Source organism: Macaca thibetana, chromosome 14 (genome assembly GCF_024542745.1).
Source record: "Macaca thibetana thibetana isolate TM-01 chromosome 14, ASM2454274v1, whole genome shotgun sequence".
NCBI lineage: Eukaryota > Metazoa > Chordata > Mammalia > Primates > Cercopithecidae > Macaca > Macaca thibetana.
The window spans coordinates 90326004-90398092 of NC_065591.1; positions in this window are offsets into that span (position 1 = coordinate 90326004).

Consider the following 72089-nt stretch of genomic DNA (forward strand, 5'->3'; position numbering starts at 1 on the left):
TGTATGTAAAAGCCATTTTAAAAATATCTACAATATCATGTGAAACGAACACGAATCTATGGCGTTAAAATAAAAACACAGTGATATAAACTGTTAACCGCATGTGAAGTAAACTCTATTAACTACTGTACTATTAACTCAAGAAAGGTATGTGCTCTTTATAGTGAATGAGATGAATAAGGCACTGTCTTAAGGTGGATGTCATCACCTTTTAGAAATTAGTGTTTGCTTTAAATTCAATTTTTCACCATAATAATTTGGAATTTTATAACTACTAGTTGTGAAACAATGATTAATCAGCATATGTTTTAATGTGTATTTTAAGTACATTATCTCATATAATCCCTACTGCAGTCAACCTTGGTCGGTAGATAGTAGGTAGATACTACATCAACATTTTACAGATAATGCAAATGGGACTTAGCGTAGATGAGGTAGACCAATGTACAACAAACAGAAAGCTGGAAGACATAACACTGTGATTTACCATTCTGATTCACAGTAGAGGCAGTATGTTTTTGTCCCTTTGTTTTCTTTGATCTCTTCTTCAGAGTAATCTTTAGCTCCTTCTTCCTCCTTTCCCTTTGCTCCCACATTCCCACATTAAATTGCTAATCTTAATTCATCCTCTATAATATTTTTCACTGTGGTTGTTTTCCTAGTCTTCTCTACTACTAAACCAGCCTCATTTTATTTTCTTCAGATATTGAAGTACCTTTCTAAATAATTCCTGGTCTTTTACATTTTTCCAATTTATCCAACCCATGGACTACATATATAAAAACCAGTGTTGTCATTTTTCTACACACCAATATAAACACAAACATACACACTAAAAAATGTACTATGTTTGTTGTAATAGGAGACAAAATAGGGGAGAGGGAGGAGTCAGGAGAGAAGATTGAGGAGAATAAATGGTATTGTAAAACTTTAACATTGAATGTTTTTATTGCAAAAAAAGGAAGCTTGTTTCTTACTCTGATACTTTGCAGGTGTGTATAAATTATTGACATATGCTACAACTGAAAATGGCTGCTCCTTGTCCTTTCCTATTCCCAAAGTCAAAAATACCTTCCCCCTTTTAGTATTCTTTTCTTCTCTTATTTGTGTGTCTATCACAGTGGAGCTATATTGAACTTCATTTCTGGGTAGTCTATTAGCATGAACATACAAACAAAGGAAGAAAATCAAGCAGGGTGATGACAGAAGAATTCTGTTTGACTCAGGAATAAAATCTCACAGGCTCATTATATTTTCAAAGGGAGTCACTTTATGTAGGATTGACAATGATTAAGTATCTGGACAAGTAAAAGGAAACAGTGATAGGGTTATGATAAAAAGGAAATTGTTAACAGTCAACTTCCTTCTTTGATGGCAATCAAAGGAAGAATTATTATGTATTCTATTTAGAATTTTAGCATTTATTATGTACATAGAATTTCAACCTCTCATCTGCCTTAACATTAACAAATCTTTCAGTGAAATTGAAATATACCACAGCTACCAAAGAAAGGAAATTAAGCAATTAAGAAAGGAAATTTAACTATTTATTTTTCAATTACTGGCTCAATAATGTGAACAGGTCATATATTAGAATTTTTTTTTTTAATTCACGTACAGTAAAAATAAAATGTGGAAACAAAAATATCTTAATTGTTAAAAATATATAATATCCTGGCCCTCATAGCTATTACAATGTATATTTAATTTTTTTATTGGGTGAAAAGAAGCATTTGGGTATAGCATTTGACAATTTAAGTGTGCAATTGTTTATAACACTAAAAAATCAACAGATATTTTCAATTACATTTCAATGTTTGAAATATACTTGAAATATTTACTAATTTTATTGTTGGTGTATTTATTTATTTATTTGAGACAGGGGGTCTCACTCTGTCACTCAGGCTGGAGTGCAGTGGTGTGGTCTCAGCTCACTACAACCTCTACCTACCAGGTGGAGGCGATTCTCATACCTCAGCCTCCTAAGTAACTGGGACTACAGGTGCTCTCCACTACACTCAGCTAATTTTTTGTATTTTTAGTGGAGATGGGTTTTCTCCATGTTGGCCAGGCTGGTCTCAAACTCCTGACCTCAAGCAATCAGGCAATCTTGGCCTCCCAAAGTGCTGGGATTACAGGTGTGAGCCCCTGCACCCAGCCAGAATATTTATTAATTTTAAATATAATTTAAGAAAAATATGTGTATGAAATTTGTCATAAAATATCCATTTTAGCTAGCCTGTGTTCAGCAAACAGTAATATTGATTATAATATTGATTATTCAGGAGGATGGCCATAAACGATTTTACCGATTTAGAAATGATTTCAAAATTTGTATTGATTGCTTTTATTTTAAAGGTTTTTATTTCCTTTTAGTAGAATCTGTCTGTTCTTTCCTTAATGTCTACTCTTCATTGATAACCTTTATATCCAATGTGATGTTTTACTATTTTTTCTTTCCCAACTTGCCTTCCTTTATCTTTCATTCCTCTGCTTCACTAACATTGATCATTAAATTCTTTGTCTTTTTGATGTGCTCTTCATCACTAAACTACTTCATGAACGAGGTCACTGACTTGCTGGAAGATGGGAATTAATGCAGACATTCAGAGAATGTTAAGAGTGAAGGTTATTTTTTTTTCCCAACTGCTGCTCCTGTGATGTTAAAAAATATTTTCAGCAGTATTTTTCTTATAGATTCCATAAGTTGGGTCCTATAAGATATCAAATTGAAGTAAAAAAAATTAAGTAAACCACACAGATGATATCACTTCTAGACAGATACTTTTTTGGACATGGTATCAAAAGATAATAGACATGAATTTCCTTTGCAATACTTAAATGGGTATTTTGTTATTTCTTTGATCGTTATTATCAAAACCATTATCTTCAGTTTACAAATTTTCATTACAGCAAAGGTGAAAGAGATAGTCAGGTGTTGTTGGTATGATAAATTTTAGTTGAAGAAATTGAGGCTCAGGTCTCATAAACAACCAATCTTTTCTGACATCTAGTCTATACTGTAAGCACAATTTGCCTAAAAAAGTTAAACAAATATTGAACTCTAGTTATTGAATTTGATAATTGCAGTAGTCATATGCTAAATGCAAATTAATGTTTGTGTTTTCCACATTTAAATAAATTAGTAAAAGAGGATGAAATGAGTAATATTTCTCACTGCTGAAAAAAAGTATTATAATAATGTAGAGGAAGACTAAAATTTACCTTTAAGTATTGAAATATAATTGGAAATTAATGTAGTCATGATTTTTAACAGAGAATCTGTATACAGATCTCTAACCTCAAACAGTCTCTATCTATCAATCTTTATTTATTTCCTAGAGGCCTTCAAATCCATGTCATACTACTAGTAAAGTAATACGAAGCACCAATATCTTGGTTTCTAAATATCATTCTCAATAGAAAATACCAAACCAAACCAAGATTCCTTGAAGAGGTTGATTTTATGTCGGGGATACAGAATGGATGCGTCTTAAACACACCATTGTGACACAAAGTAATGAAGTGCTCATAAAGTGATGATGATGTACCAAGAGCACACAGGAAAAAAAAAAAAAAAAAAAAAAAAAGTAGTAGACAGAAAAAAATGAAAAGAAAGCAAATAAGACCAAATGTAAACAATTGGTGAATATAGTAAAAAAGTAACCGCTATTGCTAGAATATTCCTGTAAATGTGTTACTATATCAAATCAACAATTAGACATCCAGATTCTGTTAATGGCAGCCTATTTCTATCATACAATTGCTAATTTAAAGCAAAGCTAATTGGAATGTAGTGCAGTGTTTACAATACATGTTGTTATACATTATTCTTTGTTATAAAATCCTTGTTATTTTAAGCCACTGGGTTGTGGTAATTTGTTATGGCAGACCTAGGAAACTAATATTTAGATTTAAATATGGGAAACTGGGTCCTAGTGTACTCCATACATAAAAATGTAGAGGTGGCTTTGGAATTGGGTAGTGCATAAAGGCTGGAAAAGTTTTGAAGTATATGGTAGAAAAAGAGCCTAGATTTCTTTGAAGAAACTGCTGGTAGAAATACGACTGTTAAAGATGATTTGAGTGAGGGCTCAGAAAGAAAGGGAGCTGCAAGAGAAAGCTTCTATCACCTTAGGAAATATACATATCACCATGAACAGAATGTTTCCAGAAATATGAATGGCAAAAGTGCTTCTGGTAAGGTCTCAGACTGAAAAAAGAAACATCATGTTAGAACCTGGAGAAAAAGTGATCCTTATTAAAGAAAAGGCAAAAAAAATTGCCAAATTAGGTTTTATTGTATAAAAAGTAGAATTTTTAAGTGAAAAACTTGAGCATGAAGCTGAGGAGATTTTCAAGCATAATGCTGAAGTTGTCACCTGATGTATGCTTGCTTCTTATGGTCAAATGTGAGAGAAAAGAGATACATTAAGGAAAGAACTGCTAAACAGAAAAAAAAAAAAAAAAAAAAAAAAAAAACAGAGCTTGTTGATGCAGAAAATTCTCAGCCTGTCAATATTACAAAAGATGTTCATGCATACTCTTGAAAAATTGTCAAAGATATGGCTGGACAATCTTTGCTAAAGAGATTAGTCATGTGACCTTTTGCATCTAAACAACCATCTTAGCAGATGCCAGGAATAGGGATGGGGTTATCACAGATGGATCTGTGGACAACTTTTATGTCTAAGACATGGATTCCATTAACACTCACAAAGGTTAGACAACTTTTCCCAGCTGAAACACTGCTAGCCTAGACTGAAAGGGACATGGATGTAGCAAAATAGAAGATTGACTCTGAGAGCAGGGCTACAGAGGAATAGGTCATCGGAGAGAGAATAGTTGCAGCCCTGGAGAACTAATGGGGTGAGCACCAAACTACAGGGGATAAACATTTCTAACCAAACACAGAGGTTTCTTAGGTCTTGAAACCTAATAAAATATGTCTTGTGTTGCAAAGTTGCTTTGGATCAGTACTATTTTCTCTATTTAAGAATGGGAATTTTTTCTTGTACCTGCCCTACCATTGTATTTTGGAAGAAGTCAATTATTTCCCAGTTTCAGAGGTCCGTGAATGGGGAGGCATTTCACTCCAGGAAGGATCATGCCTGATTGTATGCTTACTTGATTAAGATGATGAGATTTGAAACTATTTGAATTAATATTTAGGGGATACTGGAGACTTGAAGGTGGTAATGAAGTAGGTTAGTTCTTAATTCTTTGGAGGATATTTGGATGACATCACTTTATATTGTATGGAAGACATGTGCATTATGGGGGGAGGCAAAATGAGGGAGATACTGGGTTGTATAGTATCCCCTCGAAATTCATGCCAACCTAGAATATCAGAGTGTTAATTCATTTGAGAGTAGGATTGAAGTGCTGGTGTAGCTAAACTGGAGCCTACAGTTCCTTTGGTATCAAATCTTTGTACACACATAGAAGACCTACCGTTTTCCCAGCAAAATTATGACTTGACCCTAGTTATTAGTCCAGTGACCAAGAGGGAATGATAATGGTAGATCCTGGGGAGGCTGTATGTGTTATTTCAAGGAAGGCACTCCTGTATGGTCTTCAAGCAATAGAGTGAACTGCCTTAAACAGGGAAGAGTGAGTCACTTTTGCAGGTCTAAGGATTTTAACTAACCTAAGAATTCAAGATTTCTGAAGTGTACGGTCCCGTAAGTGTCCTTAAGAATTCTAATGGTCCCAGAATTTCCTAATTAAGTTTCTAATTTCATAGAGCACATTTTCTGGGTTAAGAATTTAACCTTTGCCAAAGCTTTTTCTGGCATCCAGCTAAATGAGGTAACACTCTTTTATACAATGCTAACTAGACTTTCTCGTTTATTAATCATTCATAAACCTGTATTGCATTTCTCTAATGAATCAATAGCATCTAGCAAGTGTCATCCGTTCCATATTACTTACTATAACCACTTCTTCTGGACCTCCCAAATGCTAGAAATACTATACTGTCCACCCATTCCATTTTATATTATCCCTTCACAATTCACTACTGGATGATTTTTTTTTTTTTTTTTTTTTTTGAGACCGTGTGTCACTCTGTCACCCAGGCTGGAGTGCAGTGGTGCCATCTTATCTCACTGTAGCCTCTGCCTCCTGAGATCAAGCGATTCTCCTGTCTCAGCCTCCCTAATAGCTGGGATTACAGGCATGCATCACCACGCTGAGCTAATTTTTGTATTTTTAAGACGGGGGTAGATATGGGGGTTTCACCATGTTGGCCAGGCTGGTCTCGAACTCCTGACCTGAGGTGATCCACTTGCCTTGGCCTCCCAAAGTGCTGGGATTACAGGCATGAGCCCCTGTGCCCGGCATACTGGATGAATATTTAAGAATTGCATCTCTATAGCATGTAAGGGACATTTACTACTAAACCTGACCAGTGACTGAGTACTCATTAGCATCTTGCTGGTGGTTTATTCTGTTTTATTTTAGGATTAGTTTCCTAGGAATGCGTCCAATACCAACAGACATAAGTCACTTTCCCCAGGAAATAAAGATTTGCTTACAGAGATTTTGTTGATGGGTACTACTGAGAACACTATTTGTAAGAAAGTGAATCAATCAGGATTGGGTATAGAGAGAAGTTGAATTATGATTTACTTGTAACTGAGGCATCAGTCAGTTGGACTTTCGAAATGAGATGGGTTTTCAGGGATACCCTGAATATATGTGAGAGGCGTGGACCTCTGTACACCTTCGTCACACAATCACTGAAGATGGGATTCCCATATGGTAAGGGCAAGATGTTAGGTGAAGCAGCTTGACACTATTGCTGGAGAAGAAGTTGACTATGAGAATTCAGCAGGCAATACTCCAAGCAGCTGCAGTAATTACGCTCTTAAATAGTATCTGGGAAATACTCAACAGCACTCACTAAAAGTAATTAGTCCTGGTGCCCTTCAAGCATACGAATGGCTTTGAATGTTAGAGGAGAAGACACATTTACAAAAATAACTTAGAATTCCAGAACCTGTCTGCAGTCTTACCAATGGAAAAGCAGATGCCAGAAATAGTTAAGTAATAGTTACAAGAAACACTTTTCTAACAAGAAAATGCCCTAGGGAGATAAACTGAGAATCTCTTAATTGCTCTTAATCCAGGAAATCACGAGAAATATTCTACTAAAATTAAATATAAACTTGATGCTGTTTCTCTTGTTTTAAATGAAAAATAAACCATAATTCTACATAAAATTTAAATTGCCCATGGAAATAAGGCAACAATCTTTTCTTGAAAATTAGATCCAAAAAAATTTTTTGGAGATATGTAGAGGCGTAAAGTATACAGAAATACATCATTCAATCCATTTAAACTTCATCTGTTTTTCCAAAGTAGGTTAGAATATATTTGTCAGCTAGCCAGCGATGAAGAAAATATGTCCTACAGCTACAATAAGGATATGTTTTGACTAGACCATCTTGTTTTTTTGGAGATGTGAGACAGTATGCTTTTCTTATACACCATCTTTTTAAATGATTGGTAAATAGCTAAGATTGTGAATTCTGGCTGACTGAGACCAGTGATACGCAATTTTAGCATGTGTATTATATATTTTCTGTGTGTAAGACTAATTCTAAATTTGATGCACCAATATATCTGCTTCCAATTTTGCCTTTAATTTATTAGAATGTGTAAGAGAGTGGCTGTCCCAAACACAGATCTCTTACTAGAGTGACAGTTATTCATTACTACTTTGCTAAAGCACTATATCAATTGTGTTTCATTTTAGAATCCTTTCATCATTTAGATAGATTTGAAAGTTATTCTTGATTGGTTATGTTAGCATGTTTGGAATCCTATGTTATATAGGTTATTACCTACAGTACTTCATTAGTTTTTTTCTCTATTGGGGTTAAAGTTGGCATGTATTTATTATATTTGATGTTTCACAGTGCTATGCATTGGATACAAGTTTGAGATACATATTTATTAGTTGCATGTTAATTTATTTTGAGGATTTATTTTGTTTATGGTGGTAGTTCTCTATGAATTGCTTGACCTATTGAATTTTGATTAATTTGTACTTATAATGATAGGTCAAATTAAAATAAAAAGCCACACTAATAATATAGGCTATACATTTGTGGGAGACTAGTAAGTTATTTGCCTCAAACTATATTATTCATAGATGAAAATTAAAGTTAATTAAAATATTGATCTCAAAATAAGAACTACAGCTTTTTATTTGTGAATCTTTTAAAAAGGAATATTCCTCAAGGTCACATTTCTTTTTTCCTTCCTTTAAACAACAAATCAAATCATTTCAGAGGATAATGGCTTGCTTTAAATAATAAAAAACAATGGCAGAGGCAGATTTTCCATGAAACTAGTGAGGCTTAAACCAAGGCAGCTAACTTAAATGGATGCCATCTGAGTCTCTGAAAGGGGTGCTAGCAAAGTGTTTTAAAATATATATTTTAATGACTTTTCCAAATGTAAGATATTTCAACTTCTATTTTCATTCTAACTTCCTCTTTATCACAGTTTTCTCTGTGTTAGGTAATATTGACTACCAGAAGGATTCTGAGGATCTGGCTAAGGAGAAGAAGTTTGAAAGACAGATTTAATTAAGACTTTACATGCTACACAGTCACTGCTGTATATAATTAAGATATTGTTAGTAATCTCCATATATTGTAAAGGCTTCTGAGAGTAATTCTAATATGCTTTGTGCTTATTCATAAAGATTTGGTACCAGAAGTGTTATCAACATACCCTAGAATCTTTTCCTGTTCTAGGTGGCAATCAGTAATGGCAGCCTTTTATGCCAGGTGGTACATGGATCAGTGCAATATTTCCACGTGTGAAATATGTTGCATTCAGCCTCCATATTATCACCAGAAACTTCACTTTCTTCTTTGTGGTAGGAGAATCACAATATAGCAATTATTCTTACCCTCTAAAAGGGATATTTCAGCAAGTTCCTGACTATTGGTCCCGGAGCTTGCTGAAATATCCTGAAGTGAGAGGTTAAAGAAACTACTTATCTCCCTATCTATGAAGATTTACCTCCCTATCTATGATGGCTATGGTGTTACTTCAAGTACAGTGCTTTCAAAGAACTAGCCAGTTTGTATTCATCCTGTCCAACCATCTCTGTCATCAATGTAATAAATCAATAAGATATTTTGCAGACTTCAGATAGGCTAGGCCTCTTCATATTATATTGTGACAGAGAGTAGAAGAGTTTATCTACCCTTGAGCAAATTTATGAAAGAATATTTGTATTTGTCCCATGAATACGAGTTTTTTTTTTTTTTTTTTTTTTTTTTTTGGACTAGAGGAAAATACTCTCTCAGGTCTATTCTAGTAATAACACTGCATCTGGCAAAACAACCACAACTGGGACTAAGCGGTTAAAGTTAGGTCAGTTTATGGCCATTCTCACAAATTAAATAGAGATGAAAGCCTCATGGACAAAGACTTCATGGCTGAAACACCAAAAGCATAGCAACAAAAGCCAAAATTGACAAATAGGATCTAATCAAACTAAAGAGCTCCTGCACAGCAAAAATAATCTATCATCTGAGTGAACAGGCAACCTACAGAATGGGAGAAAATTTTTGCAATCTATCCATCTGACAAAGGGCTAATATCCAGAATCTACAAAGAACTTAAAGAAATTTACAAGAAAAAAACAAACAACCCCTTCAAAAAGTGGGTGAAGGATATGAACAGACACTTCTCAAAAGAAGACATTTATGTGGCCAACATACTTGAAAAAAAACTCATCATCACTGGTTATTGAAGAAATGCAAATCAAAACCACAATGAGATAGACACCATCTCATGCCAGTTATAATGGCAATCATTAAATGTCAGGAAACAACAGATGCTGAAGAGGATGTGGAGAAATAGGAATGCTTTTACGCTGTTGGTGGGAGTGTGAATTAGTTCAACCATTATAGAAGACAGTGTGGTGATTCCTCAAGGATCTAGAACCAGAAATACCATTTGACCCAGCAGTCTCATTACTCGGTATACAACCAAAGGATTATAAATCATTCTACTATGAAGACGCATGCTCACATATGTTTATTGCAGCACTGTTTACAATAGCAAAGACTTGGAACCAACCCAAATGCTTATCAATGATAGACTGGATAAAGAAAATGTGGTACATATACACCACGAAATACTATGGAGCCATAAAAGAGAATGAGTTCTTGTCCTTTGCAGGGACATGGATAAAGCTGGAAGCCATCATTCTCAGCAAACTAACACAGGAACAGAAAACCAAACATCGCATGTTCTCACTCATAAGTGGGAGCTGAACAATGAGAACACATGGACACAGGGAGAGGAACATCACGTACTGGGGCCTGTAAGGGGTTGAGGGGTAAGGGGAGGGAAAGCATTAGGACAAATACCTAATGCACGCAGGGCTTAACACCTAGATGATGGGTTGATAGGTGCAGCAAACCACCATGGCATATGTATACCTATGTAACAAACCTGCACATTCTGCACGTGTATCCCAGAACATTGATCTCTACAACTTCAAGAAATCAGTATAATTAAATATATATATATGTGTATATATATATATATGTATTTGTTTTTTTCTTAGCTAAGTGTACAACAGTTTCAGAGGCTTCCACTTGGCGTTCTCCAGTATGATAGCGCTTACTCCATAAGCCATAGACCATGTAGGGTTCCGTTTACTGCCAAGTATGTTAATCTAAACTGTACACTCAATGAGACAATAACCATTGAGTATCTTTGCAGACTCACAGGACTTACTAGAAATTAGATTTTAGCCAGAATTATATGTATTACCCACTCTTTATAAGAAATCATATTTTACATGTTGGTATATCATTTTCAACTCAGATCCTATGTCTCAGAGTCTTCCAAATGTCTCAGTATTCAAATTTCCAAGTGTATATTCACTCTTATGAATGACTCTAGATACTTTTAGGAAAATTACCAGGGATATAATTACAATATATGCTGGTGATGATGTAGCAGGGTCCTTCCTCCTTTAGCCTTGACCATTCCATTAGCCAAAGGGTCAGAGTTAGAAGAGTGGCTCAGAGTCAGGAACTGAGTAAAGAATATGACTTTTTTTTTTTTTTTTTTTTTTTTGAGACGGAGTCTCGCTCTGCCGCCCAGGCTGGAGTGCAGTGGCCGGATCTCAGCTCACTGCAAGCTCCGCCTCCCGGGTTCACACCATTCTCCTGCCTCAGCCTCCCGAGTAGCTGGGACTACAGGCGCCCGCCACCTCGCCCGGCTAGTTTTTTTTGTTTGTTTGTTTGTTTTGTTTTGGTTTTTTTTTTTTTGTATCTTTTAGTAGAGACGGGGTTTCACCGTGTTAGCCAGGATGGTCTCGATCTCCTGACCTCGTGATCCGCCCGTCTCGGCCTCCCAAAGTGCTGGGATTACAGGCTTGAGCCCCTCAGCTTTCTGCTTTCTTTTCTGTCTTCCTTTGATTGTACATTGTTATAAAGTTTCAGTGCCACAAAAGAAGTAGCACTCTAATATAAAATTTTCCTTTTAATTTTCAGCAACGCAAGTTACTCCTATAGAAGGATGAGCCCTTACAGATGGAACAATGGTGAGAGTACACTTGGACAAGGGAGGGGAAGGGGTTCTTATCCCTGACACACGTTGCCCCATCTGCTGTGTCATTCCCCTATTGGCTAGGGTTAGACAGCATGGGCTAAGCTAATTGCGATTGGCTAAAGTGAATGACAGGGTGAGTGGTTTGGTGGGAAAAATAGTTATGACAGAACAGGTAATCAGAATAAGGCAGGGTGGAGTAGGCAATCCGAATGATTCAGGGTGGAGCAGGTGATTGAAATGAGTTAGGGTAGAGGAGGTAATCGAAAAAGGTTGCCTTATAGGAAGTTAAATTTAAAAGTAGAAGGCAAAAAATTGAACATACTGACATATTGGTTCTTTGAAAAGAAATTTAGAACTCATATCTAACAACCCCTCCTCTTGCCTTTCCTTGCAGCTTTCTTTTCAAACATTTTTTTTTTTTTTTTAATACATCTTGGCTTAGTCGTTTTGCTTGATTTCCAAAAGAAGCTTCTCTAGATAAGGTGAGGATAGTTAAGGGAAGTTTTAGTAAGTGCCATTTTTATGAGCCTGTGCACCAACCCACAGATGCATGGTATGACACAGCACCCAACGAGAATAAGTACACCCATTACGGCTGTGAGGGAAGTAAGAATTCAGGCTATTATTCCTTTCCATTTACCAAACCACTTTTCTAACCATCCTGTAAAGGACTCGTTTACCCCTGAGTTGTTGGCTAACTCATTGGACAGAGCAGTCTGAACTTGCGATGTCTGTTATACTTCCATCAGGGGCAGTGTTGTACAACATTCAGTTTAATTATAACGCAAACTCCTCCTCTTTCTGCTAATATCATGTCTAAGGATGTTCTGTTTTCTCAATCCATCTGGCTGGTAGCCCTTAATTGCTCAGCTATTCCTGTAACAGCACCTCTAAGGTAGTTAATAAATCACTGTTGGCTGTAGTAGATGTAGTTTATCTAATCTACATTTTTATTAATTGTCACCTACCAAAATATTGACTCAAATCCTGCAGCTATCTGATTTCTGGCTTTAAATTGATCTGATATTCCCTGTGGGACTCTAATTGTGTCTAAATAAATAAGAGAGTCGAAAGGCCCATAAGGGGCTTCTCTTGCTTTACGATGTCTTATTTTTCCTTCCTCTGGTTGATGAAATGTCAGGGTGAAAGGGATGGGCAATTGGACTAAAGCAGAAGTGCCACTCCAATTATTTGGCAGAGTGTCCAGTAAAGGTCCACCACAATACCACCAAACATCCACTCAGGGATGAACAAGGGCTGACTGATTGATAAGCTCTTGAAAATTCTTAAGCTTATCGCATCCCTTCAGGTATCCAAGGAACGCTAAGTTTCCTCCCTGTTGTGAGAGACACGAAGTGAACTTAGTGTTGGGAGACGGAAGCTGGAAGGCCCTCGAGGGCAGACCTGTAGGGTGCCGGACTTCAGGATATAGCAGAGAGAGAGCTTGGCACAACTTATTACTCCAGGTTGTAGAATCTTGGAAAAGAGCTACCATGCATCCCACACCTGGTTGACTGGAGGACCACCCTAGTGGGAAGGGGGCAATCTGCGCCTCTGACCTGCCGTGCGCACAAGCATATCAATTGCTTTTGCTTAACGTGTGGACAGAATATTTGATTCACTCCAACCAGGCATTCGCATCTTGGTATCCTGTCTTAATTGCCAAAGTTTGTTTTAAGTCTTTAACTTCTACTGTCCTCTAGTAAAATTAATGTATGGTTACAGGAAATTACAAAAACTGGGTGGGGCAACCCATCCTTGCTCTTTAGTGGTCCACAGAACATTGGACCAATTAAGGCATAAAAGCTCTACATCTGGGGGCAAGACTCCTGGTTGACACTGGGGTCTTTATTGAATTCTCCCCAGATTACATGGCCCCAATTTGCTAAGGCCCAGTCTGAGGAGAGTCATGAGGGACAGAGGTACTTTTCTGAAGTAGAGAGCTGTCTTTGACTTGGCAAGTCCCCACAGAGTATAACAAGGCAAGCATCAAATGCAATAGTTTTAGGCAAAATTGACTTGGTTATGTTATAACTAGATGATCAGCAATAGAGCGAGGAAAGAAGAAAGAGTAATAGAATAGATGAAAAGAGTTAAATTTTTCTTAGCTTTAGTTTGGTAGGGTTTTCCCCTGGGACCATGGCCCACAACTCTGGAGGGGGTGTTGCTTTCTTGACTCAGGTGTGATGAGTCTATCCCCATTCTGTTGTACGAACAGCAGTCTTGGTGGTTAGCAGGGTAAGGTAGGGTCCTTCCCAGGATGGCTTGAGTTTTCCTTCTTTCTACCCTTTGATGAGAACATGATCCTTAGGCTGGTTCTGGTTTACCAGAAATTCTAGGGGTGGTACCTGTGTTAAAAGACTTCTAGTTTTGAGGGAAAGGAAAGTGGAAGATAAACCAAGTATATAATTTCTAGTAAATTGATCTTTTGTTTTAAATGTGGGGACATCAGCAGTGAACTTTACAGTCCTTGCTGCCTTCTTACTAAGAAATTTCTTTTAGCCCTATTTTCATTAGTTTTTAGACCAAAAAAGTGAAACATCATTTTATATTTGATAATGCTTCCTGTATGATTTTTATACTGGATAAGCTAAATTTAATCTTTATATTAGTGGGTTATTAATGTTAAACTTAATTTTAATAAAACCTTATAGGCATATGTATTCAATTTTTAATGTCTGACCATAAGATAAGATTTTTTATAGGCTCTTTTTAACCTTTTATAATTTTTGTTGAAGAGCAGATTAGTGCTTTAAAACAAACAAACAAACAAACAAACAAACAAACAAAAAACCTGTTGTGCTTTTATTTCAATGTCCAGTTCACAGAAGAACTGGATGATACTCCTTTAACTTTATCCAGTATGTTTACACACAGAATTTCCTTTACAATTAACGTTTCAAAACTTGCTTAAACCTTTAAAACAAAAAATATATTTTTTAAACCTTTTAATGTAGGTAAAAACCCACATTCTTATGCCTCCTTATAATCCTTTTATTAAAGGTATATTTTACTTTCCTTATAGACCTTGCACATAAACTATTTCTTCAATAGTTTTACATTCAGGAGGCCGAATTACTTTTAAATTATACAATATTTATTGCATAAATTCCCTTTTATAACGTTTTTTCATGACTTTTACAGACAATTCTTCGACATGCCTCAATTTTCTGACTTGTTGCAAACATCTCTTTCTTTAACAACCAGTTAATTTATTTTAGGACAAGAATGCACCATGTAACATTCCTTTTTACATAAATTTTCCCCCACTTTATTTTTTTTTTTTTCAAAGATGGTAACCATTCTTTTCCAAAATGAACTTCCTTCATGTCTGTGGACTAGACTGTCTAAGGCCACAAGAATAATAATACATGTTACACTGTTAACTTTTAGCAAACTTTACTTTTGTTGAAAACCTTGTAGTTTGGGATTTCAATTATTTTTTGCTATTACTAGGACGTTGTTCAGTCCATGTTAACTTAGAATTGGTATGGATGGCTCTTTCCTGATTCTGTAAGTACTTTCAGGCTTGACTGAGTGCAAATAGCTTGCACATTTGAGTAGATTTTTAAGCAATTTTCCTAACTTTGCTTCTGGGAGAGTTTCCTTATCACTTCGTGAATACCCATTGTGTCTTTTTCCCTCAATCACGCAGGAGGAACCATCTATCTTGTGTCCTGAAGGGAGTTCCTCCTAGGTCTGGTGGGACCTTTGTATGGTAATTAATTAAGATTTAGATCCCCTGTTAGGAAACTTGCTGGGTTAAGGGAATTATCAGTGGTTAATGTTAAATCATCTTCCTCCAACAGAATAGTCCCAACTTTACCTCACCCATACTGGTGAGGTGTGCTCACAATGAGGTTTCCTCTAAAAGCTATTTTTCTACTTTCTTCTTCTAGCCAAGCAGTTGGCACTACAGATTGAATGCAGTTGGGCCATCCATGGGTTACTGGGTTAAGGATTTTTGATAGAAAAGCTACAGGTTGTCAGTGGCCTCAGTGCTTTCTGGCTCCACCCTTGTTTACACTGACAACAAGGTGGTATTGAAGTGTTATAGGGTCATGGAGAAGACCTTCAATTATCAATTACAGGTTTTAAATTTATCCTGGCTTTTAAAGGAATAGGGTACACTGTTTTTTCTTTACTACTTCTATCTTTGTCTTTCTTTCTCTCTTCGACTTTTTGTCTCTCTCTTTGACTCCCTCATTGTCTGTCTCTTCCTCTCTCTCTGCCTTTCTTTCTCTCTTTTTCTCTTTGACTCCCTCTTTGTCTCTCTGTCCCTTCCTCACTCTCTCTGCCTCTCTTTCTCTCTCTCTCCTCTCTGCTGTTCTTTCCCTGCCTCTGCCACCACTTATGTAGTTCTTCTCCCCTCTCCTTCCTCTTCGCCTAGAGGGACCAGCAGGAGTGGAGCTACTCTTTCTTCCCCTGAGAAGAAAGGAAAGGGGAGTCCTGAATATTGTTCTTACTACCAGAGGTTTGTGTGAGGTTCAGCCACTCCCATGAGGATTTCTCACCTCTTTCTGAGCTTCAAACCCCCTCATGGGGATTTCTCACCTCTTTTTGAGGTTCAATCCCCCATCATGGGGATGTCTTGCCTCTTTGAGGTTCAACCCCCCTCTTGGGGAATTCTCACCTCTTTTTGAGGTTCAACCCCCCCCATGGGGATGTCTCACCTCTTTCTAAGGTTCAACCCCTGCTCATGGGGATTTCTCACTTCTTTCTGAGGTTCAACCCCCACCATGGGGATTTCTCACATCTTTTTAACCTCCAAGACATCCTGACTAAGGAATATTTAACCGCCCCCCCACAGCTTTCTTTCTCTAGCTCCAACTAAGGAATGCTTTACCATCCCTGTAGTTTCTCTCTTTTTGGTATGTCCTAACCAAGGAATGGTTTACTGCCTTGCAGCTTTTTCCTTAGTCCTGACCGCCAAGAAAATACTTTACCAGCTCCCATGGCTTCTCCTTCCTTGGTCTGTGCACAGAGTCATTGCCGCAGTAAGCTAGGTTGCTGACCAGTTTTTCTTTTTTTTTCTTCCACGTTGCTGAGAACTTGGGTTATTCCTCGCGCTGGATGGGTGTTGATTTCTTACCCCTGAGGCCGCCACAAAGGGGCGGGGCATGCCTCCTCATTAGAGAGAAACAGAGACTGTCCCCGGAGGGGAATGTAATCACAGGTGAGCCCCCAAATTGTTATAAATAAAGTTTCAGTGCTGCAAAAGAAACAGCACTTGAATATAAAATTTTATTTTTAATTCTTAGCAAGGCAAGTTACTTCTATAGAAGGGTGTGCCCTTACAGATGGAGCCATGGTGAGAGCCCACTTGGACAAGGGAAGGAAAGGGGTTCTTATCCCTGATGTACTTATCCTTGCTGCTGTGTTGTTCCCCTATTGGCTGGGGTTAGACCACACAGGCTAAACTAATTCCGATTGGCAAATTTAAAGAGAGCAATGGGGTGAGTGGTTTGGCGGGAAAAATGGTTGTGACAGAGCAGGTAATCGGAATGATTCAGGGTGGAGTAGGTAATCGAAATGAGTCAGGGTGGAGCAGGTAATCGAAATGAGTCAGAGTGGAGCAGGTGATTGAAATGAATCAGGGTGGAGCAGGTAATCCAAAAAGGTTGCTTTATGAGGAAGTTAAGTTTAAAAGTAGAAGACAAAGAATTGAACATACTGACATATTGATTCTTTGAAAAGAAATTTAAAACTCCTATCTAACAACATGTTAAAAACAAGCAAACAAACAAAAAACCTTTTTGTTGCTCATCTGTTGTTACTAGGCCATATGTCATGAGACCGTGTTTTATTAACTATCTCCATAACTATTTGTGGGTCAGATCTCCTAGGTTGCCACTGTACCCTTGCCAGTCATTATAGTAAAAGTGGTCCTATTGTCTCTGGTGGATAGGGACTGCTACCTAACCTTTGTATTTCAGGGCTCCATCATCCCCATGGATATTAATAGACCCATTTATGTGACCTTTTCTACCATCATCAGCTCTGCTGCAGAAAACAGTCAGCACTGAACTGCTTAGCTGTCTAGAGCCTCTCACTAGAATGTTCTCAGTGGTCTTTGTGAACAATGTGTCCTCTGAACTCTTCCGTGAACATCTGGTGTGTCTTCCGGCCTCACATAACAAATATGGTTCAAAATTGACTTTTGTATTCCTTCCTCTATAATCTGCTAGGGAATTTCAGATATTTTCACCTCACTCAGCATAGACCATAACTTTTACAATGGATTCAATGCTGGTATCCGCCCCGCACCACACACACACAATTCTTATGTTGAATTTCTAACCCCCAGTGTGATTGTATTAGGAGGTGGGGTCTCTGGGAGATAATTAGCTCATGAGCATGGAGCTCTTATGACTGGAATTAGTGTCCCTATAAAAGGAATCCCAGAGAGCTATCTCACCTTCTTTCCTGCATATGAGGAAACAGGGCAAAAGCTATCAGCAAACCTCGAAGAGGGCCCTCAACAGAATTTGACCATGCTGACACAATGATCTTGTACTTCCAATCATCAGAGCTGTGAGAAATAAATTCCTGTGTCTAATAAACTACCCAGTCTATCATGCTTTATTATAGTAGCCCAAACTAAATAGTTTTCTCCAGGCTTCTTAAAAGTACCCTAACAGTTAGTTCACCCCATGCTCTGGGTCTTTACCAAGGAGTTATTTTTCCTAAGAAAGTGATCACAATTTAATAAAATTTTGCTTTTCCACTCTTACTGTTTGGCCACTTGATCAAGTTATCAGCAAAATCCAGTTCCAATGGAACTCCCTAGCTTATGTTGCTACATGCTAGCAAATTCTTGTAGCACCTTTAGTGTCTATTTTCTTCTCTATTTTAATACGTGTCCAGGTGGTTTTTAAATTCTGAAATCTAGACCTAGTTATCAGTTTGGCGGAAAAGAGAAGATAGGGGTAGCTCTTAAAGAAAGAGTATCAGATGGTTATTTTTGTGTGTCAATTGGACTTGGCCTCTGTGTGCCCAGATATTTGACACATTTTTTTTTTCTGGGTATGTCTGTGAGGGTGTTTCTGGATGAGGTTACCATTTGAATTGGTACACTGAGTAAAGCCTATTGCCCTCCCCAAGGTGGGAAGACATCATCCAATCTGCTGAAGGACTGAATAGAAAAAAAAAAAAAAAAGTTAGTAAGAAAATGTTATTTATTTGTCCTGCTATCTTCAGGGTGAGGGTATTGCTCTTCTGCTTTGGGGCTGAGACTTGAACTAGAACTTACACTATTAGCTGTACTGGTTCTCAGGTCTTTGGACTTACACTGGAACACACACTGTCAGTTATCCTGGGTCTCTAGTACACCCAGCTTAGCTTACCAATGGCAGATCTTAGACTCTATGATTGCATGATGCAATCCCTTATAGCTATATATATATATATAAATAAAATAGTAATATTTATATGTAACATATATAATATGTATCCATGTAATAAATATAATAATATATATGCCTACCTATCTATATCTAGTTATATCTATTTATCTATATCTGTCTTTTTGTATCTGTCTATCTAGTTCTATCTATTCATCCATCTATTGTATTAGTTCTAGTTTTCTGGAAAACTCAGACTAAGAGACTAATACCTAATACAATACAGGCTATCTTTACTTTTTAATGGATAGGCCTTGACAAGGTTAGCCATCAGTTCAGTCAGCAGATGTGCTTTTATTAGGGGTTGGTGGTCTACTCCAGTGAGTTTTTAGGGTTTAAGGGGGACTGCTTGGCAAAATACTTACGAATGTTCACCCAGATGTCCCATCACATCTTTTGTGTATTCACATTTTTAGTGCCTATAATCCTCTTTTTGGCTAATGTAATCATTTATTATCATTTTATTTTATTATGTTTATCTAAAACTATTATATTTTACTTCTGCCTATTATGTGTAGAGCTATCATTATTCTTATTTTACTCTTCTCTTCACCTCTTTCTTCTCTAATAAGATTTATATGTACTTTCCAATTTGGCAGAACATTAATATTTGACCTACTACTTTTCCACCATTTTCTGTACCTTTTTTAAAAGTCTTAGATAAATAATTATATATAAATGCTCATTATCAACTCTTTTGTTAAGGTTACCCTAGTCATCTCTTAGTTCATTGGCATTCATCCCACAATTAATTCCTTGAGAAGAGCTCATCAGTACAGTTTTACCTGAGTTCTTCCATATTTAAACCTTTTTTAAAAAAAAAAAAATACTGGACACTTAAAGAGTAGTGAGACTAGAGTATAAAATATTTAACTTATACTTTCTTGTATTTTTTTCATGCTGCTTCAACAGTAAGCTTGCTTCATGTATTACATGTGAGAAATGTGACACCAACCTAATTACAGAGGCCTTGAAGATTTTTATCTTATTTTTAACATCTAATATTTTTGTGAGGCTTTTTATCAGGGTTCATAATTCTTTCTCAATTTTCTTGTGTATAGTGAAAATTTTCAGTATGTGGATTTAGGATTTCACTTATATTTCAATTTCTTGAATTTTAGTTTTAAATATTAATTATCTTCCATGGTTTTGTGCTTTTTCAAAAAGAATTCAGTTTTATATATGTTGGACCATCTTTGCCTATACTCCGTCATAACTCTTTCCCTCTGACCCTTTCTACTTTCTGTAGCACATATTTATTTTCTTAATAACTTCCCAAGCTCTCTTCAATATGACTTCTTAGATATTGATTCTAAAATATCTTCCAATGGAAACTTTGTAATGTAATCCTCATTTCTGAGCCTGCTTTGTTTTTTTTAAACAAGATTTTCTGGTTTGAATATGATCTACTCTCTTATTTCCTCTTACTTATTATTTATATCTCTTCTTAGTTTCTGAATTTAAGATTCTATTTTTAACATATAACTCTAAATTTAAGTTTGAAAATATTAAATAATATTTGGTATGCTGTGTAACAGTTTTATTCTGCTGCAATATTGTCTCTCAAATAGGGTTCAACTTAATTATTTCAATTCCCATTTTCTAATTTTTCCTCCATTAATGATTCATGAAGTTTGTCTCTTTTTTCCTAGTTTTAGTCATTTGTACAGGTAGTGTGCTTAGCTTGAGAATTTTTTTTTTTTTTTTTTTTTTTTTTTTTTTTTTTTTTTTTTTTAATTTCTGTAGTGGCTTACTTTATGGTGGCACTGGTGGGAATGGAGAGATTTGGGGCTGTATTGTATTTCCTCTTGTTTGTGTGTGATCCGTAACATTTTCATCTTGTCTTATGTTTACTTATTTTTTACTGCATTGCCAAACCTGAAAACAACAAGAACAACAACAACAAAAACTTCTTCCCTTCTTTATTTATTCTCTTATCTTCTCAAAATAATGTTTTCCTAAGGTTACCATTTTCAGTCTATTTGCTTTGAAGCTCTTCTCTGCACTTAATTCTGTAAACTGGCAAATGTCATACGTGTCTTCTCTATTTTAACACTTAGCGTTGACGCTCTCTTTCTGTGAGTGGTGTTGTTTGTGCTTCATCTATGACTTCATCATTTTTCTTTTCTGTGGAATATCTTTAGACTTCTTCCCACAAGCTTACAACAGAACTATAATTCTACTGGACATTTTGCTGTTGTAAGCCTGTTGTCTACTGATAGGTAATTTGAGGACTATGATAGTGTCTTCATTCACATGGTGCTGAAGTTGTGATTTATATGCAATTTTTATCTATCATATGAACTGTAGAGTTTTTTATTTTAATTTTTAATGTTTGCATAGAGTCAGATACAGACAGCCACAATTATCTTAGCGTCAATTTAGTCCATTGTGCACTTTTAAATGATCAATGTCCTAAATAACTTTTCTTTACAAATATATCTACATCTGTATCAATATCTGGCCATTATGGTACTCCAAAGTGTTTTATAAGAACCGTGATTTCTTAATGAAAATAGTTAATATATATGTTCTATGTGTGCGTGTGTGTGTGTGTGTATGGTGTACACACATGTGTAAACATATTTCATTTTTTATTTCAGAATATAGATATGGGCAAAGAAGTGGTAGGCAATACTTTTAACAAATTGTGTAACTACCTCCGAAAGTAATTTAGACAGGTAAACCACAGTATGTATAACCAACACTAAACATTAATAATACAATAAGATTGAATAAAGCAGATGGTAAAAATCATCATGTATTTTATTGAATACATTTGATATTTTTGTTCTACTACATAAATACTGCATACATTGATTTATCCAGAGAAGTTTAAGTTTGAAAACACAAAGGTCCAAGGTATATTTCAGTTAGGCTCATACTGATAATGTATGACACATTTCTAACCTGCCTATCCTTTCACCCGACCTGGTGCCAAATAACATTATAATATAGAATTGTTAAAAGATTTACTATGATGCAATGATTGTCATGACCACCATTTTAGAAAAAATAAACTTTCCTCAGCATAAATCAGCTTTACTACAGGTAATATGTACTTTGGGAGGCCAAGGCAGGCAGATCACCTGAGGTCAGGAGTTCAAGACCAGCCTGGCCAATGTGGTGAAACCCCATCTCTACTAAAAATACAAAAAGTTAACCAGGCATGGTGGCGAGCACCTGTAATCCCAGCTACTTGGGAGGCTGAGGCAGGAGAATTGCTTCAATGCAGGAGGCAGAGTTTGCAGTGAGCTAAGATCGTGCCACTGCACTCCAGCCTGGGCGACAGAGCAAGACTCTGTCTCGAGAAAAAAAAAAAAAAAGAACTTTCCCAGCTATTTCATCAGGGCTGCCCTGGACATTAATGCATGGATGAATTAGTGGATGAATGCTTTCAAAAGATAGAAATAATAATTGAGAATATTCAAAGGCAGAAGTCGAATAAAAATTCATTCAAAGTAGAAATTCTTCCATTTTAATAATGGCGTTGGTAAACTATACAAACTCTCATGGTGACTACCATGAAGAATTATACTTACTTAAATTTGCAAGATACTATTGTCTAAGAAGTCACCATATTTACGTATTATCTTATTTGTGGTTTTATGTATTTTTTATTAATTATGTGAGCCTTCAGATTTCTAGAGATTCTTTCTTGGTTTTAAGGAATAACCATAATTTTCACCAAAAAAGGATTTAAGTTAATTACTTCTGGCCCACATGGAAACAACATCCTGGATGAAGACAGCTCCCCCGTCCACACACACACACACACACACACACACACACACACACACACACACATATTTTCTCTCTCTCACTCTCTCTCGAGATATAGATAGACTTACAGATATAGATATATAGATAGATGTAGATATAATATACATATTTCTCTCTATATAGATATCTATATCTTTCTATATAGAGAGTCTATGATACATGTGTCTATGTGTGTGCCTGTTTCTATATGTATATATACATATATATATATATATATATTCTCTATTACTTCAGTGCATTCTTCTCTTTATTCTCTTTTGATATTGTTAAAGAAAAACAAAACCAAACTTTGGTTTCCCAATTAATATAAGGTCAGAATTCATTGTCTCAGAATAGAATCTGTTAAAATTTGAAGAAATAATGTAGTAGAAGTTGGTCTTCTGGGTATAAGCTTTGTGTGGGTCCTTAACATTTCAATTTAAATTTAGATTGACCTCTTAACCCAACACTTTGCTTTAAATTAATTTTTCTCAGATGACACAAATTACAGAAACATTTTGCTAATGCTTCACTGATACAACATCACAGATAAACCTTTGAAATGTATTCAAGTGCTTACGATTAAAAATGAAGTTGCCCATTGTAACGCTAATTGATTATGTTTTATTTATGAAGCATACCAAAATTAATTTCCTAATTTAAAATATTATTAGACACATTTTTATGTCAATCATTTCATTGTTGATGTTTTTATTTTTTATTTTCTGGTTTTTTTTTTTTTTTTTTTTTGATTTTTGTTTTTATGAGATGGAGTCTCACTCTGTTGCCGAGGCTGGAGTGCAATGGTGCAATCTCGGCTCACTGCAACTTCCACCTTCTGGGTTCATGCAATTCTCCTGCCTTAGCCTCCCAAACAGCTGGGATCACAGGCGCCCACCATCACCCCCAGCTAATTTTTTTGTATTTTTAGTAGAGACAGGGTTTCACCATGTTGGCCAGGCTGGTCTTGAACTCCTGACCTCAAATGATACACCCACTCGGCCTCCCAAAGTGCTGGGGTTACAGGCATGAGCTACTGTGTGTTTTTATTGTTTTAACTGATAGATCTTTAATAATCAGAATGAAAGAATTTTTTAGTGTGCTGAAAACCTGAGATAAATCTGTTTCAGTATATTAACCCCCGATATTTGGCAACAGTTATAAGAATATCATCAATGTTGCTTTTGGCAGAAAATACATCTCCTAAAGATTTCTGAAATTATAACTATTCCATGGCCAGGTAACAATGATATTGGCACTCAGCATTTTTCAACCTCTTTTAAAAATAATACTATCTGGAATTTTGAAACGATTGTTAATTACTACCTAATCTCGGGAATGTGGGTTAGTTGTTATTTATGCCAATTCCCGTCCTCTTCATAAGTGGACACTAAAGACTTAATTCAATAAGCTTATTTGATGACCCTAAGCAAAATAGTTTTTTGTTTTTTGTTTTTCAAAAATAGAGACAGAAACTAGTGCTGGCCCATGAAAAAAATACATTTTCTATGGATTCCGGCAAAGCAAAGTTCTTTGTCTTTTCCTTGGTTACGACATAGGTAGACTCTTATCAACCTTCTTATTGAAGGTATAAAATCTGAAATTGCACCTTATTTCCAACTGCAAAGCAAAGCTGGCAAATGGATGTGAAGAAAACCTTTTTTTTTTTTTTTTTTTTTTTTTTTTTTTTTTTTGCTCACAGAGAAGGCAGAGCAAAACAGACCAAAATTATCATCATCCTTGTTGAAAATATTTGAGATGATGGACCAAACCTTACTTGATCTAGCTTTACTTCTGGAATTTTTGGTTGTGACAGATAAAACTTCCTCTTACTATCTAACAGGCAGTGAGGTAGATTTTATGTCACTTAAAATAATAAGCTTCCCAAAAGATACTTTGATGCTCAGAGCTGTTTGCTTTTAAGGATGACTAATTATAATAATAGTATTGTTTACGTGAGCCAGTGAGGCAGCAAAGGGAATCATACATAGCAATCATTTTCAACTTTTTAAAATGTGAAACTAGAGTTGCCTCCATTTGAAAGATTTGCAATGCTATATTCATAGACTAAGAGGTACATCATATCTAGATGTAAATTTTTAGAAGACTACTCAAGTGGTCACTAATATTGGTATTTATCTTCAGAAAAATCTTTCAAATCCATCTATCAATATGAGTGCCCAGACTTTTTTGATGTTGTTGTTGTTGTTTTGATAGAGTCTTTCTCTGTCACCCAGGCTGGAGTACAGTGGCATGGTCTCAGTTCACTGCAACCTCCATCTCCTGGGTTCAAGAGATTCTCCTGCCTCAGCCTCCCAAGTAGCTGGGATTACAGGTACACGCCACCATGCCAGGCTAATTTTTGCATTTTTTAGTCGAGACGGGGTTTTGCCATGTTGGCCAGGCTGATCTCGAACTCCTTACCTCAGGTAATCCACCCACCTCAGCCTCCCAAATTGCTAGGATTACAGGCGTGAGCCTCTGCACCCGGCCTCACTGCTCAAACTTTATGCACTCAGTTTCTCCTGCTTTGAAAACTGAAACAGTTTTCTAACTAGATTACTTGACTCTATCTTTAGCCTTGTCCAATAAGTATATTGTCAAAATGACCTAATAAAACATATCTGTCCATGTCACTACCTGCTGATCAAAGATTTAATAGCTTTCATCTTTTTCAGAATACAAGTGAAACTAATCATAACCTATGGTGCATTTTATGATCTAAAGGAATGCTATAAATAAGAAAATAACACTCTAAACATAAAATTATCACAAACTAGAAATGCTATGTTACTAAAAAACCACTGATTATAAACCAAGTGTTATAAAGATTACTAAATTACTAAATAAGTAATTACTAAATAAAATAAAAATGAATATGTCAATTGTGAAATGGTGACATACTGCTAATGCAGCATTAAAAAATATTTAGGTATGGCTGGGCGTGATGGCTGACTCGTGTAATCCTAGCACTTTGGGAGGCCGAGACGGGTGGATCACAAGGTCAGGAGATTGAGACCATCCTGGCTAACACCAGAAAACCCCCTCTCTACTAAAAATGCAGAAAATTAGCCCGGCGTGGTGGCGGGCGCCTGTAGTCCCAGCTACTCGGGAGGCTGAGGCAGGAGAATGGCGTGAACCCAGGAGGCGGAGCTTGCAGTGAGCCGAGATCGCGCCACTGCACTCCAGCCTGGGCAACAGTGCAAGACTTCACCTCAAAAAAACAAAACAAAACAAACAAACAAAAAAATTTAGGTACTTTGAAATATTCTATCCTATCAGTTTCTTAGTGTAGTTAGCCACTAGCCACATGATTACTGACATTTAAATTTAAATGTATAAACTAAAGAAATAAATGCATTTAAAATTAAATAAAATCTGACAACCAGCTTTTCAACTTTGTTAATAACTTTTCAAGTGCTTGGTAGTTGCATGAAGCTAGTTGTTACTATACTGGACACTGAAAATATAGAATATGTTTAGCATATCAAACATAGTACTGTAATATTATCTAGTCCTTTTAGAAAAAAAAATCTTTTTTATATACCATCAGTTAATCTGGGGCTTTATCTAATCTGAATATATATTTATACCACAGACAGAACTGAAAATGAGAATCTTTCTGGGTTAAACTGTTAAACACACAGGCTCCATCTTCTGCTATGTCTTAACTTTAATTTGAAATTCAGAGAGGTTTTGAGTTTGCAATACCAATATTCATATTCTAATATAGGTTTAAACTGGTCCTTGCATTGGTGGAGATGGAAGTTTCTACTCAGGTACAGGTTCACAGCCAGATCACTAACACTGACTTCACTGCCCCTTTGGGACTCTGGTCACGTCACTGCTAAGACCCAGATATATGATTATCAGTCTATCCATCTATCTATTATCTGTCTATAATGTGTTATATTTGAAACTTAGGAGTCTCTGCAAATTCTTCGCCAAAGCCCTGGTATATGCCGAGTTGTTGCAGCAGTGTAGACCTGTTTATTCCTGCAGGCTATTGTATAAGTACCTTACACACATCTCCCAGAGAAGATAGGAGCCCTGTCAGGTTGGAACCAATGTATCTTCCTCTGACAAGTGCTTTCCAAGTCACAAGCATGGAGTGTATTGGCTCATGTGCCTGCATTCACCAGTCAGCAATATATCAGTACCTGTGTTGGCCTTTCTCCACCATAACCAATAACATCATCACCTCTACAAATGGCATTTAGTACAAAGACATTAATCACACTAAGGACAAGCTCATTATAAACCACCTAGTTACACCTGAGTGTTTGAGCAAGTTTATATCTGGTCAGTGAAGGCAAAAGGCAGTATTCCTCCACAATGATCCTGTCTCCCTACAGACTTTATTTACTGAGACGAAGGAGATTTATCCTCTGTTATTTGCTATAGACACCTTTCACTATCAATCAGAGGTAGGTTTAATCTCTCACTGTGGCATTGATTTCCCATTGGCATCTCTTTATTTGTGCTTTTTACTGCATATTCTTGAGTTACAGGTTATAAAGAGCATCCCATTTTGGACACTGCACTATACAAACTTTGAAGTATTAGCATTAATGAGACATTCAAGAGATGCTCAAGAAGTCATAGCAGGCCCCAAGAATCAGGGCAGAAAAACTGCATGCCAGCAAGATTGCATCAGGTGCATCTCCAAAATGGGAGTTCCCATTTCAGTCAAGGGGCGAATTTCTTGCCCTTTTCCACACACTTATACTTCGGGAAACTCAGTAACATACTCACTAGTATAGCAACTATATTACAAGGTGGCTATGAAAGCCACCCTGCTCAAAAGTCATACATTTTAAAAACGGAACCATTATTTATTATAACAGCCCATGAGCACAAATTTTAGCATTCCAGTATGGGGCATGTCCAATTGCAAGAACCAGCACATTCAGGGAAGCCCAACGTTTTGACTTGATACTGGATGGTATAGTCAAGAACACAGGGAAGAAAATGTTCAGAAGAGTTTTAGGAATCGGTGAGGAGAAAATAATAGTGTCATTATTTATAGAAGTTATCACTTTGAAAAATCAACATCAAATTATGTACTTCTCTTCAGTGAAGGACTTCATAGATAACACTAGCAGAAAATCAGAAACTAAAAACTATCTTTGTGATATCTAAAATTCACAAGGCATTAATGTCTAAAATATGACAGGAAGTCCTACAAATTAAGAAAAGTAACAGAAATTTCAAAAGAAAAGCAGGTCATTAATAGTGCTTCAGGCAGAGTCCCTGTCAGAAACATAAAACACTCAAACTGAGTAATTAAAGATTGTTCAATAAAAGGTCTATTTACAAAGTTGTGGACAGGGTTTAGGAAAAATACCAAAGTTTGTTGGTGTATCTTGAGACTAGAAATGGCAGAGACACTGTTTGGATTTCTAGGACTGAAACGGAACGAGCAGAATGTTATTACAGACAGAGGGAAAAAAACATATATATATGTGTGTGTGTGTGTGTGTATAAAAATATATATATATATATTTATATACCTGGCTATGCCTCCTATTTCCTGGCTATGCCTCCTACTGTTGAATGCAAACCACAAATCTGAAGGCAAGGAAGCCTTTTGATGGAGCTGGTACTGGTCACCTTTCCAGGGAAAAGAGTAGAGTGGAGAAGGATGGTAGAGAAGGGTGAGAAATGGACCTTAAAAGGCAAAACAGATGATGTCTAGGAGAGATGTGGACAGGCACTATAGAAGATAAGCCAGAAACTTCCAACCTAAATGTCAAGTGGGCTCTTAATATTGCCTCAGATTGACTCGTAAGTCTACTTAGCAATTACACTATATTTCTCTAATTCACTCACTTTCCTATGTTCCTTGACGACCACTCATTTTTTCTTCTCCTTAATCCTAAAACTTGCAAGAACCCCTCTTCTATCTTCACTCTTAGTTAAGGACTTTTCTTACTTTATTATGAAAAACTTAGAACAATGAGTAGAGAATCTGCACATACTCCATTCACCATGCTCCCACCTGCTGGCATATATAGTTGTGTATTTTGCCCTTTTGCTGAACTCTTTGTCTTTCACTGGTGCCTAGATTTCAAATATTTAGGTTAATAGAGATCATTGCTCCTCTAGGTTTTCTCTCTCTTTTTGATTAAATTTTCTCTAATAGATTTTCCCATCAGCATTCAGATATTTCTCATATCTTAAAACTATATATATGTAAATATATATAAATATATATGTAAATATAAATATATATATATATATATATTTTTCACCTTGCTACCCCAAAAAATCTTTATCATTTTGAAGATGGCATGTATACAGAAGGGTATGTATCACTTTGGTTCATATTTCGCTGACAACAGGAAGTAACAGGCTCATGCCTGAGTTTTATTTGCGGAGAAATGAAGCCTATGATTTACACAGAGTGAGAATGCCAATAGTTTTAAACATCGTTAATGAAAATCAATATCATTTCCTCTTTAATACTATAAAATATCTAATAATTTTCATTTTATTTTTCTTAGTACCAGGTCCTCCATGGGCTTTTACTATGTATTTATCAGTACCTAGCTCTTCTGTCTTGTTTTCAATTTAGCTTTTATTTCTATAAAAATTTTTCTCTCAAATTTTTTGAGGTCTACCATGTTAATCTTTATCTCCCTGTATCTTTTCTGGGCTCTTACGTTGTGATTTGAGTTTAGATTTAAAATAGGTAATGTGCTGGTTTTGTAAATATAGTCACACATTTTTGATACTTCTTTCTTCAAGAGGTGGACCTAACCCCCTCTCTTTGGCTGTTTGCTAAACTTAGTGACTTGTTTTTAACAAATACAATAAAGTGGAAGTGACAGCATGCAACTCTAAGCACTAGATCACAACAGGCACTATTATTAGCATTTCTTTCTTGAACTCTCTAACTCTCTCACATCACTCACTCTGGGGGATGTAAGCTGCCTGGTGAGCAGCCCTGTGAAGCAGCCCAAGTGGTGAGCAACTGAGACAATCTGACATCTTTGTCACATGAATGCACAGGGAAGTGGATCCGCAACTCCTGTCAAGCCTTCAGAAGACTGTGCTACAGGCAGACATAATGATAACAATCCTAAGCGAAACCCTGAGCCAGACCACCCAGCTAAGCTTCTGAATACCTGACCCACAGAAACTATGAGATAATGCATGTTTTTTGTTACATTAAATTATTGCGAAAATGTTGTTAACAATTTTCACCAGCTTTATGAAAACATTTGGATAACTGACTTGTTGGTTTATCTTTTTTTTCCCTCCATCCACTGGCTTCTTTTATACATTTTGATTATTTTTAAAGTAATAACTAACTTTTAATGAAGCTGATACTTCTTTTACCAGCTGTTGTGTTAGAAATAATTATCTCTGACTCACAATGAATTTTATGAGCATCTAAGTTAGTTTGCATCTTCCTACTCTACAGAGATTAGAAACTTCAGGTCTTTTCAAAATACAGAGCCTTTTCTTTCCCTCCAACATGCTTGAAAGACTCTGTGTGTGTGTGTGCGCGTGCACACGCGCGTGTGTGTGTGTTTCTGTCTTTTGTATTTCCCTATGATGTCCATTGTGTTTACTAAAATTCCTGCTTTGTAGGTAAGCTTTGTTGGTTGCTCCTATTATTACAAAAAAGAGTTTATTTGCCCCTACTTTAAATGCATATGCTATGCTATTTGTCTGAGACCCCAAATCAACTTATGCTCTTTTTCTGCTCTGGCTTAGTATCTCCCTGCACTCCTTCTTGACCTTCACTCAATTTGACAGCCCTTCCCCAGTGTTATGCTGTAAGCCTAGGTATGGCTCCCAGGTTTAATGTTCATCTTAATTTTTGTCATTATCTGTAATTTTTTTTTTTCTGAGGCGGAGTCTCGCTCTGTCGCCCAGGCTGGAGTGCAGTGGCACTATCTCAACTCACTGAAACCTCCACCTCCCGGGTTCAAGTGATTCTCCTGTCTCAGTCTCCCAAATAGCTGGGATTAGAGACACCCACCACCACGCCCAGCTAATTTTTCTACTTTTAGTAGAGACTGGGTTTTGCCATGTTGGCCAGGCTGGTCTTGAACTACTGACCTCAGTTGATCCGCCCACCTCGGCCTACCAAAGTGCTGGATTACAGGCGTGACCACCTCACCCACTTCATTATCAGTCATTTTAAAAATGATAACTGTGCATTGCTATATCAATTAACTCTACATTTAAAGCATTATTTATATCATTATTTATAAAGCTTCTCTTTGTTCATTAAGAGCTGAATAAAATTCTCCTCCTATGATGTATCAAATTCATTTATCAAATGCTCTTTGGAAGAATGTTTTTGTGGTTCTAGATTTTCTTCTATTATAAACACTGCTCCAATAATGATATCTTTAAATATCTGTTTTATAGAGAGTGTATTGCTTCATAACCCCTTTATGCACTAGCAACGTACCTGCTCTTTATTAGCTTCCAAGATTATACGTCTTCATGGGTTTTTGTTCAATCTTGCTTTCAAAACAAACTCAAGAGGAGGATCCATTGCCAGCCTGTGAATCCCTTTCTTTTTGTTATAAACAAAGGACCAGCATCTTTTCTGAAGAACTGACTTGGTCTGAGGTCTGCACTACAATCATCTTTTCTGAATATCTTTTCTCCCCTGTGTTTGAGCTTCACTGCATTTAGAATTTTTTTTTTTTTTTTCTATCCCTTTTTGTGTTACAGAAGCTGCTTACTTTTGTGGACAATGGCAATTGCTTTTCTGGTTCTTTTTCTCTTTGTTGTTCTGAGGTGGGTTCTGACAGATAAAAGAAAAACAATTCTATTTTATGTTTGACAAATCAAACTAGAAGCTATACAGCTTCAAGACATGTCCTATGAATTTAGTTACATATGAAGGTACCATAACCACATATACTTAGGTAATTAGCTACTCTAATCAGAACTCTTTTTTCCTTATTTACTCTCACCCAACAAAAAATTTGACTAAAGATAGATGTATTTTTTTTTTTTTTTTTTTTTGAGACGGAGTCTCGCTGTGTCTCCCAGGCTGGAGTGCAGTGGCGTGATCTCGGCTCACTGCAAGCTCCGCCTCCCGGGTTCACGCCATTCTCCCGCCTCAGCCTCCCAAGTAGCTGAGACTACAGGCGCCCGCCACCACGCCCGGCTAGTTTTTTGTATTTTTAGTAGAGACGGGGTTTCACCATGTTAGCCAGGATAGTCTCGATCTCCTGACCTCGTGATCCACCCGCCTCGGCCTCCCAAAGTGCTGGGATTACAGGCTTGAGCCACCGCGCCCGGCCAAGATAGATGTATTTTAAAGTGGAAGATAGTTCTTTTTTTTTTTTTTTTGAGACAGAGTCTCACTCTGTGGCCCAACCTGGAGTGCAGTGGCGAGATCTTGTCTCACTGCAAGCTCCGCTTCCCAGGTTCACGCCATTCTCCTGCCTCAGCCTCCCGAGTAGCTGGGACTACAGATGCCCACCAACACGCCCAGGTAATTATTTTTTTCTTCTTTTTTTTTTTTTTTTTTTTTTTGTATTTTTAGTAGAGACGGGGTTTAACCGTGCTAGCCAGGATGATCTTGACCTCCTGACCTCGTGATCTGCCCGCCTCAGGCTCCCAAAGTGCTGGGATTACAGGCATGAGCCACTGTGCCCAAACTGTTAAATTAGTTCTTAATTCAACAATGAATAAAAGTTTGAGAAAAATTGTACAAATAATTTTTGTCCCTTCATTTTTCCAACTCAACACTAATCAAATTGGTTTGATTAGAATTTTGTTGTGGAAGAAATCTTGGATAATTCTCTGTCTCTCTCTCTCTCTGTCTCTCTCTCTCTCTCTCTCTCTCTCTCTCTCTCTCGGGCCTCTTTAGATAATCTTTGTGTTAACAATTAGTGCACTGCCATATTTCCTAAATACAAAACGAAACGGTTCAATATTTTAAAGAAAAAGATACACGAAATTCTTTAGTTACTAACACTGTATTATTGATCCCCATTAGTATCTATAGATTGTCAAAAGTGATATTCACTTGTTACATATGTCAGAATATAGCCACTATTCATTAAAAAAACACGCATTTCTTGTGCACTAACCCCGATTTTAAATGCTTTACATATATTGACATTCATTCTTTGCAATTACCTTATGTGATATGTACAAATATTATCACCATTATATAGATTAGGAAACTGAGGCACATTGAGTAACTTGCCCTAAGTTACATAGTCAATAACTGGTAGAGCTGGAGTCAAACAAGGCAATCAGCCTCCAAAGTTTGTGCTTTCAAATACTGCTTTCTTTTCTCGCTAAGTGCTTTGAAGAAAACATGAACTCTCATCAGTCACACTGGAACTACATTTTACAGATAAGATAACTAAGCTTCGGAAAAGTTAGGTAACTTATTTGTAGTTATACGAGTTGAAAGTAAAACATTTCCTATTCTAACGAAATTCTACGTTCTATTATTTTCACTGGCTATGGACAGACTGATGTCCATTCCAACTTTGTAATGGGATTATTTGAGTATTTGGATGCAGGTTGCTCTAATCTAGGGCATAATTTATATTTTTGATTAGTTGGTTTTTAATTTGATTGGAAACAGAAAAAGGAATATATTGTTCTGTTTAAATAAGTATTATATAATAACCATGAAACAAATATCTGCTTGAGATTTCAACATTTGTATATACTGCATTAGCACATTTTCTTAACATTAAAATATAACTGCCTTGTGAATCTTAACAAGACATATTTTTGAAATTACTTGTTATTTTATTAGATTCTAAAAATAGTTTCATAAAATTCATCTTTAGTAAATATTGAGCACAGACTTCTTTAAAACAGCATCATGGCCAGGCACTGTGGCTCACACCTGTAATCCCAGCACTTTGGGAAGCCAAGGCAGGTGGATCACGAAGTCAGGAGATTAAGACCATCCTGACTAACACTGTGAAACCCCGTCTCTACTAAAGATACAAAAAACTTAGCCCGGCATGGTGGCAGGCGCCTGTAGCCCCAGCTACTCCGGAGGCTGAGGCGGAAGAATGGCGTGAACCCAGGAGGCAGAGCTTGCAGTGAGCCGAGATCGCACCACTGCACTCCAGCCTGGGTGACAGAGTAAGACTCCAACTCAAAAACAAACAACAAACAAGCAAACAAACACACAAACAGTGTCTTATTTTTCTGTGTCCCTGAGCCTTCTATTCAGTCTTAAATGAGAGGGACCAAATGATGTTTTTACTAAAGAAAATAAGAAGGTTCCAAGTCACCATTTTTACTTTCCATGAGACAGTTTGTGGGAATGATCATTTTTTGACCATATGTGCAGTGGCAAGCCTTGAAATATTTTTAGGAAGCCACTAAGTACTGAGCAGCTTTATGAAAACTGCTTGGTATGCCATGGATATCTATACTAAAAGTTTTCACAACAGAATATAACACAGTCTCCCATTTTCCATTCTAGAGAGCCACATGGATTTAGTAGATATAAAAAAGTTGAAATATTGTTTAGTATTCCTATTAAAAGAAAGGACAGTTGGACAGTCAATAGGGATTTTTCCTTATTAAAAAGACAGCACAACTTTGAGAGGCCGAGGCAGGAAGATCATGAGGTTATGAGGTCTAACACGGTGAAACCCCATCTCTACTAAAAAAATAAAAAAAAAAAAAAAAAAATTAGCCAGGTGTGGTGGCGGGCGCCTGTAGTCCCAGCTATTTAGGAGGCTGAAGCAGGAGAATGGTGTGAGCCTGGGAGGCGGAGCTTGCAGTGAGTCGAGATTGTGCCACTCCAGCCTGGGCCAACAAAGCGAGACTCTGTATCAAAAAAAAAAAAAAAAAAAAAGCACAATATTCTTTACTAAGGTTTTGAAATAAAGATATATTAAGCAAAAATAATTTATCAATGATGTAATTCATCATTTAATATGGTAGTATGATTTAAATGTGAACAATCATTGCAATTATTGTTATTTTTTTTCCTTTGGAGACCAAGTGTTGCTCTGTAGCCCAGGTTGGGGTACAGTGGCATGATCTTGACTCACTGTAACCTCCGCCTGCTGGGTTCAAGCAATTCTCATGCCTCAGCCTCCCGAGTAGCTGGGATTACAGTGGTATACCACCACACCCAGCTAATTTTTGTATTTTTACATTTTTGTATTTTAGATGCAGGGTTTCATCATGTTGGTTAGGCTGGTCTCGAACTCCTGACCTCAGATGATCAGCTCTCCTCAGCCTCCCAAAGTGCTGGGATTACAGGCAAAATCATATTTTTTTAAGAAGTAAGTACTATAGTGATCATACTTAATGAATCAATTTTTACTGATGAAGTTTTACTATTATCACTTTCATCTGTTTAAAAGATAATTAGGTGTCAATACACAGCATTTCATCATGGAAATCAAAATTATGGGTTTTATGAGTTTTTTCCCTATGAAAGGAGTTTTTGTACCTGCATGCAATATTTAATTATTATTTTTCATATTTGACATTATTAATTTTTTTAAAAATTCAGGTTTTATATTAGTGGCTACACTGTACTTTATCATTTATTTTCAAATGAAATTGTATCTTACATTAAGGTTTCATCCTCTAATATGATGTTATCTTATACTTATTTTAATTTTATGGAGAGATGTCAGGAACTAGAGAATAAAGTACTTTCCATCTATGCAGAAACAGTTTGATCTGTAATGAATACAACAAGCGAAGGGGAGTTCTTGGTGTTGATGAGCCTGCATTATTTTTCTGTGGATGCAAGGATATAATTTTTTGCCAGATGAACTGACAGATGACTGTTATATCTGGTGGTACTTTGAAATTCAACCTCTTAATGAGATGCCCCTTTCCAACTAATCACTGTCACAGAGGATGGCGCATTACCAAAAGTATGATTCTAGTCATAGCTGGGGAAGATTAATATGTAGCGACAACTGGGAACTCTAGGGGACTTTGGGAATAGAGAAGGTTAATTGGAAATGCTGAAATTAATGTTCATTAATTTGATAAACCGAAGAGCCATAGCTTGTTAAAACTAGATTGGATTTCTTTCATCTAATAATGCCTGTTATTTACTTGAGAAGATTCATTATAGAAATGAAAATGAATGACTATATAGAACTTAAAAGAGAGAGAAATAGTATCTAAAGAAGTAAACTTTGAAATCCTTTTTAATTCTAGAATAAATAATTCATATCTACTTAATAACTAATTCCTGGGGCTCCTGATTGTTTTTACAAATTGTGTTTTGAGGGTCTATTATTTTACACTATTAAACACACTAACAGTGTTTAGCAATAAATTGCATATTCTCAAAATATGCTCCATAAAATACATTTTATAAAATAAGTTTCAATGGTAAGTAAGTTTGGGAAACCCTAAAAAAAATAATTAAAAAGATTTACAATGCTCATTAACATTGATTTAAACTACGTTTAACCCCAAGGTTCTCAACCTTTTACCATTGAGTATGTTTTCCAAATTAACCTATTGAGAGATGGTTTGAACATGGTTTGGCAAAAGCTGGCCTGAGCTTATAAAACTATCTCAAATATTCCTTTTTTTTTTTTTTTTAAGATAATTCTCTTAGTAGAAAAAGTAGCAGAAACAAATAAAAACTATCAACAACAAAAAAACTATAACACAATACTTTTACTCATTCCAAAATAATTAAGAGAATATATAAGAGACTGTAAAACTTGTCAGAATTAACTGTGTAAAAGACCCTGACAAATAAAGCAAGGGAAGAACGTGAAGGCGGGGTTCTCATGCACAAATGCCTGATAACAACTGTCACTAAAATCTCTGCAAAAATCACAACTTTGTACAAACACCAACACAACATTACATAAAAATTATACTTCTACAGGAACATCTTCCCAGCAACTGCATGTTCAACCTTGGACTCCTACCAGCCTTGCTATTGACCACTGTATCCAATGACAATAACTTCAATAATTTTGAAATCCTGCTCATTTTTCTTTTAAACATCTTAGTTTTCCTTTACCTCTTTGAAATGCACATAGTTTACTATGGCACATATATTTCTATTGCAATGACCATTCGCAGGTAAATGCCATTTTCTGTTAGAGAGTCTCTCTGTGTTATTTAGATTGAGAAAGCTTAGATTTGCCACATGACAAATTTCTATGCGTTATGCATGTCTTTGATCAAATTAAATAAAATAAAAATAAAACAATCTTAACAACTCATGTAAAATATTTAATTCATATTTGGTATCAAGACCAGCTAATTAAATTCTTATTTTGTTATTCTTTTTTCAATTTGTCATTTTATGTTTTTAAAGATCAAATATTATTTTTATTTCCCAATGCCTTTAAAGGTACTCCGTGTTTCTGGAAACCGTGTTGATACAAGGTCAGCACATGACAAAAGATTCATATCAAGGTCAACTGGGTATGTTCTATCAATCACAGGGTTATAAACACATTTTTGTGTCTTATAATACATTTGAAATTTAGTTTTATAAATAGTAATAAATTGAAATAATTTAGTTTTTCTCAAAATATCAAAATAAAGAATTCATCTTTGTGCTATCCATACAAATTTTTACAATACACTGCATATCAATATGTATATGTGTGTCTGGAATTTATTCCTTCTGGTGGGTTCTTGCTCTTGCTGACTTCAAGAATGAACCTGTGGAACGTTGTGGTGAGTGTTACAGCTCTTAAAGTTGCTGTGTCCAGAGTTTATTCCTTCAGATGTTCAGATGTATCCAGAGTTTCTTCCTTCCGGTGGGTTTTTGGTCTTGCTGACTTCAAGAATGAAGCTGTGGACCTTTGCAGTGAGTGTTACAGCTCTTAAAGGTGGTGCAGACCCAAATAGTGAGCAGCAGCAAGATTTATTGTGAAGAGTGAAAGAACAAAGCTTCCACAGCATGGAAGGGGACCTGAGCAGATTGCTGCTGATGGCTGGGGTTGGCCAGCTTTTATTCCCTTATTTGTCCCCACCCACATCCTGCTGATTGGTCCATTTTACACAGTGCTCTTTGGTCCATTTTACAGAGTGATGATTGGTCCATTTCACAATCCTTTAGCTCGACACAGATAGATGATTGGTGTGTTTTTACTGAGTGCTGATTGGTGCGTTTAAAATCCTTTAACTAGACACAGAGTGCTGATTGGTGTGTTTACAATCCTCTAGCTAGACAGAAAAGTTCCCTAAGTCCCCACTTGATCCAGGAAGTCCAGCTGGTTTCACCTGTCAATCCTGCTCTAAAAAGGACACCCCAACTGCTGTTGGGAATTGGGTGATGATCACTCTAGCTATTTCCTGCTGGATAGGGGCAAAGAAGGGGCCCTGCAGTTGTAGTGTCCTCCAGTGGGGAACTCTTTAGGCCAGTCAAAGGGCCATCAGGTTGGTCCAGGGCTCCTCAGTAGAAGTTGTTAGTTGAGCTCATTTGGGATTCCGTTTGTAAGACCATCTGTAGCTTGATGGCCTCGATCCTAGAGGAAAGAAATTTGACAAGGAGGTAAAAAATACAGGGCCCAAAGGCGAGTAATAGCAAGATGGTTGTCACAGGACCTAGAAAGGGGAGAACCCATGTTGCCCAACTCCAGAGGTTGGTATAAGAGTTTGAAAGTCATTGTCTGATTTCAAAAGCCTTTTCCTGTAAATGCCAGACAGTGTCTCATATTATCCCTGACTGGTTAGTGTAAAAACAACACCCATCCCCTAAGAAGGTGCAAAGTCCTCCTTTCTCAGCAGTGAGGAGGTCTAGGTCTCAGTGGTTTTGGAGAGTCATTGCTGCCAAAGAGTCTATGTGGGATTGTAGAGTAAGGATAGATTTTGTAGTTTCTTACAAACTGTCTGAGAAATGCTTTGAGAGTGTGTGGTAGTAGGATAATACATGTTACACTGTTAGCTTTTAGCAGACTTTACTTTTGTTGAAAACCTTGTAAGCTTGGGATTTCAATTATTCTTTGCTATTAATAAGACCTCGTTCAATCCATATTAACTTAGAATTGGTAATTGATGGCTCCTCCCTGATTCTGTAAGTACTTTAAGGCTTGGCTGAGTGCAAACAGCTCCCACATTTGAGCAGACCAATTATTAGGCAATTGTCCTAACTGCTTCTATAAGAATTCCCTTATAGGAGAAGCTAGAAAAGCACGAGAGACAGGGAGTGTTTTCTAGAAGTGGGATTAGCCTCAGAGAAGAGAGGTGAGACGAAGTTTTTCTGACAGGCATTATGACACAGGGGGCAAGGGTCAGGACAGATAGGATAGATAGGTGAGTCTCGCTTAGGTGACATGACTTTGAGAGTTCCACTCATGGCCGCCAGGTCAACCAACTTGTTGTCAGGACCCCAGAGCTGAATGGCTTTTCTCTCTGTAGACCCTCAGCTCAACCCGGAAGTATGGGAAAAGTGGAAGCTGGTTCCAGGCAAACCAACGCTCCTAACTCCAAAGTTGGGGGTTGTTTGAGAACCCTTTCCCAGAAAGCCTGACACCTGTGTCTTTAGTCTGGTGGCTGCGCTAGTCACTTTTAACTGTCCGACAGGTGCCCGATATTTAGCCCCTGAATTCTAAGGAAAAAAAAATAGGGCAGAATAGTGAACGAAAGGGGTCCAATGGTACTCACCGCTTGGCAATAGGTGATAGTCCCTTCGTGGTCATCAAAATCTGTCCAGAATTTATTTCTTCTGGTGGGTTCTTGGTCTTGCTGACTTTAAGAAAGAAGTTACGATCTTTGTGGTGAGTGTTACAGCTCTTTAAGATGGTGTGTCCGGAGTTTCTTCCTTCAGATGTTCAGATGTGTCTGGAGTTTCTTCCTTCCAGTGGGTTCGTGGTCTCACTGATTTCAAGAATGAAACCAGACACCTTCGCAGTGAGTGTTACAGCTCTTAAAGTTGGGGCAGACCCACAGAGTGAGCAGCAGCAAGATATATTGTGAAGAGCCAAAGAACAAAGATTCCACAGCATGGAAGGGAACCAGAGCAGGTTGCCGTTGCTGGCTGGGGTGGCCAGCTTTTATTCCCTTATTTGTTCCAGCCCATGTCCTGCTGATTTGTCCATTTTACAGAGTGCTGATTGGTCCATTTTACAATCCTTTAACTAGATACAGAGTGCTGATTTGTGGGTTTTTACAGAGTGCTAATTGATGCATTTATGATCCTTTAGCTAGACACAGAGTCCTGATTGGTGCATTTTTACAGAGTGCTGATTGGTGCATTTACAATCCTTTAGCTAGACAGAGTGTTGATTGGTGCATTTACAATCCTCTAGCTAGACAGAAAAGCTCTCCAAGTCCCCACACAATCCAGGAAGTCCAGCTGGCTTCACCTCTCGTAAGTACCTATTTTTGAACTCTCTAAACTCTTGTTTTTATGTTGTGCCCATTTATCTAGTCCTGTACCAATATACACTGTATTATTTTCATAGATTAATAGATGCTTTGGCATCTCAATAGAAAAACAACTCCCATATCTTTGTTCTTATTTTTTCTAAATTATTCTTATGATTCTTGAATATGTTTTTCATATACATTTTAGGATTAACTTGGCAAGATACAAAAATATTCAACATGGACTTGGCATGGTGACTCATGCCTGTTATCCCAGCACTTTCAAAGGCCAAGTCAGGCAGATCACCTGAGGTCAGGAATTCGAGACCAGCCTGACCAACGTGGAGTACCCCATCTCTACTAAAAATACAAAATTAGCCAGGTGTGGTGACACATGCCTGTAATCCCACCTACTCGGGAGGCTGAAGCAGGAGAATTGCTTGAACCCATGAGGCAGAGGGTGCAGTTAGCCAAGATTGTGCCACTGCACTGCAGCCTGGGTGACAGAGCTAGACTCTGTCTCAGAAAAAAAGAAAATTCAACCTGGATTTTTATGGAAATAACATTGCATTGGCTGATTAATTGCAGCAAAATTTACAATATAATAGTACTGAAAGATTCACAGAATTGAGTGGATCCATGGGCAAGCTGTAAATGTACCTGAGGAAATTTATTACGTCTTTCAGTATATTTTTACAACTTCTTCAAAGGGATTAAGTTAATTCATAGTTTCTTCAGGTTTTGGTTGTTATTGTAAATTGACTATTCTTTCCTATTATATATTTCTTGATTGTTTAAATTTTTTTAGCAGAAGCAAAGATTTCCCCCCAGCTTTATTGAGCTATAATTGAAAATTTTAAAATATACATAGTTTAGGTGTACATCTTACTGTCTTGATATACTTAAACATTGAAATATAATTACCACAATCAAGCTAAGAAACATATCCATTAACTTATTTAGTTACATTTTTTTGTGGTGAGTATGCTTAAGATTTGCTCTCAGGGCGGGGCACAGTGGCTCAATCCTGTAATCCCAGCACTTTGGGAGGCCAAAGCAAGCAGATCACCTGAGGTCAGGAGTTTGAGACCATCCTGACCAACATGGAAAAACCCTGTCTCTACTAAAAAGACAAAATTAGCCAAATGTGGTGGCACATGCCTGTAATCCCAGCTACTCAGGCAGGAGGCTGAAGCAGGAGAATCGCTTGAACCCAGGAGGCAGAGTTTGCGGTGAGCCATGATTGCACCTCTGAACTCCAGCCTGGGCAACAAGAGTGAAACTCCATCTCAAAAGAAAACAAACAAACAAAAACAAAAACAAAGCAAAACAAAAACAACGATTTGCTCTCATCAAATTAAAAGTATAAAACACATTATTTTTAACTATAGTCACCATGCTATAAATTAGCTCTCCAGAACTTACTCATTTTAGAAATGGTAGTCTACAACTGTTTACCAACATCTGCTCATTTACCTCAACCCATGACTTCTGGTAAGCACCCTATACTCTCTGTTTCTGTGGGTTTGAGGTTTTCTTTTCTTTTCTTTTCTTTTTTTTAGATTCCACATACAAGTGAGATAATGTAATATTTGTCTTTCCGTATCTTGCTAATTTCACTTAGCTTAACATTCTCCTGGCTTGTCTGTGTTGTTGCAACTGGCAGAATTTTCTCCCCTTTTTGTAGCTGTATAATATGCTATGTATGCATGATACATATTTTTTACATTTTCTCTATTCATTTATCTGCCAGTGGACAAAAGTTGACTTCATATCTAGGCTATTATGAATAATACTGCAATAAAGAAGAGAATGAAGATTTCTCTTTGACATACTTATTTCATTTCCTTTTGATATGTACCCAGTAGTAGGAGCACTGGGTCATATGGTAGTTTTTAATTTTTTGAGGAAACTCTATATTGTTCTTCCATAATGGATGTACCAATAGCTACTCCCAATCCACAGTATAGGAGGATTTCCTTTTCTCCACATCCTTGACAACACTTGTTATCTTTTGACTTTCTGATAGTAACCATCATAACAGCTCCACAGTGATGTCTCATTGTGAGTTATGTTGTCATTTTCCTGATGATTAGTGATGTCAACCACCTGTTTATTGCCCTGTTGACTATTCATATGCTGTCTTTGAAAAAAGTCTCTTCAGGTCCTTTGCACATTTTTAATTAGGTCATAGGGTTTTGTTTTGTTTTGTTTCTTTTTTTTTATCTATTGAGATTTTTGGCTATGTATTTTGGATATTAACTCCTTATCAGGTATATAATTTGCAAATATTTTCTCTATTCCATAGGTTGCCTTTTCATTTTTTAAAATTATTTGCTCTGCAAAATCATTTTAATTTCATATAGTACTACTGTTTATTGTAGCTTTTGCTGCCTATGCTTTTGATGTCATATTCAAAAAGTCACTGCCAAGAACAATTTTATGTAGTATTTCCTCTATGTTTCCTTCTAAGAGTTTGAAAGTTTCAGGTCTTGTTCTTATCTCATACCACTTACAAAAATTAACTCAAAATGGATTAAAGACTTAAGGGTAAGATTTGAAACTGTAAAATTACTAGAACAAAACATAGGGGCAAAGCTCCATCAGATAAATCTGGGAAAAATTTTTCATGTGAATCTCAAAGCACAGGGAACAAAAGTGAAAACAAACAAAGGGGTTACATCACACTAAAAGGTCTCTGCACAGCAAAGAAAACAATCACCAGAGTTAAGAAGCAAGTTACAGAATAGAAAAAAATGTTTGCAAGCCATACATGTGATGAAGAGTTAATATCCAAAATATATAAGAAACACAGACAAGTCAATAATAAGAAAACAACCTAATTAAAAGAAATGGACAAAGTACCTAATAGATATTTCTCTAAAGAAAACACAAAAGGCCAACTGGTATATGAAAAAATGCTCAACATCACTAATTATCAGGGAAATGCAAATGAAAACCACAATGAGATACACTTTGCACCTGCTGAAACTGCTATTATCAAACAGATAAAAGGTAACACGTGTTGTTGAGGATGTGGAGAAATGTAAATCCTTTCACACTGTTCTTGAGAATGAAAATTGATACAGCTATCATGGAAAATGGTATGAGGTTTTTGAAAAAAAAATTAAAAATAACACCACCACAAGATCTGGAAATCCCACTAATATATTAACCTAGAAGAGCTTAAATTACTATGTTAGAGGGTTTTGCATTCTTATGTTCATTGCAGCCAAAAGTTAAGTAATCAACCCAAGTATTCATTAGTGAATAAATGAAGAAAATGTGGTACATATACACAATAGAAAAATTATAGCCTTAAAAAAGAAGGAAATTATGTCATTTACAATATGTATGAGCCTGTAGGACATTATTTTAATTGAAATGATTCAGGCACAGAAAGACAAATATGGTATGATCTCACTTACATGTGGAACCTAAAAACTTAAACTGGGAAACAGAGTATAATGATTGTTCCCAGGTGTAGACTGTGGTGTTAGGGAGATTAGTGAGAAAACCCAGAAAATTTTAGTTAGATAGGAGGAATAAATTTAAAAGATATGTAATGCTGTTACTATTTTTTAATCTTATCAATTTTATTTCAACATGGCAACTATATTTAATAACAATGTATTCTTGAAAGTCACAAATAGAGTATATTTTAAATGATCTTACTGAAACAATAAATATGTGAGATGATATCTATGTTAATTAACTCAATCTAGCCATTCCACAATGTACACATATTTCAAAACATAATGTTGTCCACAATAAATATATAAATTATATTCAATTCTTCAATCCTTTTGTAGTTAATTTTTTATGGTGCAAGATAAGGATCTAATTATATATTTTTTGGCATTTGGATATCCAGTTTTCCTAAAACCATTTATTGAAGAAATTATTATTTCTCCATTATATATTTGTGGCAACTTTATCAAAGATTACTTTCCCAATATGGGTGGGCTTATTTCTTGGCTTTCTACTGTGTTCCGTTGGTCTATGTGTCCATTTTTATGCCAATACCATACTGATTTGATTATTATAGCTTTGTAATGTAGTTTGAAATCAGAAAGCAATATTTCTCCAACTTGGTTCTTCTTGATCAAGACTGCTTTAGTTATTTAGGTCTTCAGGTATTTAGTTATTGTGATTCCATAAAAATTTTAGGATTGATTTTTCTATTTTTTAGAAAACTATCATTGGAATTTTGATAGGAATTGCATTCAGTATGTAGATTGCTTTAGGTAATATGACTGCCTTGATAATATTAATTCTTTTAATCCATGAACACAGAATATATTTCCACTTATTTAAGCCATCTTCAATTTCTAAAATTAATGTTTTACAGTTTTCCGTTTATAAATCTTTCACCTCCTTGTATAAATATATTTTCAAATATTTTATTTTATTTTTTCATAGCTGTTGTAAATGGAATTGCTTACTTAGTTTCTTTTTTTTTATGGTTCATTAATAGCATATAGATATATAACTGATTTTTACGTGTTCGTTTTGTGTTCTGTTCCCTTAATGAGTTAGTTAATTAGTTCCAAGATATTTTTTGGTGGAGTTTTTGGGATTTCAATATAGCAGATCATGTAATCTGCAAACAGAGACATTTTAAGTTTTCCTTTCAGATATGAATGCCTTTTATTTATTTATCTTGCCTAATTGCTCTAACTAGCACTACAAGTCATATGTCAAATAGAAGTGCCAAGAGTTGCCCTCCTTACCTTGTTCCCAATCACTGCTGAGTACTTTAGCTATAGGTTTGACTCATATAACTTTTATTGGGTTGGGATACATTTCTTTTATACGTAATTTTTTAAAGTTTTTTCTTTTATGAAAGAATGTTGATTTTTTCAAATGCTTTTTCTGATCTAAAGAGATGACTATATGATATTTCTTCTTCATTTTTGTTTGTTTTTTGAGACAGGGTCTCACTTTGTTGCCCAGGCTACAGTGCAGTGTCCTTCCACTTCAGTCTCCTGAGTAGCTGGGATTACAGATATAAGCCACTGTGCTCAGGCTATTATTTCTGTTTATGTGGTATAACACATTTATTGATTTATGTTGAACCATCCTTGCATTTCAGAGATAAATCACACTTAACTGTGGTAAATGATCCTTTTTCACATGCTTTGAATTTGGTTTGCTAGTATTTTGTTGGTGATTTTTGCCTTTATGTTGATCTGGGATATTGACTCATAGCACTTTTTTTTTTCTTATAGTGTCTTCATCTGGCTTTAGAATTAGGGTAATGCTGGCTTTATAAAATGAGTGTGAAAGTATTTTTTCCTCAAGTTTTTGGAAGACTTTCAAAAAGATTTGTGTTAATTTTTAAAATTTTCATTAGAAAAATAAAATTTTTATTTTTAAATGTTTGGTCTGAGCTCTTCTTTGTTGGGAGGGTTTTGATTAGTGGTTCAATATCCTTAATCATTATTTGTCTGTTCAGATGATCAATTTCTTCATATTTCAGTCTTGGTAAGTTGTTTGTTTCTAGAAGTTTATTTCTTTTAGGTTATACAATTTTTTGGTGTATAATTATTTATAATCATTTCTTATGATCCTTTGTAGTTCTGTGGTACTGTGGCAATATCTGCTCCTTGATTTCTGATTTTATTTATTTGAATCTTCTCTATTTTTTCTTAACTGATCCATTTGATTTCAAAAAATACTTAATTTTATCTCTTTTATTGTTTTCCTAGTCTCTACTTCATTTACTTCTGCTTTAACTTTTGTTGTTTCCTTTTTTCTGCTAACACTAAGCTTATTTTTTTTTTCCTTTTCTAGTTCCTTGAGTTATGAATATAGGTTGTTTATTTCAGGGGTCCTGAACACCTGGGCCACGGACCAGCATTAGATTCTCATAGGAGGGCAAACTCTGTTGTGAACTGTGCATGCAAGGGATCTAGGTTGCATACTCCTATGAGAATCTAATGCCTGAAGTGGAACAGTTTCATCCCAAAACCATCCCCGCAGATCGTGGAAACACTGTCTTCCATGAAACTGGTCCCTGGTGCTAAAAGAGTTGGAGACTGCTGGTTTATTTGAGATCTTATTTTTCTTAATGTAGGTGTTTATTGCTATGAACTTTCCTCCTATAATTACTTTTGCTGCATCCCATAAGGTTAGGTATTATGTGTTTACATTTTCATTTGCCTCAGCATGTTCTGTAATTTCCCTTTTGATTTTCTTCTTGGCCTAATGATTGTTTAGAGATATGTTGCTTAATTTTCATATATTTATGATTTGTTTAACTTTCTTCCTGTTACTGATTTTTACTTTTATTTGTTGTGATTGGAAAAAATATCTGATATGTTTTCAATATTCTTAAGTTTGCTGAGACTACTTTTGTGGCCTAACATAAAACCCATCCATGAGAATATTCCATGTGTGCTTGAGAAGAATCTATATTCTGCTGCTGTTGGGTGGATTGTTCTATGTATGTTTTTTAGGTCCATTTGATTTAAAGTGTTGTTTAAGCCCAATGTTTTCTTACTGACTTTTGTTTTTAATGAAACTACCAAATTAGCTAGTAGCTACTGTTCCCAGCAGCTGTCAGAGGCCTGGATAAAAGAGCATCACTTGAGAACCTACCTGCATGAGTCTCTTCAAATATTCTAAATTTAATTATATATTTACCTTTATCATTGAGTTTTTTCTCACTTTATCAGCGAGTCTCTCTCTCTCTCTCTTTCTCTCTCTCTTTTTTGAGACAGAGTTTCACTCTTGTTGCTCAGGCTGGAGTGCAATGGCATGATCACAGCTCACTGCAACCTCTGCTTCCTGGGTTCAAGCAATTCTCCTGCCTCAGCCTCCTGAGTAGCTGGGATTACAAGTGTGTGCCACTATGCCTGGCTAAGTTTTGTATTTTTTGTGGAGACTGGGTTTTACCATGTTGGCCAGGCTAGTCTCAAACTCCTGATCTCAGGTGATCCACCCACCTTGGCTTCCCAAAGTGCTGGGATTACAGGCATGAGCCACCATGCCTGGCTTATCATATATCTTTATTTATAATCAGTGTCCTTTGGTTTCTACTTGAAGAATTGTCTTCCTTATTTCTTGTAAGGTAGATCTGGTAGTGATAAATTGCCTCATCTTTTGTTTGCCTTGGAATATTTTTTTCTTTCATTTCTGAAAAACAGCTCTGCTGGGTATAGTGTTCTTGTTTGACAGTTTTGTTTTTTGTATTCTTGGTTTTACAGAACTTTGAATGAAGCATTTCATTTTCTCCTGGCCTGCAAAGTTTTTGTTGCATGGGTTTACTTTTTTTTTTTTTTTTTTTTGTGAGCGACAGAGTCTTGCTCTGTAGCCCAGGCTGGGGAACAGTGGAGTGCAGTGGCATGATCTCACTCACTGCTACATCAATCTCCCAGATCCCAGTTCAAGCAAATCTCCTGCCTCAGCCTCCTGAGTAGCTGGGATTACAGGCATGTACCACCATGCCCAGCTATTTTTTGTATTTTTAGTAAAGATGGAGTTTCACCATGTTGGCCAGGCTGGTGTTGAACTCCTGACCTCGTGATACACCCCTCGGCCTCCCGAAATGCTGGGATTACAGGCATGAGCCACCGCACCTGGCCACATGGGTTCACTTTTATATGATGATCACTGTTCAATTGCCGCTCTCAAAATTCTCTTTGACTTTGATAATTTGATTATAATGTGTCTTAGTGAAAGCCACTTTTAGTTTGACCATTTGAAACTTACAAGCTTTATGTAACTATATATTCATATCTTTTCTCATATTTGGAAAGTTTTCTGCCTTATATATTTCTTTACATAAGCGTTCTTGCCCTTTGACTGTCTCTGTTCCTTCTGAGATTCACATAATGCACATATGGGCTTGCTTGATGATATCTCATCATTCCTGCATGTTTGCTTCACTGTTTTTAGTCTCTTTTGGTTCCTCTCACTGGTTTATTTCACACAGTCTGTCTCTGATGTTTTACTTTTGCTTGGTCAAATCTAATGTTGAAGCTCTCTGTTAAATTTTCTGTTGAAACATTATATTCCTTATCTATAGAATAAATGTTTCATTTTTTCCTTATGGTTTCTATCTCTTCATTGAGCATCTCTTTTTATCTCCTTTTTTTTCTGATATATTCAGTTGTCTATATGAGTTTCCTTAAGACTACTATTTTAAATTTGTGTTCAGGAAATTTGTAGACTCCCACCTATTTGAAACCAACCACTGGAGCTTTATCTTGTTTATTTGTGGGTGTAATATTTTCTTGATACTTCATGTTCCTTTTATTTCTGTCTTTGTATTTGAAAAAGCAGTCACATCCTCCATTTTTTACTGACTGGCTTTGAGAGAGAAAGGTCTTCACTAGTGATCCCAGCAAGAGATTCTTAAGGTCTTTTAGATATTTTCTATGGTTGCACCCACTCTACTCTTCTTGTTTTCTTCTAGGGTTCTAGGGGAAAGTTTTAGGATTGTGTGGCTCTCTAGAACACAAAATTAGGCCCAGTGCTGTCAGTCTTCCATTTATTTTTCCTGAGTCAGTGCCCTGAAATGTTTATGGTGGTGAATCTTCTCCTTTCTGCTCCTGATATTTATGTGTTATCTGTGGAACTTCATATAGGTTGTACATAGGAATATGTGGAGAACAGTCCACTGTAGGTGACACCTCTTGGTGTCTGTGACCCAGTTAGCAGAATCTGTGGCCTGCTGTTTACAACTGCACACTGCCTGCTGTGTACTCGCACCCATTCTGTCTCTTCCTAACCTCAGGAAATTGCCATCCCTTAGACATTCAACTTTGCTGATTCTCTCAGTGTTCCATGTGGGGACGAGACAGAAGTGGGCCTCCTGGACGGTTTCCCAAAAGACTGGGTGAGCTGGGTGCTCATTTTGCGCTCACCTTTCCCTGTGGGAGAAATTGGAGGCCAAAGGGGTCTCTCTCAGTATCAAACTCTACCACATTGAGGGAGGAGTAATGTGAGTAAAATGAAACTGCTCTGTTAATTAGTACCTTTGTTATGTATTTACTCAGATTTTTGATTCCAATGTGGTGCTTAAAACCTCTAAGCTAGAACCCGGAGTCCACAAAGTTATTCTTCTCAATGGCTGGTTGTCAAAATTGATGTTTCCTTTGCAATATGAGGCTAAAACCTCCTATTCAACCATACTGCCCATTTCCCATAAACTGGACATTTTAGATAATCCATTAAAGCAACTCCATATTTTAAATTGTTTTTTCAGTTATTTTTATTTCTTAAGTAATTTGCCTGGACTTAAACTGCAAAATCTTCCTCCTCTCCAAAAAAAATAGCCCCTGCTATTTATTATTATTATTGCTTTTTATTTTTATCTCTTAGGCCAACTTGTGAAGCAGCACCCAATATATCACATTACTTAGTTGTCAGCTAATGCTTTGAGCTGAAGTTTTGTTCAAGCTCATCAAAGCTGAGAGGCTTCTATCCAATGCTGATTGATATATATGTGGGTTGAGAAACATTCAAAATTCATCCAGTTCTTTAAAACTTATTTGACTTCAGTGTTCACTGTTCTCTTTAGTGTCTTCCTTTTGTAGCAGTATAGTTTTCAAAAAACCAAAGATGTCTTAGAGCTTATTTAATTCAGTATATATTAGTTTTTTAGGGCTACCATAGAGAAATAACACACCGAGTGGCTTAAAGATCAGACATTTATTTTCTCACAGTTCTGGGGGCTAGAAGTCCAAAGTCAAAGTATTGTTATGTTTGTTTGTTTATTGCCTCCTGAGGCCTTTCTCCTTGGCTTGCAGGTGGCTGCCTTCTTGCTGTGTGCTCACCTGGCCCTTTCTCTGTGTGAACACATCCTCTATGTCTCTCTCTCCTTTATATGGACATTAATCTTATTGGATCACAGCCCACCTATATGACCTTTTTTTTTTTTTTTTTTTTTTTTTTTGAGACGGAGTCTCGCTCTGTCGCCCAGGCTGGAGTGCAGTGGCCGGATCTCAGCTCACTGCAAGCTCCGCCTCCCGGGTTTACGCCATTCTCCTGCCTCAGCCTCCCGAATAGCTGGGACTACAGGCGCCCGCCACCTCGCCCGGCTAGTTTTTTGTATTTTTTTTAGTAGAGACGGGGTTTCACCGTGTTAGCCAGGATGGTCTCGATCTCCTGACCTCGTGATCCGCCCGCCTCGGCCTCCCAGAGTGCTGGGATTACAGGCTTGAGCCACCGCGCCCGGCCTATATGACCTTATTTAACAGTGATCATCTCTTTAAAGACCGTATATTCAAATACATCACATTCTGAGATGTATTAAAAGTCAGGACTTTAAAATATAAATTTTGGGAGGATACAATTCAATCTGATACACTATGGCTCTTTCTTTTTTCCAAGATCTCTGTCTATTCCGGGTTGGTCCACTATTTATCCTAATCAAGGTCATAACTCTGGATACTAGAAGCAAGGTGTTTTCCCCATATATTTTCTACCACTTTTAGTTGACTAAACCTTGGGCTTTTGCCTACAACCCTCATGCCAAATTGAATCTGCACACTCTGGCGGCACAGCTGCCTGCTTTTGCAGCCAAATCTGCTCTGGTAAAACTGTAGTTCTTCACAATTTGGTGTAAAGATCAAGAATAGTAACAAGCCCAAGCAATGAATGAGCCGATTCCCATTTTCTCTTACCCTAAGAATTACCAGTTTATTTAAAAATACTTCTAAGTTTATTGTATGCCTTTCATTAATTTCTAGAAACTTGAAATTGTTGTTATCAGAAATTCTGTTCCATTTTACACTTCTGTTTTCTTTTGTGTGTATGTTTTTCTCTCCTTCCCCACCCCCTTTTTTGTGTGTGATAGGATTGCCGACTTCTTTATTCCTTCACATATGGAAATTTAACCTCTTCTGAGTTTTGCTTTTGCTCTAACAAATTCCTTTTGGGTTTAATTTTGTCTTTACAAGAATACATTTTTTATTTATGATCTAGGAGGCTTCTGTTAACAAATTTTCTGAGTTCTTGTAGATCTTAAAATGTCTTCATTCAATAAATTTTGACTGGATACAGAATTTAAAACTAAACATTGTTCCTCTAGATATGAAAACTATTTTTAACAATATTTATAGATAAAGACTCATTATATTTATTCCCACACCTAACTTTTAATTCACTAAAATATTTAGAAATTACACTTACTCAAAATTATTTAAGATACTGTCATATATATGTGTATACAAATATAAATAAATAAATAAATATATATATATATATATATATTATTTTTTGAGATGGAATTTTTCTCTTGTTGCCCAGCTGGAGCGTAATGGTGCAATCTTGGCTCACTGCAACCTCCACTTTCCAGGTTCAAGCTATTCTCCTGCCTCAGCCTCCCAAATAGCGGGGATTAAAGGCATGCGCCACCACACCCAGCTAATTTTGCACTTTTAGTAGAGATGGGGTTTCTCCATGTTTGACAGGCTGGTCTGTCAAACCAGCCTGTCAGGTGATCCGCCTGCCTCAGCCTCCCAAAGCGCTGGGATTACAGGCATGAGCCACTGCTCCTGACTGTCCTATATATTTTTTAATGTTTTTAAGGTTCGACAAAAAACATGTACGTATGTGCTATTTTTGATGCATACAAACCTAAAGGATATTTCACTCTTCCTGTAGAATCTCTTGACTGAGCCCACTTATTTCCTATGAAGCACTTACACATAGCAGATATTCAGTGGAGAAAACTGCTCATGCTAATGATTTCTATTTTCCCTTTCTAGACCAAATTCTCCCAAGCCTGCAGAGACAAAAGACAGTGTCTGTAAGGAAAAGTGGCTTGCACTAAAAAGCTTATCTCAGAACAGTCATTTTTTTCATTAAATTTACTTCTTTTCCTCATTTTTTTTCACAGCTCTCTAATGTCTTTAAAGATAATTTTTTTTTTTTTTAGATAGCCTGCTAGAATTTGCTGTATCTTTCTCAGAAATAGAACTTATCTACCACTTTTTATTTACTATTATTATTTGAGTATTAATGTTTTATTATACCTACATATATTAGCAATTATGTGATCATAGTATCATGAAAGATGACTTAATCAATGTTAAATATTTTTGCTTTATCTGTTTTCAAAAAGTTCTCTAAACTACCTATTCAACCCATTTAAGCCTTTCACATTACCATTTGTTGAAGTATTTTCCAACCAATAATGTTCTCTGAACCAAATAATAATCTGGTTATTTGGTTTTTTGGTTCTTTTTTTATGGGTACATAGTAGGCATATATATTTATGGGGTACATGAGATACTTTAATACAGGCATCAATATATAATAATTATATCAGGGTAAATGGTGTATCCATCACCTCAAGCAACTTTCATTTCTTTGTATTATGAACATTTCAATTATACTTTTAATTATTTTTAACCCTGTAATAAATCATTGTTGACTGTGGTCACCTTGTTGTGCTATCAAGTACTAGATCTTATTCATTCTATCTAATTATATTCTTGTACACATTAATCATCACCACCTCCTGCTCCCTTCCCACTAGCCTTCTCACTATCCTTTTTTAATTCTCTATGGCCTTGAATTCAACTGTTTTAATTTTTAGTTCCTGCACATGACTGAGAACATGTAAAGTTTGTGTTTCAGTGCCTGACTTATTTCACTTAAGATAGGGTGCTCCATATCTATGTTGTAAATGACAGGATCTCCTTTTTATTTTTGGGGGGCTGCATAGAACTCTGCTGTGTATACATACCATATTTTCGTAATATGTGCATCAGTTGATGGACACTTAGGTTTATTCCAAATATTGGCTTCCATGAATAGTTCTGCAATAAACATGGGAGTACGGCAAAGGATATACTGAATTTCTTTATTCTGGGTATATAACTAGCAGTAGGCTACTGGACTGTATCTTAGTTTTATTTTTAGTTTTTTGAGAAACTTCCACAATGTTCTCCATAGTGGCTGTAGTAATTTACATTCCCACCAATAGTGTATGAGGGTTCCCTTTTCTCCACACTCTTACCAATATTCATTATTGCCTATCTTAGGATAAGATCCGTTTTAACTGGAGTGAGATGATATTTCATTGTAATTTTGATTTGCATTTCTCTGAGGATGAGTAATACTGGCCACCTTTTCGTATGTCTGGTTACTGTTTTTATGTCTTCTTTTCAGAAATGCCTATTCAGGATGCTTATAAATTTGCTTTTTTTTTTTTTTTCTTTTAGACGGAGTCTCTCTCTGTCACCAGGTTGGAGTCAGTGGCGTGATCTCGGCTCATTGCAACCTCTGCCTCCCGAGTTCAAGTGATTCTCCTGCCTCAGTCTCCCGAGTAGCTGAGACTACAGGTGTGCACCACTATGCCCAGCTAATTTTTATACTTTTACTACAAACATGGTTTCACCATGTTGGCCAGGATGGTCTCGATCTCCTGACCTCATGATCTGCTCTCCTCGGCCTAACAAAATGCTGGGATTACAGGCATGAGCCACTGGGCCCAGCCTCATTTGCCTATTTTTTATTCATATTATTAGATATTTCCCTATTGAGTTGAGTTCCTTATATATTATGCTTGTTAATCCCTTAGATAGACAGCTTGCAAATATTTTCTTCCATTCCGTGTATTGTCTCTTCACTTTGTTAATTGCTTCCTTTTCTGTGCAGAGCTTTTTAATTTTATGTGATCTCATTTGTCCATTTTCATTTGGTTGCCTCTGCTTTTGAGGTATTGCTCAAAAAATCTAATCCCAGACCAAGACCCTGAAGAGTCCTTGATGTTTACTTGTAGTAGTTTCATAGTTTGAGGTCTTAGTCTTCAATCCATTTTGATTCGATTTGTGAATGTAGTGAGAGATAAGGGCCTAGTTTTATTCTTCCACATATGTATACCCAATTTCCCCAGCACCATTTATTGAAGAGACTGTTTGCCAATGTATACTTTTGGCACCTTTGTTGAAAATGAGTTCACTGTAGGTGCATGGATTTATTGCTGAGTTCACTATTCTATTGTATGTATCAGTTTCTATGCCAGGACAATGCTGTTTTGTTTACTATAGCTGTGTAATATAATTTAAAGGCAAGAAATGTAATTGTTCCAGTTTTGTTCATTTTGTTCAGAATAGCTTCAGCTATTCCAAGCCTTTTTCATTTCCATATAAATTTTAGGAGTTTTTTTTTTTCCTATTTCTTTGAAGAATGTCATTAGTATTTTTGAAGAGAGTGCATTGAATCTGTCAATTGCTGTCAGTAGTATGGGCATTTTAACAATATTGAGTTTTCCAATTCATGAACTTGAAATATTTTTCCACTTTTTGTATCTTTTTCAATTTTTTGAATTTATGTTTTTTAGTTTTTATTGTAGGGCTCTTTCACTTCATTGATTAAGTTTATTCCTTGGCCTTTTATTTTAACTGCAGCTATTGTAAATGGGATTACTTTCTTGATTTTTTAAAGATTGTTTGCTGTTGGCATATAGAAACACTACTGATTTTTGTATATTGATTTTTTATTCCACTTTACTAAATTTGTTTATCAGTTCTAATAGTTTTTTAGTGGAGTCATTAGATTTTTCCAAATTTAAAATTTTATTATCTGCAAATGGGATAATTTGGTTTCCTTTCCACTTTGGATGCTGTTTATTTATTTCTCTTGCCTCATTGCTTTACCTAGGACTTCCAGCGCTAAGTTGAATAATGGAAAAGTGGGTATCCTTTTTTGTTCTAGATCTTGGAAAAAAGGCTTTCATTAGTTTTTCCCCATTCAGTATGATACTAGTTCTGAGTCTGTCATATATGGCTTTTATTTTGTTGAGGTATGTTCCTTCTATACCCAGTTTTTTTTTTTTTTTTTTTTTGAGGGTTTTTATTATGAAGGAATGTTTAATTTTATCAAATGCTTCTTCAGCATCAATCAAAATGATCATATAATTTTTGTCCTTCATTCTTTCGATATGATGTATCACATTGATTGATCTGCAGAAACATCCTTGCATCCCTGTGATGAATACTATTTAGTCATGATTAATGATTTTTTCAATGTGTTGATGAATTCAGTTTGCTAGTTTTTTGTTGAAAATTTTTACCACAATCTTCCTCAGAAATATTGGTCTGTAGTTTTGTTTTTTTGGTATGTCTTTTTCTGGTTTTGGTATCAGGGTAATACTGGCCTCATAGAATGATTTTGGAAATATTCCCTCCTCCTCTGTGTGTTGGAATAGTTTGAATAGGATGGATATATATTTCTGTTAGTGTTTGGTAGCCTGGAAGTCATCAAATTCTGGCTATTTTTGTTGGGAGCCTTTTTATTATAATCTTCAATCGCTTTGCTTGGTCCATTCAGGTTTTAGATTTCTTAATGGTTCAGTATTGGTAGGTTGTATATACCATGGAATTCATTCATTTCTTATAGGTTTTTCAATTTAGTGGCATATAATTGCTCATAGTAGTCTCTAATATTCCTTTGAATTTATGTAGTATCAATTGTCATGTATCTTTTTTCACTTCTGATTGTATGTATTTGGGTCTTCTTTCTTTTCTCAGTTAGCTAAAATTTTGTTCATTATATTTATCTTTTCAAATAAATGAACTTTTCATCTGTTGATCTTTTATACATATATTAATTTTATTTATTTTTCTCTGATCTTTATTACTTTCTTTTCTTCTACTAATTTTGTGTTTCATTTGCTCTTGCTTTTTTAGTTGTTAAAAATGCATAATTAAGTTCTTTATTTAAAGTTTTTCTACTTTGTTGTAAGTGCTTATTGCCATAAACTTTCCTCTTGGTACTGCTTTTGCTGTATCACTTAGGCTTTGGTATGCTGTGTTGCCATTTTTATATGTTTCAAAAAACGATTTCCTTTTCTTCTTATTTCCTTTATCCACTGATGATTCCGGAGCAGATTGTTTAATTTCCATGAATCTGTATAGTTTTAAAATTCTTTGTTTTGAGTTCTAGCTATCTTACATTATGGTCAGAGGAGATATGTGACATGTTTTCAAATTTTTTGAATTTTTAGAAACTTTTATGTGGCATAACATAAGGTCTCTCCTTAAGAATAATCCATGTACTGAGGAGAAGGGTACACATTCAGCAGCCATTGGATAAGATCTTCTGTAAATAGCTTAGGTCCTTTTGATCTATATTGCAGATTAAGCTCAATATTTCTTTGTTGATTTTCTATCTGGATGATCTTTCCAATGCTGAAAATGTGGCATTGGAAACTCTGGCTATGATTGTATGCGAGTCTCTCTCTCTCTTTAGCTCTAATAATATTTGCTTTATGTATACATGGGTACTACATTGTTGGGTGCATATATATTTTCAATTGTTATATGCTCTTGTTGAATTGACTCCTTTATCATTATATAATGACCCTCCTTGTCTCTTTTTATAGTTTTCTTCTTGAAATCTATTTTATTTGATACACACACATACACACACACACACACACATACATACTCCTTCCTTTTGTAGTTTCCATTTGCATGGAACATATTTTCCATCCTTTTATGTTCAGTCTGTGTGTGTCTTTATTCGTGAAGTGTGCTTCTTGAAGGGAGCAGATGGGTCTTGCTTTTTTATTCATCCAGCCACTCTGTATATTTTGATTAAAGAGTTCAGCACATTTTCCTTCAATGATATTATTGATAATAAGGACTTACTCCTGCTGTTGTGTTACTTGTTTTCTGGTTGTTTTGTGATCTTTTCTTTCTTCCTTCTTTCCTATATTCCTTTTTAGGAAAGTGATTTTCTCTGATGGTATTATCGAATTTCTTGCTTTTTAGCTTTTGTGTATCTGTTGTAGGTTTTTATTTTTTTTAATTTGAAGTTACCACAAGGCTTGCAAATACCATTTATAATCCATTATTTTAAACTGATAACAAACTCTGATGCAAAAATTAACAAACAAACAAGAAGGAAAAACTAATAGAAACTACATTTTAACTTCATCTTCCTCCGCTTTTAAACTGTCTTTGTTTCTATTTAAATGTTATTATACTGTCTGTGTCTTAAAAGTTGTCATAGGTATTAATTTTGATAGGTTTCTCTTTTTGTTATCCTACTCAAGATATTAGTAGTTTACACACTACAATTACAGTGTTATAATATGCTGTATTTTTTGTGTGTGTCAAAATTTCACATTTCTACCACTTAATTTATGCTAAATAGTTTTTACCAGTTAATAGAAGTTAGTTGTATACATTATGTATTTGTGTGGGGCTAGGGGATGGGAAATATGAAAAATACTAATTCATATAGTGAGAAGAAAACATGACAAAACCTAGAGGTGGAGATGCACATGATCTAAACAAAACTAAGAAAACGAAAGTACAATGGTGTGAAGAATACAGACTAATGAGAAGCATGGCATGATATAAGGCCATGAAAGAAATTATAGATCACATTGAAACTGTGAAGCTGTTCTTGTAGACTATGGCATTTATTCTTAAAGAATGAGATTTTGTTTAATACATTGATTACCCATTACATATAATCTATGTATATAATAATACATCATATGTTGATCATGGGATTGACTTAGGTAATTTGTAATGGTAAAATTATTCCTGCCACAGTATATAGAATATAGTGGAATTAAGAATAATTTGTAAAGAAATTAGTGTTTTATTACTGGTGATTGCTGAAGACTATCAAATGTAAAAGTATAAATGGAGAAAAATGAATGGATTATAGAGATTTTGTGGCATAGTATGAACATAATATGGAGTTGATTAGCTGTGGACTCAAAGGTAAAAGATAAAGAGATTAATTATTACATTCGGATTTCTGGTGTAAGGAAATATATTGATTAAGGTAGTACACAGGATAAATGAAAAGAATCAGGTCTGTAGGGGGAATAAATGAATGTAGTTCTGTTCACATTAGTTTTAAAGGGCTTATAAGACAACTAAATGAGGATATAAAATAGGCTTAGGATTCTTTTTTTTTTTTTTTTTTTTTTTGACAGTGTGAGGAAATGTCAGGGCTAGTGAAAATATAAAATAAAAGAGATTAACAACAAACCTATAAAAATGGTATGTAATCTGGGAAAGGATATTAGTTGTAGATAATAAAATAATCTAGGACATATCTGGTGGAAATTAAACATTTAAGGAGTGGTGGGATAAGTAGCCGTTGGCAAAATGGCTGAAACAGAGCAGCTAGTGAAACAAAAAGAATGAGAAAAAAAAAAAGCAAATGAACAAATAAAGGGGAACTTGTGTTATAACAAAAGCCAGTGAACAAAGTGATTTAAAGAAGGAACAAGTGATGAGCAGAGGTAATTACTATAAACTAGTGATTCCTGACTGATTTTTCTTTCACATTGTCTTTCACATCCACGTGTAAAATTTATCCCCCAACATGATTTCTCCTTGCATCGTCCATTGTTTCCCATCTTCTCTAATGTCTTGTCTATACCATGTGATCATTTCTCAACTAGTTTCACTGCTTCCACTCTAGGCCCTTACAGCAAATTTTTCAAATAAGAGCAATAATGATATTTCAAAAATGCAAGTTAAAAAATGTAAATCAAATCAGGTTAATCCCTACTCTCAACTTTCAACAATCTCCTGTAACACTTGTAATAAAATCTAAACTGATTACAAGAGACTTTACATCCTCTGGTATCCTCTCTGAACTATGCCTTAATACACTTTGATCACTGTATTCTAGTCACAGTTATCTCATTGATAGTTTCTGGACATGTGAATTGTATTTTTGACTCAATAACTTTTCAGGTAGTATTTTTTTTTTAAATAGTAGATTGATTATAAAAATAATGATAATTCTTAACTCCTATCTGTATCCACACCCTTTGTAAAACGATTCTGCCACTCATTCCAGGAAAACATAATCTCCTTCCTTCAGCCCATGCCTTTAGGCTGACATGATTTTCCTAGGCCAAAAGAATGTAACAAAAGTGATGGAGGATTAGTTAAAATTCTAGGCCTCAAGAACCTTTGAGTACCTTCCTCTCTTTCTTGAACCCCAATAATGAGCTAGCATGATAAAGAATGAGGGAGCTGGAGGTGGAGTAGAGCTGATATATTCTGGCCAAGGTAATCCTAGATTAGTCAACTCATATCTACCTGGCAGCTGAAACAGGTGTATAGCTGAGCCAACCTAGATAGTGTCATCCAAATTTGGCCTAGACTAAAGAATGATCCAAAGACCCATGAACTCATGAACTAAACAAATGCCAATTGTTTTGAGTCAATGAGTTCTGGGGTGGCTTTGTTATATAGCAACAGCTTAATGATACTGTTCTCTTTGCTTGGTATAATAGTCTATAAGACATTTTCATTATAGCATCCTCAATTTAAGTCGTTGTTTATATGCTACTGCTTCAGAAAATACTTCTCTGACCATCTTTTCTAAAATCACTGCTTTCTTATCCTACATTATTCCTTCATTGTGCAAATAAGCTAACAGTTCTATCAATTCATTAGGTATTCATTTTTATTTAATCTTATCTTTGTTTTAGTGTTAAATGTACAATAAAAATATAGTACTTCAGTATACCTGGCACAATGGAAGAGATCTATAATATTGTGTTTTATTTCACAGTTTGCACAACATAAATCCACACTTTTCATCTCTTTGATGAATTTCTTTATCAAGTTTTACGGTAACTCAAGTAAATTGTCCCTCTGAATGTCCATTTCACATGGTTTATGACATATCAAAATTCTAGGGTGACTACAACTTAAGAAATCAAGCTGAGCCATCTCCTCTTTTGATGAAATACAGAGGATAATGTTCAATAGTCAATGTAAATATTACTTAAATATCTCATCGTAAAAAAAAAATCCTTCTGATAAGTAAGTAGCTGAATTAGATGGAGCCACCAAGGACTATCTGAGTTTCAAACTGGTTGGAATTGCATTCTATTGAAGCTGTTCTCACTTAAGTATATTACAGATCCAGCAACTGAGCAATGTTTGATAATTACATGTCTTGAGGTAATCTTATTTGGGTTAAATCTGCTTGGATTTATATTAGTCAAGACTTCCCCTTTGTTTTTAATTTTTCACAAAGAGCCTGAAGTGTCTGAAGTGTTCAATGCAGACTCGAAAACCAATAATTCTTTATTGCATTTGTGGGGCAAGTGTTATATTAACACTCCAGCCCTCTCACTATAGAGGAAAATGCCTGTTAAAGTATTCAGTTTTACATGTGCTATTTACACGTGCTAAATATTTCTCATTCGTTGGTTCTTGAACAAGGTTTACTATTATCTTCCACAGTAATTACTACAAATTTTCTAAATAAAGTCAGTTATATCTACTTCCATACATCCTGGTAAGGAAATGATGGTTGGTGATAAATAGTCTGGAAAAAAATAAAGCTTGAGAACAACATAAAAAAGATGAAAAAACAGTATTTCATTTGGTTTCTTAAAAAATGAATGAACAGGCTACATTACTAGTATATGACTTTTCAGCATAATAGTGAAGCATGTCTTAAAAGTAACATGAGACTGAAACAAAAAGGCCGTTTTAATTTATGAACATATAAACCGGTAAAACTCCTAGACAAGAGAGTATAACTCTTGATGGTGGCAAGCTTTACCTTCTATACATAGTAAAATAAACGTTATTCGTTGGAAAAACTGCTTCTGATAAAGAACTCGGAGGATTCTAGCATGACAGTGTGAGGACCTCTGCTGACTCACTCTCCAATTGAACTGGTGAAAATACACACACACACACACACACACACACGCATGCACATACACATTTAAAGTCTCTAGAAATGGTCATTAAAGCAAATAACAAATGAAGAAACATCGATTCATAAAAATTTTTGAAAACGTGGTGTAAAAGGGATAAACTGGTATGTGAACCAAGACTACTGTCCCTACTCCACAACAATCCTGTGTTATGTTTCCTTAGGGCTTAGTTGGGAAGCCAGCTCTCCTTATAAGTAAAATTAAATCATGCTATTATGGCTTAGTTATACAATCCAAGTAAGGCTAACATTTTACAAGCATTTTAAAAACAAAAAGTAAGATATTATATTGGAACTAGGAATATTCCTATAACTTTAACAGAATAAAAGTTTTAAAGAACCCGGGCATTGAGGATTCCTACAAATGTACTGCTTAAAGTACATTCAATAATTCAAAGTAATTTAATTTTAGGATGAAATCTGAATAAGCCCAAATATATGAATCTTTCTATTTTGTCTAAGCTGTACTATACTGAACCAGGGGAATAAAAGCAAGAAAAAAAATCTGATTTCAGTAAATTTTCAAATTTCCTTTAAAGCAATATTAACTCTAAAGGACCTAGGAAAGACATTTATATTATGGTTAACTTTAGATAGATGGATAGTTGATAGCTTGATAGACCTTACCAACTCCGAATCAAGAGAGTTTTATTTTCATTTCTTATAGCTGACATCCTAAGAAACATTATCTTTTGAGGGCACAATCTTTCACTTGCATACTCTATGGTTATGCATCTAAATCTGGATCCAAGGCTTAAGACCTAGTATATTACTGGTGCTCAATTATCTGTTTCAGTGAATTGTTAACTCAAGTAGCTATCATAAAACAATTTTCTTGTTTTTTTTTTTTATGCCCAATAATTGACTCAATTATTTTAAATAGTCATGTAAAGAAATAAGGAACACACTACATTTGTCTGTGCTTGTTTGCTCCAGTGATCATCAACAGAGAAAATAAAACTTAAAATAATTTTGTAGAACTTGATTTTTTCTTGGTAGAAAAATATTCAATATATAACTGATAATTGAAATTAGAGACATTTGTTTGCTCCTCATATACTTTTAAGTATATTACAGCTGAAATGAACCCTATAATCTTTTACAAATATTTTAGTATTCATCAAAATGTGTTACATATACAGACAAAACTTTTTTCTCACTTGTAATTAATTCTCCTTGAATCCCAAAGCGTTGATTTCCATGCTGTTGAGTTATTGTAAGGAAATTGAGTAGGAATTTAATTTGCCTGATAAGTGATCCTTCTTGCTGAAACAGCATTGTATCACCAAGGATAAAATGAATCCTTAAAAGAAGGCAAAACCAAGCTGTAAAAAAATATCTGGTGGTTTTGAGATTAAAATACTCACTGTATTTTGCCAGTGTATTGGCATCCATCATAAGTACATAATTTCTGCCAGTTAGTAATTTTGTATAAAATGAATGACAGAACAGGTCTCTTCATTGAAATGTAGGTAGTGTTTCATTGGTTGCATCTCTGTGGTGTCAGATATTAACTTTAGCTTGTAACATATGCTTTTATTGTAAAGTTTATTAGATTCTCCTAGGTAGAATTATAAGAGCAAATATAGCGGGCTTTGTTCTGATTTTCCTATATCCTTAAGGTCTATTATTTTGCAATATTTTGACATTTGAAAAAAAATTCCTCTGGCAAATACTTAAATTGAATTTCTTAAGAATTTTTTATTCAAAACGTTTTTTAATGTTGTGAGTGAAAAGCTTGGCTCTGTGTGTGTGTGCGTGTGAGTCTGTGCATGCATATATATGTGTGCTTGCATATGTATATTGAAGGGTATATGTAATATATGTACTGAATTAGCCAACATTTTCCAGAGAAACAGAGCCTATATATAGACAGATGATAGATGATAGATGACATATATATATATATAGATACAGATATAGATATGTAGATTTAGGGATAGATATAGATATAGATAGATATGTAATCTGAAGACAGAGGAAAGCCAGTAGCATGATTCAGTCAGTCTGAACATATGAGAACCAGGAGCAGCAATGTGCAAGGATGGGCAAAAGAAGATGGATTTCTCAAGCACAAACAGGAAGCAAATTTGCCCTTTCTCCACCCTTTGTTCTATTCAGGCCCTCAAGGAATTGGAAGATGCACACTTTGAGTGACTTTCTTCACTCAATCCACTCAAGTGCTAACCTTGTCCGATAACATCCTCATTGACACACCCCAAAATAATGTTTTACCAGCTATCTGGGCATCCATTAGCCCAGTCAGGATGACACATAAAATTAATCATGGCATGCATCCATGCACATATGTTGGTGTAGATGAGTGGTTAGGAAACAAAAGTGTTGAAAAATTTATATTGTGGATATTCTTTTACATTTAGCACTATTTTATCTAAAATTTTGGGATAATCAATTGACTAAAAAAGAAAAAATTGGGAAAAAAAAATAAATGAGTATATAAGAGATAACAATAATGAATAAATTATGTGTCAGTTTTTCTAATACCCCCAGAAACTATTTCAGATATCTCCCCTCATCTTTCATTTCCTTTTCAAATGAATAAATTAAAAGCTTCCAAAATAGCAGTCGAATAATTTTATGTGTAAATAAACTTGGAAGATTTCTGTAGTTCCATACAATTGTTTTACTGATATGTTAAAGGGTTCACAGTGAAATAATTAAGACTAAATAACAAGGATAAAATTTTACCTTAAAGAGCATATTTTTGGCACAAGTACGGTGGGCCACAGCTTTTTACAAATTAGAATTTAAGAGTTAAAGTGCTAAATTTGGTTGGTGCAATTTATTAGGTACTAAAGGAAATATTATGCTTATGTAAAAATAATGAATTAAGATTGTAATTTACAGGCACTTAAAAGTATAGCTGTTTGACGATGTATTCTTGGACATATATAAATACACAAATGCATGTATAACAAAAATTGTGATAAGGATAAAAACATTGCTTAATTTTCACTGGGGATTAGGGGCGATTCCTCTGAGTGACAATATTTAAATTTTGATGAGAAACAAATGTAGGAATTAGCTAAGTGAAGAGTAAGAGAGAGTGTCTCAGAGAGAAACAATAGTATGCACTCAGGACTCAAAGCAGAAGGCAATATGTTGTTCTTGTCTTTTCCAGAATGTTGTAGAGTTGGAACAGTATATAGGGTTTCTGAATTGTCCTCTTTTACTTAGTAATATGCATTTAAGTTTCTACCCTGTCTTTCCTTGTCATAATAGCACATTTTTGTAGCACTGAATAATATTTTGTTGTCTAGATGTAGCACATTTTATTTATTCATTCACCTATGGAAGGACATCTTGGTTGCAGGTATTAGCAATTATGAAAAAGAGGCTATTAGTATCTGTGTATTGGTTTTATATGGACATATGAACTCAACTCCTTTGAGTAAATATCAAGGAACATGAATACTGGATCATATGGTTAGAGTGTGTTTTGTTCTGTATGAAACTGCCAAACTTTTTTTTTTTTTTTTAAATTTTGCATTCCAGCCAGCAATAAATGAGAGTTTCTGCTGCTCCACATGCTCATCAGCAATTGTAATTGTCAGTATTCTGGAGTTTAGCCATTCTAGTGTCTCATCATTTTACTTCTACTTTTTGTATATGGTTTTAATGCTGTCTCTAAGAAATACAATATCATACCTAATATTTTCACAGTCTTCTAAATATTAATATTGCATCACTTGTCATAAAATGTAGAAAACTTCCATTTAAGTCTTTCTTCATCATCTTTCATTTTATCACTGTCAGATGAATTGTATTTGTGTACATCTAAACCCTACATGCCTGTGTTATGATTTTTGTTTTAAATAGTGATTTAAGTTTTTGCTTTAAGCAACTGTGACTATTTGATCTTGAATCTTTTCTACTTATACTTATTATTTTCAATATTTTTCTTGATATATTTCTCTGAAAAACTTTTCCCAGATATCCAATATTTCTGATATTTTCTGTTGCCAACTCAAGTGTTGATGTCCACAATCTTCCATTTTTTCCTTCCTTCCTTCCTTCCTTCCTTCCTTCCTTCCTTCCTTCCTTCCTTCCTTCCTTCCTTTCTCCCTCCCTCCCTCCATCCCTCCCTCCCTTTTCTTTCTCTCTCTTTTTCTCTCCCTCTCTTTCTCTATCTCTCTCTGTATCTCTTTCTTTCCGGAGTCTCTTGCTCTGTCACCCAGGCTGGAATGCAGTGGCGCGATCTCTGCTCACTGCATCCTCCACCTCCCGGCCTCCCAAAGTGCTACATTACAGGCGTGAGCCATCAAGCCCAGCCTTTCCTTTCCTTTCTTCCCTAGAGGTTTTAGTTGTAATCAGCAAAGGAGAATGACTTTATTTTATTTACACTGCCATTCCCAAACTCAATTTCCACCTCACAAAGTTTTGATATATTTTCAGTATTATTTTGTTTCAACTATTTTCCCCAAGAGTTCTTCTTTGACATGTGAATTATTTAGGAATGTGTAACCTAATTAGCAAATTTGGGATGATATGAGAGTTTTATTTTGTTGTTATTTTCTAGTTTAATTCTATTGTACTCAGAGATACTAGTCTGTGAAATTTCAATTATTTTACATTTTTAAGACACATTTTATGAGCAGATTTGTAGTCACTTTTGATAATTCTCTGTTCACTTGAAAAAAATATGACTTGTTTAGTGGGACATTATATCATTTTATAGAAACACATAGATACATGTATTAAAAAGTCAATTAGGTCAAATTTGTTAATTTTGTTTTCTAAATCTACTTTATTCTTAATGAATTACTTTCTTTTGTTCTATCATCTACTCAAAGATGTAAGTTAAAAATATACAACTATGAATGTAGATGATTTCTCTTTCAAATGCTCAATCTGTTGAATTTTGCTATATATATCTTGATTTGTATTGCTAGGGTTACCCTGTGAAATAGGAACAGTTCCCTTTTTCCCCTAGCAGGGTGTGCGATGGGGGTGTGACTCGCTTCTTCAGTGCCCTGACGCTCAGACCTCTAAGGGAGCATACAGATGGGCAGGCTATGGGTCTCTGACCCCAAGGCAGTGTCTTGGGGTGAATGTTTACAGCTGAAACTCCAGTGGGCATGTGTCTTGTGTTAATCAGCTCAATTAGACCCCTGCCTAAAGGACAGAGGGCTTTCTGTATCCCTGGGTTCTTGCCTTGGTGTACCGAAAGAATTGGATCACATATGGGCTCGGAAAATGAGTGCAAGGTTTTATTGAATGGAAGCAGCTCTCAGTAGATGGGGGAGCCAGAAGGAAGATGGTTTTCCCCTGGAGTTGGGCTGCTTGGCAGCCTGGGTTCCCTTCCAACTTCCCTGGTCGAACTCTGTATCTTTCTGCCGGTCAGTGGCCTGCCGCATGCTGGTGCCTATTGATGCATTCCCCTCAAAGTCCAGCTTCGGGTAGGTTCCTCTGCTGATGTGGTCCTCTTGGCGTCCGGATGCCTATGTGTCTGCCTGCTAGGGTCTTGGGGTTTTTAAAGGCACAGGATGGGGGTGTGGCAGGCCAGGGTGGTCTTGGGAAATGCAACACTTGGGTGGTAAACAAAAATTCCTGTCCTCACCTAGGTCCATGGTTACAGGCCCCGAGACGGGGGAGTGGGGAGAGCCCTAGGCAGGGACCATGCCCTTCTCCCCTTCCGCATCATTTAAAGGGACCATGCCCTTCCCTTCCCAGCACTTCCCTTCCTCCCTTCCATATCATTTTCCCCCTCTGAAGAAGAACATGTAACTGTCTTTAAAATATGAATGACGACTGGTCTTAGCTGCTTCCTGCTGACAGGGGGTATTGTTTTGGGGAAAACAGTGGTCAGATTCCTTCTAGAGGTCTATCTAAGGATTCCATGCAAAGAGGACCCAATGGCTTCTAGGCGTGAGAGAAAAAACAAACAAACAAACAAACAAAAAAACAGGTTTTACAAGGTTAAGTATGCATGGGTTAAACATGTGTATTATACAAAGCAAGAACGTAGTGGCAACGATTACAGAGAAAAAAAGTGAAATACACTAATAACAACATTCTACCCCAAGCTGTTTCACCCTGGTGAAAGAAATTAAACCTTGTATGGGAGTGGATAAACTTTAGAAGAGAGATAACACTTCTTGCCATATTTTAGCAGTTAACAGGTGTACCTCGGGAACTCTGGGTTTTGTGGGCTTGCATGGTGACCATTAAAGCTTTTGCTTCTTTCCTGTATCTCCTCTTTCTTTCCTGGGCCTCCCTGTCTTTATTATAAAAGACCAAAGTACCACTCTCAGGAGGGTCCTCTCATGTACTATCTGGTCCCAGGGCCCATTTCTGCAACTTCCTCCTGATATCAGGAGCAGCCTGAGTAATAAACTTTAGGATTAGCTGTTCCTTGACTGAATCAGGAGATAGAGAGTTGTATTTTACCAAGGCCTCTCTTAGTCTTTTTACAAAGGCAGTGGGATTTTCATCAAATACCTGGTCAGTCATCGACAGCTTAGTATAATTGATAGACTTGGTTTTAGTCCTACATAAACCCTCCATTATGCACACCTGAAAGTGTCTCCTCTTCCAGGTTTCTATCTCATCACTGGGATCCAATTTGGAGTCATTTCCTGGTACTGCTTCTCTTCTAGTTGGATAATATTCACCCCCTTTCCTCACGCTATATGCGATACAAAGTTCATCCCCAAATCTCTCTGCTGCTTGCAGAGTGAACTGATTCTTAGTGTCTGTCAGAGTCTGATTCAAAAGTAACATAGTGTGTCTCCAGGAGAGTTCAAATATTTGGGTGAAATTCTGGAAAACCTCTATATATCTATCAGGGTCATCTGAAAACTTGCCAAGATCCCCCTAAATTTGCTTTAAGTCCTGTACGGAGAAGGGGACCTGAACCTTACTCTGCCCAAATTCAATGGGCATCTGATGGAGGGGCAAGAGTGAAACTGGGACTTGTTTGGAGCGAGGATTTCTAGGAGCAGGCAAGTGAGAGGCTGAAGCTGTATAGGGAGGTTGTGGTAGACCTGGAGGAGTAGGGCTTGAGGGAGCTGGCTCCCCTGCTGGGAGTACTTCTGGGATTCCTATTTTTAATTCCCTGGGCTTGCCCCTTGCAGCCTTCCCTGAGATGGCAAACAGGAGGGCTGGATCAATCCTACATTGTTAGGAAAGATCTGGATTGCCGAGCCCCGGCAACCTTGACAAGTGTTGGCTATAGGTACCAATGTGGTATGTAACCATGAAACCAGGAAAACCTGGAGAATAGGAATTAACTACCCTCACCTACGCCTCCCTTTCTCCTTGCTGTTAGCAAATTTTGAGTACCCTGGGCCTGTTTATGCCATGAAGCATGGCCTTTTTCCATTGGGTGAGGTTCAGTCAGCAAGAATTGGTCCTTCCCGTTTACACTGTGCCTGTTGCCTGGCTTTGGATCCTTCAGAACTGGTCTTTTTTTCTAGGGTCTCAGCCTGAAGACTGGAATCGAGTTTGAGACTGAAAAGGTATTACAGAGGCTTTTTGTTATCCATTTAGTGTCCCAAATAAGCCCTGCTGAATTTGCAGTTATCAGCCAGCAGGAGTCTCTCCTTCGTTAACTTTTCTATCAGAAACAGAGCTGAGGGGGTGCCTTCTCACTTAGAAAAGGAAAAAAAAGAGAAAATCAGTTTATGGGGCAAAAGGGGAGAGATTCTGTGGGAAGAACCCCTTGCTTAGTGCAAATGGGCCCCTCTAGTCCTTATAACTTTCCCATCCTTCCCCTGGTTGAGACCAGGTTGAATTCCTTGACCAGAGGAGGAAAGGTTCTGTTGGTGTGACCAGCAAGAAGCAGCCTGTAGGGTCCCAGCTGCCGCAGGTTTTCTCCTGTCCCTCTCGTGGCTGTTGGGCTCAGCCTTTTGCCTGCTGTGGGCACACCTAGGCACCTGATCTGGGAGGGGAAAGGATAAGGAGAGGTGCCCTGAGCTGTGTGTGCCGGGTGGCTGTCCAGGAGGAGGCATAAGTGACACCTCCGGGAACAGTTGGTCTAATTTGCAACTTTGGCAGCTGAGCCAAATGCTTATTTTACTTAGTAACATTGCTGCAGCCTATAGCAAAACTCATAACATTATAAAGGAAAAGTTAAGAGCCATTTCAAACCATGAGAGAGAGAGAAAAAAGATGAAAGGAAAACAGAGCCTCTTACTTGCCGGAAAGAGAGCGAGGTGGCAGGGTTTTGGAAGATAGGCAGACCCAACAGTTTCGCATTGGCTCACATTCAACCTCCAAGATCCCACGTGAGCCCCCAGTTGAATGGGAGAAACTCCTGTGTCCCCCTAGCAGGGCGTGCAATGAGGGTGTGACTCACTTATTCAGTGCCCCACTGCTCAGACCTCTAGGGGAGCATACAGACCAGCAGGCCATGGGGTTCCAAGCCGACGGCAGTGTCTAGGGGTGAATGTTTAAAACTGAAGCCCAAGTGGGCGTGTGTTACAGGGTGCCGTTTTAGTTTAACCATCCACAGGTGACTTGTGTTAGTCAGCTCAATTAGACCCCTGTCTTATTGCAAGGACAGAGGGCTTTCTGTATGGTGGGATTCTTGCCTTGGTATACTGAAAGAATCAGATCACACATGGGCTGGGAGAACCAGTGCAAGGTTTTATTGAGTGGAAGTAGCTCTCAGCCGATGGCGGAGGCAGAATGGAGATAGTTTTTCCCTGGAGTTGGGCTGCTCAGTGGCCCAGGCTCTCCTCTGACTCTCTCAGCCAAACTCCATGTTGTTCTGCCAGTTGGTGGCCTGCCAACATGCCAGTGCCTGATGATGTGCTCCTATCGACATCCAGCTGCCGGTGTGTACCTCTGCTGATGTGCTCCTCTCCAAGTCCAGCCGCCTGTGTGTCTGCTTGTTAAGGTCTAGGGGGTTTTATAGGCACAGGATGGGGGCATAGCAGGCCAGGGTGGTCTTGGGAAATGCAACATTTGGGCAGAAAAACAAAAATGCCTGTACTCACCTAGGTTCATGGGCGCAGGTCCGGGGGTGGAGCCCTAGCCAGAGATCATGCCCTTCCCCACTTCTGTATCATTTAAAGGAACCACGCCCTTTCCTTCCCAGCACTTCCCTTCTCCATTTTTGTGTCACTTGTACTTCTATAGAATTTTGGCGCAAGATTGTGATAGAGATTTTTTTTTTGTTTATCACATGCTCTTATCATTAAGATTTTTTTTTCTCTGTTCTATACATATATATATAATATATATAGAGAGAGGCTGGTATTAATATAGCTATGTTAGCTTTTTGTTGTTTGCCATTTGTATGGGATATATTTTTCTATCTTTTAAACATTTACTATTCTCATATTTAAAAGTTGCCTCCTGTGTATAGCAGAAAATTTTGCTTTATTTAACTGTTCTGATAACCTTTGCATATTACTTGGAAACCTTACACTGTATAAATTTAATGAATTCACTAACATTAATTCAGTTTAAATCACAATCTTTTTTGCTTTCCATTTTTGCTCATTTGTTTATAATTTTTATCCTTCTTTCTTGTCTTCTTTCAGTTTACCATAATTTTATTTTTTTCTTATATCTCCTAAATTTGTTTTGTAAAATTTTATTCTTATAAGCATTTACCTAAAAAGTATATGCATTGCAATTTATTAAATTTTATGTTAAATCATGTTTTCAACATTTTCTGAAAAAAAAGTAAATGACAATTTACCACATTTAATGAATCTCTAACCTGCACTGAGCTACGCTGTTTTCAAAAACTCAGATTGAATATTGGATATTTTGATGTTTTCATCAGTGGGATCTGAGTCTTAATGAAGTTGTTTAAAGAGTGTTGGACTTGTTCTGGCTCACACTTAAGTTAATTGCAATTAGTTGGCTAAAATTGAGACTTGCTTGCTTAGGGTAGATCTAGAGCAGCATTTATTACATATTTAATTTAGCTCCATACTATGGTGTGACCTTTCTGAGGAATGTGCTCATTGTCTATGTATGATGAAGTCTCTTCAGTCTGGCTAGATGTGAATATAAAATACTTCCAGCTATGCATCAGTGACTAGAATTATTATTATTATTTTTTATTATTATTATTATACTTTAAGTTCTAGGGTACATGTGCATAACGTGCAGGTTTGTTACATATGTATACTTATGCCATGTTACTGTGCTGCACCCATCAACTCGTCAGCACCCATCAACTCGTCATTTACATCAGGTATAACTCCCAATGCAATCCCTCCCCCCTCCCCCCTCCTGATGATAGGCCCCCGTGTGTGATGTTCCCCTTCCCGAGTCCAAGTGATCTCATTGTTCCGTTCCCACCTATGAGTGAGAACATGCGGTGTTTGGTTTTCTGTTCTTGTGATAGTTTGCTAAGAATGATGGTTTCCAGCTGCATCCATGTCCCTACAAAGGACACAAACTCATCCTTTTTGATGGCTGCATAGTATTCCATGGTGTATATGTGCCACATTTTCTTAATCCAGTCTGTCACTGATGGACATTTGGGTTGATTCCAAGTCTTTGCTATTGTGAATAGTGCCGCAATAAACATACGTGTGCATGTGTCTTTATAGCAGCATGATTTATAATCCTTTGGGTATATACCCAGTAATGAGATGGCTGGGTCATATGGTACATCTAGTTTTAGATCCTTGAGGAATCGCCATACTGTTTTCCATAATGGTTGAACTAGTTTACAATCCCACCAACAGTGTAAAAGTGTTCCTATTTCTCCACATCCTCTCCAGCGTCTGTTACAGTTTCCTGACTTTTTAATGATCGCCATTCTAACTGGTGTGAGATGGTATCTCATTGTGGTTTTGATTTGCATTTCTCTGATGGCCAGTGATGATGAGCATTTTTTCATGTGTCTGTTGGCTGTATGAATGTCTTCTTTTGAGAAATGTGTGTTCATATCCTTTGCCCAGTTTTTGATGGGGTTGTTTGTTTTTTTCTTGTAAATTTGTTTGAGTTCTTTGTAGGTTCTGGATATTAGCCCTTTGTCAGATGAGTAGATTGCAAAAATTTTCTCCCATTCTGTAGGTTGCCTGTAGTGACTAGAATTATTTAGTCTTTGCTTTCCGGTGGTTCTCTCCCAATACGATGTAGTTTTTTCTTACACATGAGCAGATCAGTACATAAACAAAGCCTTGAAGGAAATATCACTCCCTCACCCTCCATGAAGATCTTTAGAGCTCTCTCTGTGCAGTTCTCTCTTCTGCAGTACTGTCATAAAAATGTAGCTTCTTGGGCTCCTTAGGAAACAGTAGGTTCCTAAGGAGACTCAGTGAGACTTTTAGACTCTTTATGGCTTTCCTTCTTGCCTTGTGGCTTGCAAATGGCGTCCAGACAATGAGCTTGGATAATCATAGTTTTTACTGTTTATTTTCCCTC